We start from the raw sequence: 70,528 nt of genomic DNA, 5'->3' as shown, positions 1-70,528 counted from the left end.
TAGTAATAAACACAAAAAAGGAAAAAGGACAGCAAAAATAGTAACATTATCAAACTTAAGATAAAATCAATCATTTGAAAAATAAACATATATAATGAAATCACTTGGATGGATTTAAAAGAGAATTAGACAAATCAATGGAGTATCAGTAGTAACAATGGAGTATCAATAGTATCAATGGTTACTAACCACAACTATGTTCTCCCTTCACTGCTGCAGGTAGCATGTCTTTAAATACCAGTTGCTGGGAAACGCAGGAGGGCAGAGGGCCAATGGCCTGATCCAGCAAAGCTCTTCTTATTGTTGGAATCCTGCCTCGGTCAGAGGAATGTGCCACTCTCCAGGCACCGGCTGAATTCCTTGTTGACCTCCCCCTGCGACTCCCGGCAGGAAAACTGGCGAGGTCTGTAATCGGCGATCCTTCCCAGACGTGAGAAGAACACACCACTCCTTCACTCTCCCCCTGCTATCCCCAGGGAGGGGAAAGAGACAGACAGAAATGTATCTACATGCTTTTATTTCTGTCCTTTGCAGCAGTACAGAGAAACATGTCCGTACTCTTCAAACAACAACAGCAGTTGTTCTTATAATATTAATGGCCTCTCCACAACAGAGGGGAGTGGAGAGTGGGTCTCAAGACCCAAGGAAGAGCAGGGCATGGGGGTTGGGGGTGGAGAACTACTGCCACATCTCCTGTTGTATTGCTTCATTTAGCTTTTGTCCAGGTTGCAAAGTGGCAGCCCCAAGTTGGAGGAGCGTTAGTGATAGGGAGGAGTAGTGCTGGGACCAGCTCACCCTAAAGAGCAGGCCCCACCATGAGGCAAAGTGAGGGGGCAATATGGGAGGCAGAGCATTCACAGCTAGGAAGCTCTAGCACTTCTGATAGTGACAATAACATCTCCATCCCCTGGGAGCTCTCCCAGGTCCTGAAGAGCCTCCTCCTTGCTCCTAATTAAAGACCTTGCTCCAAGACCACCTCCCTCCCTTAGGAGCTCTCCCAGGTCCTGAAGCGTCTCCTCTCCAATCTTCCTCCCTAGAACAGGGATAGGGAACCTGCAGCCCTCCAGACATTGTTGGACTCCAAATCCCACCAGCCCCAGGCAGTCAGGCCAATGGCCAGGGTGCCGGCAGTTTCATTAATAGCATGTTTCTGATGTAGGCTTGGGGGTCAGGGTGGGGAAGAAAATGGAAGGGATAGGGTACAACCTACAACCAAGATCACTCTTCCCCACCCCTTGACCAATGACACAATGATTCTGCAGATATACTGACTGGTGTCAGGAGAAAATTATGCCCTGGCATGATTTGGGTTGGGGGGGCATTGGCAGGGAGATGCAAGTTGTCACACCCACTTTAAAACACAATTGCAAGAGGGGTGGCAGAGGGTGAGGAAGAATGAAGGACTAAGCAGATAGTCCTGGGTGCTAATGAGTAGGTGCTCCCCAATAGCCTAAAATAAGAACCGACAATCACTTGCAGCAGCAACACTGGGAGTTGTAGTCTAACAACGCCTGGAGAGCCACAGGTTTCTCAGTCGTGCTCTATAGCCTGCCACCCCAAACCTGATGCCTACTTCCCACAGCTGTTGAAATTGTACGATAAAGACCCTAAGAACCCAGGAATCCGGATAGACTGTTCCTGGACTTCAGAAGAACCTGGCTGCTGGTTCAAGTCAATGGCCCATCTAGTCCAGAATCCTGTTCTCACAAGGGCTAACTTCTTGGGGAGCCTGCAAACAGGACCTGAGTGCAACAGCAACTCCCGCCACTCGTGATTCCTAAAAACTGATGTTTAAAAGCACATTGCCTCTTTAGCATATCGGCAGTCATTATGGCTCATTGACAGACTTCACCATGAATTGGCCCCATCCTCTTTTAAAGCCATCCAAGTTGGTGGCTATCAATGCTTCCTTTGGAAATGAGTCCTCTAGATTAACTATTCACTTTGTGGGAGGAAACTACTTTCCTCTGGGCTGCATCAATAGGAGTATAGCATCTAGATCAAGGGAAGTAATAGTGCCACTGTATTCTGCTCTGGTCAGACCTCACCTGGAGTACTGTGTCCAGTTCTGGGCACCACAGTTCAAGAAGGACAGTGACAAACTGGAACGTGTCCAGAGGAGGGCAACCAAAATGGTCAAAGGCCTGGAAACGATGCCTTATGAGGAACGGCTAAGGGAGCTGGGCATGTTTAGCCTGGAGAAGAGGAGGTTAAGGGGTGATATGATAGCCATGTTCAAATATAGAAAAGGATGTCACATAGAGGAGGGAGAAAGGTTGTTTTCTGCTGCTCCAGAGAACTGGACACAGAGCAATGGTTCCAAACTACAAGAAAGAAGATTCCACCTAAACATTAGGAAGAACTTCCTGACAGTAAGAGCTGTTTGACAGTAGAATTTGTGGTGGAGTCTCCTTCTTTGGAGGTCTTTAAGCAGAGGCTTGACAACCATATGTCAGGAGTGCTCTGATGGTGTTTCCTGCTTGGCAGGGGGTTGGACTCGATGGCCCTTGTGGTCTCTTCCAACTCTATGATTCTATGATTCTATGATTCTGTCTGTCTAGAATCTTCCAACATTCAGCTTCATTAAAGGTAAAGGTAAAGGGACCCCTGACCATTAAGTCCAGTCGTGACCGATTCATTTCTGCACCCAACTGAAAGTGCTGGTTTTGACCTATAAAGCCTTAGACGGCTCAGGACTGCAATACCTCTAGCACCACCTCTCTCCACATGAGACCTGGACCCTGAGATCATTTTCTGAGGCCCTTCTTCTTGTGCCTCCTCCTATCTGTGTGGGGTTTATTGTCTGCCTGTCTGTTGTTTGTAAGTCACTTTGAGTTAAAAGGTAAAGGTAAAGGGACCCCTGACCATTAGGTCCAGTCGTGGACGACTCTGGGGTTACAGCGCTCATCTCGCTTTACTGGCCGAGGGAGCCAGTGTACAGCTTCCAGGTCATGTGGCCAGCATGACTAAGCCGCTTCTGGCGAACCAGAGCAGCACACGGAAACGCTGCTTACCTTCCCACCGGAGCAGTACCTATTTATCTACTTGCACTTTGAGGTGCTTTGGAACTCCTAGGTTGGCAGGAGCAGGGACCGAGCAACGGGAGCTCACCCCGTCGCAGGGATTCGAACCGCCGACCTTCTGATCGGCAAGTCCTAGGCTCTGTGGTTTAACCCACAGCGCCACCCCAGCGCCACCAGCTTCATTGGACGTCCACAAATTCTAGTGCTATAAGAGAGGGAGATAAACTTATCTCTGTCCACTTTCTCCACGCCATGTATGATTTTATACACCTCAATCATGCTCCCTCTTCCTTGCTTGTGTTGGTGCTGACCTTTAAAGCCCTAAATGGCCTCGGCCCAGTATATCTGAAGGAGCGTCTCCATCCCCATCGTTCTACCCGGACACTGAGGTCCAGCACCAAGGGCCTTCTGGCGGTTCCCTCACTGTGCGAAGCCAAGTTACAGGGGGCAGAGGGCCTTCTCGGTAGTGGCACCCGCCCTGTGGAATGCCCTTCCGTCAGATGTCAAAGAGAAAAACAACTACCAGACTTTGAGAAGACTTCTGAAGGCAGCCCTGTTTAGGGAAGCTTTTAATGTTTGATGCATTACTGTTTTTTTAATATTTTGTTGGAAGCCGCCCAGAGTGGCTGGGGAAGCCCAGCCAGATGGGTGGGGTATAAATAATAAATTATTATTATTATTATTATTATTATTATTATTATTATTATTACTACTACTACTTTGCCACCAAGCAAGCAAGAAACAACAGTATCTCAGAGCAAATGCTTTTATTTGAATTGCTGCAGCCTGTTGACTGACGGGTTGATATTTCCTGTTATCTTCCTCCTGCTGCAAGCACTCAGAATTAAGGTTTCTTGGTCCCACCCAACTCTCTCTCTTGCACAAGCCACGGCCACCCACCCGTGCCACGACTTTCACTTCTTTCTCCCCACTTTCTCCCTCTTGATATCCTTGGCCAGCTCCCCAATCAGCCTCCAGAACTCTCCGAATTTCAGCTCCTCATCGTTGTTGACATCCAGGCTCCTCATCTTCTCGTCGAGGTCGCCGACGTCCTTCGGAAAAGGAGGAAAGGAAAGGAAAAGTCAGGGATATGTCTAATTTGTTAATTTGTTAATTAGACAAATTAACAGGAATTAGACAAATTAATAGGAAGGATCCAAAACCTGCGGGACCAGAATTTTACCGAAGACTGGAGTAAATTTACGAACTATATGAAAAGTATTTGTGATGATCAGACGACGTTTGAAAGGTTTGCAAGAAGTTCTGTGAGGAGTATTGTTGGAAATATTGTAAAAATGGAAAAGAGGAGATGATAAGTTAAGAGAGGTAAAGACAATATAAAATTAAGTACAGTGGTGCCCCATAAGACGAGTGCCTTGCAAGACGAAAAACTCACTAGACGAAAGGGTTTTCTGTTTTTCGAGGTGCTTCGCAAGACGAATTTCCCTATGGGCTTGCTTCACAAGACGAAAACGTCTTGCGAGTTTGCTTCCTTTTTCTTAAAACTGTTAATACCCGGGGAATCCGCGCTCCGCAAGACGAAAAAATCGCAAGACGAAGCAACTCGCGGAACGAATTAATTTCGTCTTGCGAGGCACCACTGTAATGCATAAAAAGAGGTTAAGACAGAAGATCATCGGAGGTGCTGATGGAAGTCCAAAAAAAGTGTATTTGTAATAATTTGTGTGGTACATTTTACAATTTGTATGTTAAAATTAATAAAAATGCATTATTATTATTTTTTTTAAAAGGAAAAGTCATGGATAGCTGGGGCAGCAAAGGATAGCTGGGGCAGCGACGTTTTGTCACAGGAAACCGCTTGTAAAAATTATGTAAGGTATGGAGAAGACAGTCTGAGGAGAATTCTCTCTCTCTCTCTCATCGTACTCCTAAAGCTCAGAGTCATCCAAGAAAATTGATTGGCAGCCCTCGGTTCAGAACCAACAAAAGGAAACACGTCTCCATAACTATGCATAATTAACTTCAGGAATTTGCTCCTGCAAGATCTGGTCATCGCGGCAGCAGGTGTCTCATGTTTGTGTCACCCCATGGATGACACGGAGTCTGGTCCAACTTCCCACAAGCAGCAAGTGAGGGGGTGGTCTGAAAGCTGCACGCACACAGAGTGAGAGAGCAAAGGGATTCCTTGCACACAGAAATCTAGCAGGTCAGGTAGAAGGTGATCTAGCTGAAATTTATTCCCTGAAGAACTAGTTTTCTACATGCATGGTGTTGCTCTTTCTTGGCAGAGTAGACTAGGTTAGTCGTGTTAATTAATTTCAATGGGTTTACTCTGAGTAGGAATAAAAATCCCATATATCTATAGCATTTTTATACCACTTTAGCAGTCGTGGCTTTCCCCCTCCTTATATAATCCTGGGAAGTATACAACCGTTCGTTAGAGGCACTGGGAATTGTAGCTATCTCCCCCCCCCCCATTTTATTTATTTATTAACATTCTTATATTACGTCGGTAAACATTGTCATATTACATTACAGGACTTACTATAATATAATGTCCAACATGTATACAAAAATTATATACAAATTTTATATACCTAAAAAGAAAATGAAACCCAAAAAAAGAACAAAGGGGGGGAAACAAAAATTGATTGATGTTGGAGTGAGACTGAGTTGAGAAATAAGATTAAGAGCACATATTGATATAAGAATGTATTAGATAGTATATAAAGAAATATACAATAATAAGAGTACGTTCATTTGTAAAAAAGAAATATACAACGGGAAAGACAGGAAGTCTAGTGTGTTGGTATATGTATGATTTTTGGGAATTATAGCTATCTTAAGGTCTCCTAAAATCTCTCAATACCCTTAACAAACTACAGCTCCTAGGATCCTTTTTTTTATTTTGTGGGGGTGCCTTAAATGTATAGTGTACACAGCCGGGACTATATCACCCCACGGCTTAATGTAGAAAATCCAAGGGTGCAGGGGTCATATCCAAACCATCAATTGAAATCACATTTATACCACTTTTAAAAGTCATGGCGGTTTCCTCCAAAGAATCTTGGGAACCACAGTTTAAGGGTGCTGGGGATCATAGCTCAGGGTGGGGTCTCCTAACATCACCCTTAACAAACAGCTGTTCCCAGGATCCGATGGAGGCAGCCATGACTGTTAAAGCGGTATCACAGTTCTTTGAATGGCTACTACAAGTGGAGCCAAGCATTAGTCATTACTCAGAGTAGACCTACTGAAATTAATGGATGTGACTAACTTAGGCTCAGTGGGGTTGCTCCCAATCTTCGTCCCACTCAGAAAAGATCCCCGTTGACTTTAATGAACTGGACTAACATAGGTCCATTATTTCCAGTGGGTCTACTCTGAGCACAGTGGCTGCTCTCAAGTAGGCTCGCTTTTAAAAGGGACACGAATCAAGGCCTCATGAAAATCCATCAGCGTTTTAACGCACATTTCTCCCAATGGGCACACGCGTGTACGCAACGTTGCTTAATACATTTTTGCAGAGCACACATTTTTCTATGCAATTTTAGCTAACACACATACACAAACACAAACATCTTTGCAAAGCAATTTTCCTGAACACAATGCATTTTTCTATCTCATTTTCACTAAGAGACGCATTCATACACATCTTGGTGTACAGGGCTGTGCTAGAGAATGCATTGCAAGATTCAGAGAAGGGTGAATTTTGAAGGCAGGCTGCATTTAAGTTATTGATTCCAAAAGGACGAATTAGGTTCTCCTCAAATTGCGACAGGAATCAAATACAGTACCTCCCCTGTCCTCAGACATTGCGACTGCTGCAGCTGCCAGCTCCTCAAAACTTTTGCAATCCTTCACCTTACCTACTGGAATGTAGCACAGGAGTGAATCCCTCCACTCTTGCCAGAATCAGACCATTGAAGAAGAAGAGTTTGGATTTGATATCCCGCCTTTCACTCACTTTAAGGAGTCTCAAAGCGTCTAACATTCTCCTTTCCCTTCCTCCCCCACAACAAACACTCTGTGAGGTGAGTGGGGCTGAGATACTTCAAAGAAGTGTGACTGGCCCAAGGTCACCCAGCAGCTGCATGTGGAGGAGCGGGGACGCGAACCCGGTTCCCCAGATTACAAGACTACTGCTCTTAACCACTACACCACACTGGCTCTCCCATTGGTTCGTCTGGCACAGTATTTCCAACACTGACCGGCAACTGCCTTCTGGGGTTTCAGGCAGGGTTCTCTCCCAGCTGTTAGAGACTAGCTGGATGCAGAGGAGAGGTGGAAGGCAAAAGATGGAGAACCCCCAAGGGAAGATGGCTTGGAGCCAGGGGACTGGTGGTGGGTGATCAGAAGGAGAAGACTGGGAGAAGGATGTGTCAGAAGCAGAAGGTGCAACAGGGTTTAGTGAGCAGTAGGGTGGTTCATGGGACGTGGGTGACCACTGAGCCTATAGGGCTTGCTGATCAGAAGGTTGGCGGTTCGAATCCCCACAACGGGGTGAGCTCCCGTTGCTCGGTCCCTGCTCCTGCCAACCTAGCAGTTCCAAAGCACGTCAAAGTGCAAGTAGATAAATAGGTACCACTCCAGCGGGAAGGTAAATGGCGTTTCCGTGCGCTGCTCTGGTTCGCCAGAAGCAGCTTAGTCATGCTGGCCACATGACCCGGAAGCTCCCTTGGCCAGTAAAGCAAGATGAGCAAGACTGGACCTAATGGTCAGGGGTCCCTTTTAGGTCCGAACCTCTTAGGGTGGTTCATAAAAAACTTTTTTTAAAAAAATGCCTGCTCCAAAGGTCTTATCTTACTACACTAGGGATTATATAGCTATATCTGAAATTTCATGCATATCAGTTAATATCTTGACCCTGCTCCACTGAATTGAAATTTCAGCCTTGACGACATAGGAAAACAGTCAAGTAAACAGCTATTTTTGTGGAGGAGGGTCAATATATTAACTGATATGCATGAAATTTCAGATATAGCTGTATAATCCCTAAGATAGTAAGATAAGACCTTTGGAGCAGGCTTTTTTTTTTTTTAAAAAAAGTTTTTTATGAACCGCCCTAGTGAGCAGGAAGAGGCTGTGGCAGAGAGCAGTTCAGAATCAGAGGCGGAAGCAGAGGCTGGAGAGGAGGGAGGGGGCAAGCGGCAGAGATGAGATGAGATAGGCGGCTGAAGAAGCCAAGGAGTCTCCCCTCCTGCTGTGGCCAGCTTCCCTCCCTGCTGGTCTCCCAGGACCAGGAGAGGTGTGAAGAGGGAGTAGCAAAGACAGGCACGTCGACTGAGTCTCAGATTGGTAGGGGAGAAGCAGACTTAGGCAACTGTAGGCAACTTCAGTCCCCTCAGCTGCCTCATAGGGGGCACGAGTTGCTGTGCTCGATAGGCCTGGCCTCCTGAGCAGATCTTGTTTCCCTAACTTCACTGACGCCGTGTGATTTATTGCTGACCTGCACGGGACACCATCCCGACTCTAATAATGCCTCTTGCTTGCTTGGATGGAGGATTTGTGAAGGGAGGTGCGAGTGACTGTGCAGGAACCAGTTTACTCCGCGAAGGTAAAATCCGCACTTGTTACTCCACTAACTGTTGCCTCTGGTCCCTGCCCACCACTGCAACACGGCCCTGGAAGGCTGCTCAGAAGGGAATGTCGCCCTCAGGCAGAAAACTATTCCCTGCAGAGCTTCTGGACGTGCAATGAGAGGCAGTGGGTCTCCAACTTCTCCTTCAGCAAAATGCTTTTGGCCTAGCCCTGCGTGTCCTGATTTTAAAATAAAAGTCTCCCCCATCCTCCTAGCCCTATAATTTGTGTCGCCCCCCCCTACCCTACCTTCATGAGGTTCGGGAGCTGCTCGTGAACAAGTTCCTTGAACTCCCCAGCCGTCAGAGTCCCCTTCTTGCCCTCACGGCCCGCATGCGTGAAGAAGATGTTGACGATCTTCTCGATGGCTGCCTCCAGCTCTGTCGATTCGCTGCTGGCCATCTCAGGACTGAGGAGTGACGAGTTCCTTCCTTCCTCGCTGAGGCTGTGGCTCGACGGATGGGGAGTGTGTTTGTAGCAACGGGCTGCGTAAGACGGGCTCTGTGAACAGGGGAGAGAGGCAAGGTGAGGCAGTCAGGAAGAAATCAACAGGGGAAGAGCAGGAGGAAAGTTGTCAACAAAGCAGCAAAGGACATAAGAAGAACTAAGAGACCACATAACACCGGTCTTGAAAGACCTACATTGGCTCCCAGTACGTTTCCGAGCACAATTCAAAGTGTTGGTGCTGACCTTTAAACCCCTAAACGGCCTCGGTCCTGTATACCTGAGCGAACGTCTCCACCCCCATCATTCTACCAGGACACTGAGGTCCAACGCCAAGGGCCTTCTGGCGGTTCCCTCACTGCAAGAAGTCAAGTTACAGGGAACCAGGCAGAGGGCCTTTTCGGTAGTGGCGCCCTCCCTGTGGAACGCCCTCCCACCAGATGTCAAAGAGAACAACAACTACCAGACTTTTAGAAGACATCTGAAGGCAGCCCTGTTTAGGGAAGCTTTTAGTGTTTGATGTATTGCAGTATTTTAATATTTTTTTGGAAGCCGGCCAGAGTGGCTGGGGAAGCTCAGCCAGAAGGGCGGGGTATAAATAATAAAGTAGTAGTAGTAGTAATTTTTTTCTGTTTTTCTGCTGTTTTTTTATTGCTATGTCTTTTTATTTTTTTAACTGTCAGGGTCTTTCCATAGCAGTATTTTTAATGAATAGAATCAAAGCTCTGGCTAGTTAAAACATCGCCGTCAATCGACAACAACTCAACAAGAGAGACCAATGTCACTTGTTGCTTTGCCAAACGAATGCGCCATGGGCCGGTCTTTCAGCTTTTCATAGAATCACAGAACGGTAGAATTGGAAAGGATCCTAAGAACCATGTCATCCAACCCTCTGCCATGCAGGCAGCATCCCGCTGTCCCAATCAGGGATCAAACCTGCAACCTCGGCGTTATCAGCACCATGCTCTAACTAGTTGAGCTACCAGTTTGCGATACTGCCTAGAGGCAAAGGAGAAAACATTCCTGAAGGCCTGTAAACGCCACCTTGCTAGCCAAGATAACCCCAGGACCAATTGCCACTTGCTGCAAGAACAAGATCGCATCGTATGTGGTGAGAATGTAGAGAAGTTAAAAAATTTTGGGAAATGATATATAACGAATTGAAGAAAATGTTTAACATTTGTAAAATAAACCAGAAGCATTTTTGTTAGGGATTGTAGGATAAGACCTGCCAAGGAAAGCAAAGAATTTATTCATGTATGCTACAACAGCGGCAATAGCACAAGGATGGAAGAATGAGGAAACCCCGACAAAGGAACAGTGGCAAGAGAAGCCGATGAACTATGCAGAATTGGCTAGACTGACATACAAACTCCGAGGTAAGGACAACGGTGACTTCAAAGAAGAATGGGAACTTTTTACAAAGTATTTTAAAAGACAACAAAATTAATTGGACTCCTTGGCAGGTTTTGAATAAACACACACAAATTTAGTGATTGATAACATGGTAGATAGATGATATAAGGATTGCAATAATTTTATAATATGCAGAGAAATCAGAGACTGAGGTAAGTCTCAGTGGGGAGGGTTTGATGGGGAATGGGGAAAAGGGGGAAAATAATGAATATGATATGTTTTGATATATTGTTATGTTGAAATTGTTAATAAATTTTTATTTATTTTTTTAAAAAGAACAAGATCAAATTGGCTTATTCACATGCATGGGCATATACCGTATTTTTCGCTCTATAAGACACACCAGGCCACAAGACGCACCTAGTTTTTGGAGGAGGAAAACAAGAAAAAAAATATTCTGAATCTCAGAGGCCAGAACAGTAAGAGGGATTGCTGCACAGTGAAAGCAGCGATCCCTCTTGCTGTTCTGGCTTCTGTGATAGCTGTGCAGCCTGCATTCCCTCCATAAGACGCACACACATTTCCCCTTACTTTTTAGGAGGGAAAAAGTGAGTCTTATAGAGCAAAAAATACGGTATTAGTTGGCTTGCTTGGGATGCTTAGCAAGTTGAGAGAAGGGAGACCTCTCACAGTGATTGCCTCTCAGCCTGAGATGGATGAGAGATAAGCTTCTACCTTATCTGAGAGAGGGATGAGGGATAAAGTACTACCTTATCTGAGAGATGGAAGGGGGCCTCTAAACCAGGGGTGAGTTAACTGGATTATTGGTGCCTGTTTACGTAGTTTGCTTTGTGCATAAGTAATGCTTAACATAATAGCAGTGAGGCTATTATGGGTGCGTTGTAAGCTTACACTTTCCTTTAATAAAGCACTAAAACTGGCCATTCTGATGTTCTCCCATCCTCCTTCAGCATAGCTGCATCAACCCATTCTCACAAGCCCTCGGCCTTTCTTTTCTTCTCGTGAAAACCTATCAGCATATTCGCGCAACCTTCTCCTGATGTTCGCAATCTTCTTATGCACCTATTTGCAACATTCCCCAGTAGAGTGCATTTGTGGCGGGTTAGTTTCACTAAGAGATCCATTTCTACGCACACTTTAACGCCAGTCTATACATCGTTATACATGTTGCTCCACTAAAGAAACTGGATTGCAAAATTCAGAGAAGTACAGATTTCCTAAAATGGCCGCGTTTCCGTTTGCATATCGTTTCGGGATGTGGAAACTAGGGAGATTTGTCTTTAAATGTGAGCTGAATCACATTTCTCCCCATCAACTCTGACTGTGGGTTGATCCTAGTACATTTCTGCAGGACATTGTATCCCCAAAATATTAGAAAGTGGTCAAGTCCCAAGGAGAAGGAAACTGGTTGTTAAGAGGGCAAGGAGCTCGTCTCCCTCTGTGGAAATTAGGAACTAATAACACCACTAAAAAGAATTAACAGTAAGAAATAACAATGCACACATCAGTTGTATCTTCCATCCATAGATTAATCAATTGCATTGCGCTGCACGCTGACTTGGGAATAAGCCACCTCCAACTCAATGAGGCTTACTTTTGGGTAAATGTGAGGAGGTGAATACAGTTGCATGGATGTGTGGGCTGGATCCTATGAATGCCCTCTTGCAAACCAGTCCTGCCGAATTCAGGGCGAAAGCATGGATAGCATTGCACCACTTTCCTCCCGGGGCAACTAAAGCACTTCTAAACGCGACTTTGGGGTCAGCGGAGACACTTTCCCCTCTGTCCCACAGCCCTGCAATCTGGCTCCCCATACCACACCAGCTAATTATCTTAAAAGGCAATTAGCTCCAAAATAGGTGACCACTGTCCAATCTGGCTGGTCCTTACGCTGGTTAGCTGGCTGGACTGAGAATTAACAACACTCTTTAAAATGTAAGAAAAGCCCTCCTCAGCGAGAGACCCAGGAATCTCCCAGAAACCTATGAGGAAGGCATGGAGGCAATGTTCCTTAGTTGTTGTTTTTTGCAATTTGTCTTTAGCACCTGGTTTTCAGGATACACTGACCCTGATTTTGGAGGCTCTGTTTTGCTGACAGTGTTTTAGACCTGTGTGCCACAACGATAGAGATAGATAGATACTGTAGATGATAGATAGATATAGATGATAGATAGATAGATAGATAGATAGATAGATAGATAGATAAGACAGATAGATGATAGATAGATAGATAGATAGATAGATAGATAGATAGATAGATAGATAGATAGATGATAGATAGATGATGATGATAGATAGATAGATAGATAGATAGATAGATAGATAGATAGATAGATGCCCAATGCTATTTACTGAGCATTTCGTTCTGATTCGTTAGACGACGTTGTGTCAATCAACTGCGACCCAACGCTCTCTCTCTGGTGCATTTCCCCATCACTTTCCTTCCTGCAAAAAGTCCAGGGTGGGGTGCGGGAAAGTGGGTTTATGCAAGACCTCCCAATCGATTTTAATTGCCCAACCCAGATTCGCCAGTACATGATTGGATCTCAGTGGAAAACAGCATCTATCTGGAAGTGCCCTTCATATAATACAGTGTTATTACGAGAGAATAGATACATATAGGGAGATAGCTGAATGGACAGAGACAGTCATTAACATATTTACTTAGGGTATGTGTCTCCCAAAGTTCACTGGTTCTCAAGGATCGCATTGCCCACTTGTTTCTTAAACGTAAGAGCAGAGGAGGAGTCCTGCGGGATCAGACCACTGGCCCATACAATCCAGAACCCTGTTCTCACAGTGGTCCTCGCCCCTGCTGAAGGTTCCAGTAACTGGCGTTCAGAAGCACTGCTGCCTGTGGAGGCAGAGCCGAGCCATCGTGGCTAGTAGCCATCGATAGCCATCTCCTCCTCCCCCATGAAAATTTCTCTAATCCTTTTTCTTGAAGCCACCCAAGTCGGTCGCCATCGGTCACTGCCTCCTGCGGGGAGTTCCCCAGTTTAACTCTGCACTGCATGAAAAAGCCCTTCCTTTTATCCACTCTGACCCTCCCCACATCCAACTCCACTTCAAACTCAGGTGTTATGAGAGATGGGGAAACGCTTTTTCTCTGTCCTTGTGCATCATTATATAAACTTCTCTCGCGCCACCTTTTAATCGTCATTTCTCTAAGCTAAAAAGTCCCAGAGGCTGAAATAATAATAATAATAATAATAATAATAATAATAATAATAATAATTTATTTATACCCCACCCATCTGGCTGGGCTTCCCCAGCCACTCTGGGCTGCTTCCAACAAAATATTAAAATACCATAATGCATCAAACATTAAAAGCTTCCCTAAACAGGGCTGCCTTCAGATGTCTTCTAAAAATCTTTTCTCATGGGGTGGGGACTCGCTCCAACCCCCTTGATCATTTGTGGTTGTCCTTTTCTGAGACTTTTCCCATTCTGCAATATCTTTTTTTGAGGGGAGGAGAACTTCTTACACCTCTGAGCTTATCTCAGAATCTCACCAGTACAGTGGTACCTCAGGTTAAGAACTTAATTCATTCTGGAGGTCCGTTCTTAACCTGAAACTGTTCTTAACCTGAGGTACCACTTTAGCTAATGGGGCCTCCCGCTGCTGCCATGCGTTTTCTGTTCTCATCCTGAAGCAAAGTTTTTAACCCGAGGTACTATTTCTGGGTTAGCGGAGTCTGTAACCTGAAGCATCTGTAACCTGAAGTGTCTGTAACCTGAGGTACTACTGTACCTCAAACAGACGACTCTCCTCTACTGCAGGTTTTTCTAACACACCTCAATGCATGCATGTAATCCATAAATGCAATGGTGGCTTGGATGGGTGTTTTCAAGTGATTCATCGCCTCCCAAAATTCTTTTCGTTAGTCAGCAGACTTTGCACTCCCATAACTGCACTGCCCCATATCTCTCCCTCTCTCTCACACACACACATATGCACACCCCATGACCAAAAAAGGGGGCCCAGCCTCTGTCACCAACTGGCACCGTGCCCCTTCCCAAGGATTGCCACTTACCCTGAAGACGGACGCTTGCAAGGATAATGTCAGTGGGGGAACAGGGCGGTGCTTTTTATACAGCTGTGGGCAGCCAGAATCGGGGGAAACAAGGAAGTGGGGGGTTGTTCAAAGGATCAGTGCTCCATTAAGCTAAATAACTTTGCTGGTGTACGGTTTCTCTTTCCACAGACACCGCCCACGCCCGGACTCCCCCCCCCCCCAGGCTGCAGCCCGCACTGCTACTGACACAGGACACTGCCTTATTGGCTTGTCAACAACCCACAAAACTCAGCAGCCAGTCTTGGCCCTGCCCAGTCGTCCACAAACAAACTTTCCTTTTGCAAGATTCGGCATGCAACCAAGGAAGGGCTGGGCGGGGGGCAGGAGAAGCCCCCAACAACAACACCTCATGTGTGTGTGTGTGTACAGGCTGCAGAAGACACACAAGGGGAGAGTTTGTGTTAGAGACTCTCTGCTGGGGCCTCGGGATGAGTTAGCAGGGAAGGTGGTGGAAGCCCTCCAGGAAAATGTATTTCATGAGCTGACTCACTCGCTCAGCCACCGTTTGCAGAAAAACACGACTGGCCATCGCTCACGCTGGGACTTTTTTTTTGGGGGGGGAGGGGTAGTTTGATTTTGATTTTGGCCAGGAAAAGTAAACAGGATGCCCTAGCAAGGCTTGGATTTGATGCCAGGCTCAGACAGGGTGACCTAGCAAGCTTTTGAATTTAAGTCAGGCTCAGACAGGAAGATCTAGCAAGTCTGGGATTTAAGTCGGGTTCGGGCAAGCATACCCTCCAACGTTTCTCCGACGAAAATAGGGACATCCCATTCCACAATGAATTTTACTATTTATACCCCACACTGGGTTGTCCCAGCCTCTCTGGGCAGCTTCCAACATATATGAAAGCATAATAAAACATTGAACATATTTAAAAAACCTTCTCTATATAGGATTGCCTTCAGACGGCTCGGGGGTTGGATAACTCCATACCCTCCAGTGCAAATAGGGTCATCCTACCATACCCTCCAACATTTCTCCCATGAAAATAGGGACTTCCTAAGGAAAAGCAGGATGTTCCGGGATTATATCAGAAACCGGGACAGCTTCTCTAAATCAGGGACGTCCCTGGAAAACAGGGACACCTGGTGTGTCTGAGACAGGATGATCTAGCAAGATTTTGAATTGAATTCAGGATCAAACAGTTTGATCTGGCGAGGCTTGGATTTAAGTCAGATTCAGTCAGGACGATCTTGCAAGATTTTGAATTTAAGTCAGGCTCAGACAGACTCAGACAGGAAGTTTAGCATTTATGGGAGTTGTAGTCTAACAATCGCTGGATAGATGCAGGTTCCTTCCTGACCCCAGGTGTGCCAGTTTTCCACTGAAGACCAGGAAATCACAGCATCTGATTATAGGGGTTCTGTTTAATCATTCAGATCTCTCCAGATCACAGATCTGCACTCCAAATGAATGTATGTGGAACATCGCCTTTCTCTTCAACATTCAACAGTTAAAGGTAAAGGTAAAGGGACCCTTGACCATTAGATCCAGTCATGGCCGATTCTGGGATTGCGGCACTCATCTTGCTTCATGGGCCGAGGGAGCCGGCGTACAGCTTTCAGGTCTAGTGGCCAGCATGACTAAGTCGCTTCTGGCAAACCAGAGCAGCACACGGAAACGCGGTTTACCTTCCCGCTGGAGTGGTACCTATTTATCTACTTGCACTTTGATGTGCTTTTGAACTGCTAGGTGGGCAGGAGCAGGGACCGAGCAACGGGAGCTCACCCCATCGCGGGGATTCGAACCGCCAACCTTCTGATCGGCAAGTCCTAGGCTCTGTGGTTTAACCCACAGCACCACCTGCGTCCCATTCAACAGTTACCGATGGATTAAAGTTGACCACATGAATGATACATCCATCCCCGCCAACAATCAGCTGGCATTTTGTGGCCACTGAGCATGCTCAATTCTTGTTTTGCTGGAGGGTTTGTTTGTTTATTTGTTTCCCTCCCCTTAGCATTTCTCCCTAAATAGATTTCAACATCTGTAAACCTCAGGATTCCCCAAGCCAGTCGATATCTCCCTCTTGCAGAAGCATCCTGCCATTTTCATGACTTAACCATCAGGGATAGAAGGAATTATGCATCATGGAACGCTTGGTGTGGAAAATATTTTTATTTTGTAGAAGAATCAGTGCCTGGCTTCAATGCCCAGCCCGTTAGAGATCCACAATATTTACCAACCTTCCCAAGGATGGGGTGGGGGACGACCCCCACACACTCATCCTTTCCTCACTGCCTCCAGATCTCCCTTTTCTAAACAATAAATTGACTGATGCTAAATTGCTATATTATCACAATTCCAAACTGTTTTATATATCAAACAGCCTTGTTTCCTAAGAAGAAAACTGCACAAGAACGTGGCAACACGAGAATGGGCCTTCTCTGCAGTGGCTCCCAGTCTGTGGAATGTTCCTTTTCAACCAGGCCTTTGGTTGATTTGATTGACACCATATGCCCTTTTAAAATGTGGGGGTTTTTTTGGGGAGAGGGTGTTATTGGGTTATTGTTTTTATTTTGATTATATATTTTGTGGTTTTGAGTTCTGGTTTTGTTCTGTGAGCTGCCCTGAGACCTCCGGGTTCAGGGCGGAATATAAATTCAATAAATGAATCAAATGAATGAATGAATGAATGAATAAAAAGAAAATAAATGAAACAGAAAGTGGGGGAAAGAAAATGGCATGTGGGAGGGGAGGAATAATATAACAAAAAAGGCTATAGCGCCATGAGATAATACAATCATTTACACTGTCATTCCAGAAAAGGCTCACTTCTCAACAAATGTGTTTTCTTGAGTATTACATATTGCGTTTTTCTTATGTGTAAGGTTTATCGTTAAGATAGTTTGCCAGGTTTTCCTTAGCCAATCAGATATGGGGATGGGAATGGGGGTATATTTCTGTTTTTGTGCAATATACTGTTCTGTTGTCGTTAGCAGCATCGTAATCAGCTGCACTTCAGTGTTAATGACCTCAGAGCGAAGTATCAAATGGAGCGTTATTTTTCAATGTTCTCGAATGACGATGCTAAGCTGCAGCTTTCCCTCGCTCCGACTCTGCAAGCTCATAATCTCTTTCCCAAATCCACTCACATTTAGTTCAGTCTACAGCAGTCACTTACCTGCTATTGGAAAAATGCGGTCACTGACCCCCCACCACCACACACACAAACACAAACACAAACACACACACACACACACACACTCCTTGCTCCTCCCCAAATCACCAGCCTCCTCCAGTCCTTCCTGTTTTTGAACACTGCTTTAGCAGAAGCGGTGCAAGTTCAGTCCAATATCTTACTGGTTTATCCTGAGCAGCTCAATTTGTTATAGACTGCTTTGGGAACGGGAAGGGGTTCAGAATGGGCAAATCCGTTCCTCCTTTTCCCCAATATTCAGTTCAGTTCTCCACATCTGCACATCAGTTTGCAGATCCACACCCTCCCCACACAAAAAAGCCTTATGAGAATTCATCAGCTTGAATCGAAGAATTCGTTTTTTGTGCATGACTCCTGGCATACACAATTTTGCATGCTTTTTTTTTTTTGCATTTTTGCAAAGCAATTTTCGGTAATACAATGCATATTTGACATGTTACTTCCACTAATGGATGCACACTTTGGTCTCATGGGTGACTTTTTTGTATGCATTACTCAGCTGGAGAATTGCATTGCAAAATTCAGAAAAGCACAAATTTCAAAGGTCGGCCACAATTCGATTCATGCATTGCTTCAGGTGAATCAGTAGGTTTGACTTTAAGTTGGAATCGAAACAATTTCCCCTCTATCCCTATACCTGACCACTGGCTGTGCTGGCTACACACTCATTCTAAATGTAGACCAATGTGTCCTACCTTCTAGACCAGCACAAGAGGCAGATATCAGAAGGAAGGGGGAAAGAGGCAGTGGTGGTGCAGTGGTTAGAGTGGTCAACTAGGACCCGAGAGGGAGATTGGAGTTTGAATCCCACCACTCAGCCATGAAACTCACTGGGTTTGATCTCAGGCCCAGCCACTGCCTCTCAGCCTAACCTACCTTTCAGATGGCATGGAGAGAACTGTGTGCCGTGGTACCTCGGGATACATACGCTTCAGGTTACATATGCTTCAGGTTACAGACTCCGCTAACCCAGAAATATTTTTTTAAAAAAAATAATATTTATTCAAATTTTTCAACAAGAAAAAGGGTTACAGAAATAATGAAAGAAAGAATACAAAAAATGCAGAACCAAAAAAGAAAAAATAGTAAAGAAAAATAAAAACCGTTAAAAATAAATCCCTCTTTCTCTTATCTTACCACTCATTTACTTATTTTCATGACTTCCTCACACCTCCCTTTTTTGTATTCCATTTAATAATTAGTTCAGCAAATCCATACCCTCTTTATTTACCTTTAATTTCTTATCTTCACATATTATAACTTCAAATTTTCATCTAGTATCAATCCATTTTTACATATTCCTTTTGCCTTATTGCTAAAACCACTTCCTTTCATTCCAACATCATTAACATTCAATAATTTTGCAGTGTTTCTGTAAATAGTCTTTAAATTTCTTCCAGTCTTCTTCCACCAACTCTTCTCCTTGATCTCGGATTCTGCCCGTCATTTCCGCCAATTCCATATAGTCCATTACTTTCATCTGCCATTCTTCCAAGGTGGGTAGATCTTGTGTCTTCGCTAACCCAGAAATAGTACTTTGGGTTAAGAACTTTGCTTCAGGATGAGAACAGAAATCGCGCAGCAGCAGGAGACCCCATTAGCTAAGGTGGTGCTTCAGGTTAAGAACGAACCTCTGGAACAAATTAAGTACTTAACTCAAGGTACCACTGTATGTCACTTTGAGCTCCTTGAGGGGGGGAAAGGTGGAAAGGAAATCAATCAATCAATCAATCAATCAATCAATCAATGAATACACACAATAAATGCATTTTTGTCAATACGGTTTGACTGATGGACTGCATAGCAAAACTCAAAGAAGTGCAAATTTCAATGGATGAAGAAGAAGAAGAAGAAGAAGAGTTTGGATTTGATATCCTGCTTTATCACTACCCAAAGGAGTCTCAAAGCGGCTAACATTCTCCTTTCCCTTCCTCCCCCACAACAAACACTCTGTGAGGTGAGTGGGGCTGAGAGACTTCAGAGAAGTGTGACTGGCCCAAGGTCACCCAGCAGCTGCAGGTGGAGGAGCGGAGACGCGAACCCGGTTCACCAGATTACGAGTCCATTGCTATGTTTTCGTTTCTGAAAGTCAGGATTTGATAGATTTGGCTGAAACCTGGATCCGATTTCTCCCCCCGCCCCCATCACTGAGGAAAGCCTCAGGAAGTTGCCCCTCAGGCCTTGCTTAGACATTCCTGGGCTTTATGGACCAATTGCCTGACTCAGTATTAAGTGGCATTGTAAAACAGCTAAGTTATTTGACAATAATAGTAATAAGGCTATGTTTTGCTGCTTTGGCCCACAGAGAGATAACACTGGAATGCAGAAGAGGTGGCCGGACAAGAATTACCGGAAAGATCCTTCGGCGTACAAAGCAACAACCCCTATGTGCTGCTGAGAGGCCCAGTGTTTTGACTCTGACATGTCACACTTAAAAAAAGGGGAAAAAATCAAATTAACATTGCGTAGGTTTTGCGAGACCTGGCAATGCATCTCAGGTTGTTTTATTCATTCATTCATCAAAATTGCACTTATGGTCCACCTTTTATTCCAATGAGCTGAAGGTGACATACATGGTTCTGCTCTTCTCATTTTATCTTCACAACCGCCCTGTGAGGTAGGCCAGGCTGAGACGCACAGGCTGTGGCAAGGTCTCACTCAGCGAGCTTCAAGGCCAAGCCAGAATTTGAACCCAGCTCTCTCCTAAGTCCTAGTCCAGCACCCCAAGGGGAAATGATTGATGTGGTGACAAAGTGGACTAGATGGACCATTGGCCTGATCAGACAGGGATCGTTTTACATACCCTTCAACATTTCTCTGATGAAAATGGGGACTTCCTATATTATTATTATTATTATTATTATTATTATTATTATTATTATTCCCCACCCATCTGAGTGGGTTGCCCCAGCTCAGGGCAGCTGGGCAGCTTCCAACATATATAAACTAATAATAATAAATAATAATAAATTTTATTTATATCCTGCCCTCCCCAGCCGAAGCCGGGCTCAGGGCGGCTAACAACACTAAAACAGTACAACATTAAAAACATTATAAAAATTAATTAAAATCAAAATTGATGGCAACCATAAACTAAAGTTTTGTAAAGATTGCCAAAGGAGGGAGTCAGGCTGCGCCCTGACCAAAGGCCAGGTGGAACAGCTCTGTCTTGCAGGCCCTGCGGAAAAATGTCAAGTCCTGCAGGGCCCTTGTCTCTTGTGACAGAGAGTTCCACCAAGTCGGAGCCAGTACTGAAAAGGCCCTGGCTCTGGTTGAGGCCAGCCTAACCTCTCTGAGGCCTGGGACCTTCAAGGTGTTTTTATTTGAAGACCGTAAGTTCCTCTGTGGGGCATACCAGGAGAGGCAGTCCCGTAGGTACGAGGGCCCTAGGCCGTATAGGGCTTTGAAGGTTAAAACCAGCACCTTAAACCTGATCCTGTACTCCACCGGGAGCCAGTGCAGCTGGTATAGCACCGGATGAATGTGATCTCTAAGCGAAGACCCCGTAAGGAGTCTCGCTGCGGCATTCTGCACCTGCTGGAGTTTCTAGGTCAGTCTCAAGGGCAGCCCCACGTAGAGCGAGTTACAATAATCCAGTCTGGAGGTGACCGTCGCGTGGATCACAGTGGCTAGGTCAGGGCGAGAGAGGTAAGGAGCCAACTGCTTAGCTTGGCGGAGATGAAAAAATGCCGCCTTTGTTATAGCTGCAATCTGCGCCTCCATGGAGAGGGAGGTATCGAAGATTACACCCAAACTCTTAACGGACGGTGCTGGCACTAATTGCACCCCCGCAAGAGATGGGAGTTGCCCCCTCAGTCCCATGTCGTCCCGTCCCAGCCAGAGGACCTCTGTCTTCGAAGGATTTAACTTCAACCGGCTCCCACGTAACCATCCAGCCACAGCCTCCAAGCATCTGATCAGTGTGTCTGGGGCCGAGTCAGGGTGGTCATCCATCAACAGATAGAGTTGGGTGTCATCAGCATACTGATGGCTGCCCAGCCCAAAACTCCGGACAAGGTGGGCGAGGGGGCGCATAAAGATGTTAAAAAGCATCGGGGAGAGTATCGCACCCTGGGGCACACCACACACCAAGGAGTGGCGGGATGACAATTCCCCCCCAAGCGCCACCCTCTGTCCCCGACCAGAGAGAAACGAGCGCAGCCATTGAAGGACTGTGCCCTGGATCCCCACGTCGGCAAGGCGGTGGTCCAGGAGTTCGTGATCAACCATGTCGAAGGCTGCTGACAGGTCTAGAAGAATCAGCAGCCCCGACCCGCCTCGATCCAGCTGCCTACGGAGATCATCTGTTAGGGCGACCAGAGCCGTCTCGGTCCCATGACCAGCGCGGAAGCCGGACTGGAATGGATCCAGAGCCGATGTTTCATCCAGAAACCTACCAAGCTGTTCAGCAACCACTCTCTCAATCACCTTACCCAGGAATGGAAGATTCGAAACCGGGCGGTAATTGGATAGATCTAAGGGATCTAATGATGTTTTCTTTAAGAGCGGGCGCACCACTGCCTCCTTCAGTTCCCCTGGGAACTGAAAGCATTAATTTTTTTTAAAAAAACCTACACAGAGATGCCTTATATGCTTGGCTTGGGGGTCACATTAATGCTTCAACATTTCTCCAGTGAGAATAAAGGTAAAGGTAAAGGTAAAGGGACCCCTGACCATTAGGTCCAGTCGTGGCCGACTTTGGAGTTGCGGTACTCATCTCGCTTTATTGACTGAGGGAGCTGGCGTACAGCAGGTCATGTGGCCAGCATGACAAAGCCGTTTCTGACGAACCAGAGCAGCGCATGGAAATGTTGTTTACCTTCCTGCTGGAGCAGTACCTATTTATCTACTTGCACTTTGATGTGCTTTTGAACTGCTAGGTTGGCAGGAGCAGGGACTGAGCAACAGGAGCTCACCCCGTCGCGGGGATTCGAACCGCCAACCTTCTGATTGGCAAGTCCTCGGCTCTGTGGTTTAACCCACAGCGCCACCCGCGTCCCCCAGTGAGAATAGGGACGACCTAAGGAAAACCTATCCATTCTGAGGGAAATCAGCCCTGAGTGCTCACTGGAAGGGCAGATTGTGAAGCTGAGGCTCCAATACTTTGGCCACCTCATGAGAAGAGAAGACTCCCTGGAAAAAACCCTGATGTTGGGAAAGATGGAGGGCACAAGGAGAAGGGGACGACAGAGGACCAGATGGTGGGACAGTGTTCTCGAAGCTACCAGCATGAGTCTGACCAAACTGCGGGAGGCAGTGGAAGACAGGAGTGCCTGGCATGCTCTGGTCCATGGGGTCACAAAGAGTCGGACACGACTAAACAACTAAACAACAACAAGGAAAAGCGGGACATTCCAGGATCAAATCAGAAACCAGGACGGATTCTGTAAATCCAGGAAATTCCCTGGAAAATAGGGGCTGTCTGTCCTTACGTTCTTAAACCAGCAAGCCCCATTGTCAGAAGAGAGCTTCCCACGTTTTTCATTGTCGTTCCTTGCCCCCCATCTTGATCAACCCTGGCCTGTCAGCAACAGCAAACACTGATTGATTGACACACATTCCTTCCTTCTGTGGAGGCTTGTAATAACAGGGGCTTCCCCCCGCCCCCGTTTTTGCAACCCATTGCCGGCCTCCTGTTGCTGAGCCCGAACACGTTCAGATGACCCAGGATTCTGGGAACGCCGGCAGCAAGGAACACCGGCCCGGCCTGTTTCGTGTGCCCACACGCGCATAACTCTGTCTCGCTCACCCATATGCTAATCCGGGCCAGTCGAGCTCCATGCCATCGCCAAGGGTAGATAATAGATTTCCGGAGAACTGGGACAAGGCGAGGACGTCACAGCTTTCCAACCCCGGAAGGAACCACCTTTGGCTGGAGAAACAGAGGCACGTGCCGTGGGACTCAGAGGATAAGCGAGGCCATGTGTCACGCACCAGCTCCCCAGTGAATAATGGCCAACTGCCTGTGACAGCATTGCCTCCCCCCTCCCAATATTTATTTATTCAAATTTCTGAACCACATCATAATTTGAAATTTTCGAGGCCACATTCACACCATGCATTCAAAGCGCGGTAATGTCCCTTTAAACAGCCAGGGGTGTCCCCCCCCCCAAAAAAAATAAAAGAATTCTGGGAGCTGTTGTTTGTTATGGTCGCTGAGAGTTGTTAGAGACCCCTCCCCCCCCCCCCGTTCTCTTTGCAGAGCTACAATTCCCAGAGTGGTTTAAGAATCAAGCCCTCTTCGCAGGGATTTTTGGGATTTGTAGCCCTCTGAGGGGGGGTCAGTTCTCAGCTCCCTGAAGAAAGGAGAGCTCCCATAATCTTATTTTTTGGGGGGAGCCTGTTTATAGTGCAATGATACCACTTTAAATAGTCATGGAGCCCCGCAAAGGATTCTGGGAGCTGTGGTTTGTTAAGGGTGCTGAGAGTTGTTAGGTAAAGGTAAAGGGACCCCGACCATTAGGTCCAGTCGTGACCGACTCTGGGGTTGTGGCACTCATCTCACTATTGGCTGAGGGAACCAGCGTACAGCTTCCAGGTCATGTGGCCAGCATGTGGTGAACCAGAGCAGCGCACGGAAACGCCGTTTACCTTCCCACCAGATTGGTACCTATTTATCTACTTGCACTTTGACGTGCTTTCGAACTGCTAGGTTGGCAGGAGCTCGGACCAAAAAATGGGAGCTCACCCCGTCGCGGGGATTTGAACTGCCAACCTTCTGATCGGCAAGCCCTAGGCTCTGTGATTTAGACCACAGCACCACCCGCGTCCCTCCCTGAGAGTTGTTAGGAGACATCCATTTCCCCTCCCTGAGCAATGTATGGTGTGAATGTGGCCATTCTGATGTAAAAACAAAGACACAAACCCCTGATACACGAAGAAGGAGAAAGGGGGAGCCTCAGCGAGCTCCCTGGGAAAGAAGGAAACGACAGTGTGGTCTAGCGGTTAGAGTGCTAGACTAGGACATGGAAGACCAGGGTAAAGTTCACTGGGTGTGGCCTTGGGCCTCTCAGCCTAACCCACCTCACAGGGTCGTCGCAAGGACAAAATGGGGGGAGGCAGAGAAGCATGTATGCCATCTTGAATTCCACGGTGGAAAGTTGGGATATAAATGTAATAAATACATACATAAATCTTCAGAGAAAGGCTGACAATGAATCAGGCCTGTATTTCAGCAGGTGAGCAGTATTTCTCAGCCCCGAGGGACACATTCCTTTCTGGGCAACCTTCTGAGGGCCACATGCCAGGGGTGAATTTTTACCTTTGTGAATTTTTTACCAATGTGAATTTTGTACCTTTGCATAGTAGGCTATTTTCTGCACACACGCGCGCACACACTTTTTCTCTCTATCCTTCATCCAGGCAAGCAAGACGACATATCTCCAGGCAGGCCAAAATACTCAAGGGTTGGTGAGGGGGTGGCTTGGGGGGTGGTTCTGAGGGCCGGATAGATATATTTGGAGGGCCACATTTGACCCATGGACTTCAGGTTCTCCATTCTTGCTGCATCTAAACACTGTGCAGTTTCACACACCCCCCACACACAGAGAGAAGCCAAAAATATGCAATTTCTACATCTTTGCGAACCAGAATCAGAGAGGGAAATTGGGGGAGGCAGCTCCCCATTATCTTCACTATCATATTTTGAAACCTTAAGACATGTCAGAGAGTAACTACTTTGCCAGGCACGGTTTGAGGAATGCATGACATCATATCATCGGAACTCGCTGTTACAGGGTTGCTTGATGAGTATTAAATGAGGCGACTGTCAACTTTTGATTTCACAATGACTGCCAAAGGTGTAGCCAGCATGGCTCAGAGGTGTGTCCTTTCAGGATGTGCTGTCCCATGGGTGGAGCCTAGCAGCTTCAAGATGGAGTCGATAGTGAAAGGAAGGAAGGAAACTTTGTTGAGCCAATTCCTAGACTTTATTGGACTGTTTGGTCTCCAATTTCTTCAACCTGAGCATATGAGCCAAGTCCTAGAAGCCAAGGTCCCTTTGGCACCCAAAATAAAATATTTGAGGGCCCCCCAAAGTTGATGGGCATTGCCATTCAAATGGGGTGTGTGAGTGATCAATTATGCAGGGCGGGGATTACCTGGGGACCCCTCCAATATTGTATTCAAGTTAGCACCCCTGTACCTGAGACAAAAGGGATGCGGGTGGCGCTGTGGGTTAAACCACAGAGCCTAGGACTTGCCGATCAGAAGGTCGGCGGTTCGAATCCCCACGTCGGGGTGAGCTCCCGTTGCTCGGTCCCTGCGCCTGCCAACCTAGCAGTTCAAAAGCACGTCAAAGTGCAAGTAGATAAATAGGTACCGCTCCGGCGGGAAGGTAAACGGCGTTTCCGTGCGCTGCTCTGGTTCGCCAGAAGCGGCTTAGTCATGCTGGCCACATGACCCGGAAGCTGTACGCCGGCTCCCTCGGCCAATAAAGCAAGATGAGCACTGCAACCCTAGAGTCGGTCACGACTGGACCTAATGGTCAGGGGTCCCTTTATCTTTACCTTTACCTGAGACAAGGGTGGCTGGTGTCCAATGGGACTGAGAGGGCAGAAGGCAGGGAGACCAACAGCAGGTGGAATCAGAGTCAGTGATAGGCAAAAGTGTCCCATCCTGTCTGGTTGTAAGAAGACAGGTGGATCAGCAGCAAACGTCTGGGGAAACATTCTGAGCAGAAGAATATCTTAACATAGAATAAAAATGCCGGGTTGTTGTCAGGCTGCAGTTCGTATGGCTGCAGACAGGTGGCACTGTGAACTGCAATGTCACGAGACACTGTGGATGGTCACCCCTAGCGAGCCATGGAGGGGCAGCCAGAAGAGTCTGTAGCCCCACGGTTCCCCTGCCTCATCTGTTGGATCCTCTGCTTGTCAACCCTGGCAACAGGAGCAGCAAGAGGATGAAGAATTTACCCAGAAGCAGCAGCCTATTTTGCTTTTTTGTACTGATTTTTAAACGTATTTAAATTTGTATATCATAAACCACTTTGAGATGGCTTGTTAATGCTAAGCACTCTATACATATTATGAAATAAATTGCTATAGAATTGCATGTTGCATCAAAGTTACACTCAGAGTAGACTCACTGAAATGAATAGGCACAAGTGAGTCATGCCCATTGTTTTCCATGAATCTACTCTGAGCAGAACTAATGTTGCATACAACCCAACATGTGTATATTAGGTGGAAATATTCACAGAAATGCATGGGAAATTTTGCACAAACTTTTTTTTTTTAATCCACAGTTTAGTGCAGAAAAGGTACAAACTTAAAACTGGGGAAGGGGGGGGGAGAGAAAGAGAGAATTAGGAAGTTTAAGAGGTTTGACCATCCCTAGAAGAGTAAAAGGTAAAGGACCCCTAGACAGACAAAGGCGACTATGGGGTAGGGCGCTCATCTCGCTTTTCAGGCCAAAGGAGCCGGCGTTTGTCCACAGACAGCTTTCCGAGTCATGTGGCTAGCATGACTAAATCACCACTGGAGCACATACGACTGTGTCAAGTGCCAGAGTGCACAGAAATGCCGTTTACCTTCCTGCCACAATGGTACCTATTTATCTGCTTGCACTGGCGTGCTTTCGAACTGCTGGGTTGGCAGAAGCTGGGACAGAGCAGCAGGAGCTCACCCCGTCGAGGGGATTCGAACCGCCAACCTTCCGATCGGCAAGCCCAAGAGATTTAGACCACAGTGCTACCCGCGTCCCTCCCTGGGAGGGTGGCACTATGTGGTGATCCTGCATCAGCAGCATAGCAACCTCCCAGTATTATGGGAGCTGTAAAGGGACCCTTTCTCTCTTCACAGAGAGCTAAAGGTAAAGGTAAAGGGACCCCTGACCATTAGGTCCAGTCGTGACCGACTCTGGGGTTGCAGTGCTCATCTCTCTTTACTGGCCGAGGGAGCTGGCGTACAGCTTCTGGGTCATGTGGCCAGCATGACTAAGCCGCTTCTGGTGAACCAGAGCAGCGCACGGAAACGCCGTTTACCTTCCCACCGGAGTGGTACCTATTTATCTACTTGCACTTTGTGCTTTCAAACTGCTAGGTTGGTAGGAGCTGGGACTGAGCAACGGGAGCTCCCCCCATCGCAGGGAATCGAACCGCCGACCTTCTGATCGGCAAGTCCTAGGCTCTGTGGTTTAACCCACAGCACGATCCGCATCCCTTCACAGAGAGCTATTGTTCTCCAAAATGGTTTAACAATCCACCTCTCTTTCCAGGGAATGCTGGGAATTGTAGTGGTGAGCGGCGAATAGGGGGGGTCTCTTAACCATTCTCGGCACCCTGAACTAACTACAGTTCCCAGAATTCTTTGGGGGTCACATCTGGCCCTTAGGCTGGAGGCCCCCTCCCTCTGCCCAGTGGAGCCAGCCAAGTCGGCCTGGCAGCATCTGCTGAGCTGGCCTATGCTGGCGCTGTCCCCACGCTGCCACGTTCAGCTGGCAGAGATCCTGGCATTTATCTCTCCTCGGTGCCAAGAAATGGACCCAGCCTTCACATCAACATTCTTCACCCCCACCCCGGGAGAGAAAACTGCAAACTCATCTCAAACGCTTCTTTTCTCTTTGGCTTAAAAGCCCTGGCACTGTGTGAGTTATGCAGAGAGGGAGAGAGGTCTGGAAAGCGGTGGGTGGAGGGTTAGCAGAGTGCAGAAGACAGGCAGGTCTTATTTAGGCTTCATGGGGGAGGGTAGCATCAGGTCCCAACTGTATAGGGTTGCTTTTCGTGTGTGCAAAAAAACCCAAACTTTTAAAGCTATTTTTTAAGGAAATCTGCCAAGAAATCAACACTTCCGACATGGGTTGTCATACGACATGGAATATTTTTTACTGATTTTGAGAAATTCCGCTTGGACGCTATTTTTGACGGACGAATCCTGGGCGTATAACAGCCCTGTTTAAAGGGGTATTTGTTGTTGTTTAGTCGTTTAGTCATGTCCAAATATTCGTGTCCCCCTGGACCAGAGCACGCCAGGCACTCCTGTCTTCCACTGCTTCCCGCAGTTTGGTCAAAATCATGTTAGTAGCTTCCAATACAGCAGTAAGGACTAAAAGCTTGCACGTTTAAGAGCAGTCATTGGCAAACTCAGCCCTCCAGATGTTTTGGGACTACAACTCCCATGACCCCTAGCTAACAGGACCAGTGGTCAGGGATGATGGGAGTTGTAGTCCCAAAACATCTGGCGGGCCGAGTTTGCCTATGCCTGGCCTCCACAGTCCCTTACGTTTGTTGTTGTTGTTTAGTCGTTTAGTCGTGTCCGACTCTTCATGACCCCCTGGACTAGAGCACGCCAGGCACTCCTGTCTTCCACTGCCTCCCGCAGTTTGGTCCAACTCATGCTGGTAGCTTCGAGAACACTGTCCAACCATCTCGTCCTCTGTCGTCCCCTTCTCCTTGTGCCCTCCATCTTTCCCAACATCAGGGTCTTTTCCAGGGGGTCTTCTCTTCTCACGAGGTGGCCAAAGTCTTGGAGTCTCAGCTTCAGGATAGTTCCTACTTTACGTAGGACTGAGGCTCTGTTCTAAGCATGCAATGCACCCTGGGAACTGTAGCTTGTAAAACGTGCTGAGGGTTATTAGGAGACAGTGATTCTCCTCACAGAGTGGCAGTTCCCAGAATTCCCTGGGAAGAGAGACCGATTCTTAAACCACTCTTGGAATTGTAGCTCCGTGAGTCCTCTCCCCTGTTGCGGGTTCCTCCATCATCATCATCATCATCATCATCATCATCATCATCATCATCATCATTCCTAATCCACTTTTAAGGCCATCACTGTCCCTTCTGGAGCAAGTTTCAGAGTCCATTTCTGTGCTGCACAAAGAAGCACTTTATCTGTTAGAATCTTCCAACATTCAGCTTCATGAATTCAGGTCCACGAGTTTTAGTGACTCCCTCCTTTGGTTGCCATCAATTTGATTTTAATTAATTTTTATAACGAAATGTTTTTAGAATGCTGCACTATTTTATTGTTGTTAGCTGCCCTGAGCCCGGCTTTGGCTGGGGAGGGCGGGATATAAATAAATTATTATTATTATTATTATTATTATTATTATTATTATTATTATTATGAGAGACAGAGAAAAACTATTCTGTAAGCTTTTCTTAGAGACAGACGGTTGCTCCTGGGTCACCCATTCCTGAAATGGACAACAAACTGGTTGATCTGGGTTTGGAGAGAGAGAGAGAGGGAGAGAGAGAGAGAGAGAGAGGGAGAGAGAGAGAGAGAGAGAGAGAGATCTGCTTTTGTGAACTTGCAAGCCGTATCACACACACACACACACACACACACACACACACACACACACACACCGGTCTGGCTTGTCATGTCCTCATCATTCATTCTTGCTAGTGTGAGCATGTCACTAATTGCTTGCATGCCTGGCTGCCCTCCTTTTTCTTCAAGGTATTCAGCAAAAAGTGAGTGAATCTGATTTGAATGGCGACCAAGAAGAAACAGCAGAGACAGAGAGGGCAAATCCAGCCAGGGTTATCGAGAGGTAGCGCAGCATAGTGGTCACAGCAATAAGATTTGGGAGGCAGGTCTGTTTAGATGGGGAGACCCACCTGGCAAAAGGAGAATGCATCTAATAGGAACGGCAATCAAGATGAAACCACGGAAACATAGAGGGTAAATCTAGCCGGGATCATTGAGAAGGCAGTGTGGTATAGTGGTTAGAGTGTTAGACTTTGGAGAGGGGGGGTCCATTTGGATAGGGAGGTTTATTTGGCAAAGAGAGAATCTTTCTAATCAGAATGACAATCAAGAGGAAACAGCAGAGATAGAGAGAATTATTACTCCTACTCCAACTTCTATCAGCTCCCCCATCCCTGCTGACGGCCAGGGATCCTGGCTGATGTAATTCCCCATTCCTGTTCTAACAGATCTGTCAACGGCTACTGGTTGTGGTGGCTATATGTTGTTATAGGTTCAAGGGGTCAGTCTGGATGATGCCTCTTGGTCCCTTCCAGGCCTGTGATCCTGTATTTGTGAGGTTAGACTCTGTGACAGGAAACTTGCTGGGCTGGTCAAACCAGTTCCTTTGTTAAAGTACTGGCCTTCATTGCTCAGCAAGATACTCGTCATCAGCATCTTAAAGAGTGAGCTCTGTTGCCATGGAGGCAAATGGGTGGGCCTTTTCTTCACTTCACCTGGCTGCCTGTCACACCATTCTAGGAAGGAAAATGATAGCCCAAAGGGAGGCTGGGGAGGGGGTGGGTATGGGCTGGTGCTGGCAGCTGGAGAAACAGAGGCATGTCTTGCTCTGTCCTGGACCCCAAAGCTATGGCTTGGAGGACTCCTGGGAACCCAATGGGGAGGCAAGATCTGTTGGAGTGTTGGTGCTGTAAGTGTCTCCATCCTACGCTCAGGTTGTGCGTGTGAATAAGACCATACATCCTAAAGGCACCACAGTCTCTGTTGACCATCATTCCAAAGAAAGCAAACTCGGAGTAAGGACTGGAACCTCTGGAGCAGCGGTTCTCAACCTGTGGGTCCCCAGATGTTGTTGGACTACAACTCCCATCATCCCTTGCTAGGGGTGATGGGAGTTGTAGTCCAACAACATCCAGGGACCCACAGGTTGAGAAAGGCTGCTCTGGAGTCTCCCACCACTTGGAAATTGGGTGTGTGCAACACTGGTGTCAGAAGTGGGAGTCTGTTGCTGCTCAGAGATTAGCGTAGATGCAACAGCATAAACAGTTGGTTAGGAGTAACCATTAGGAAGTAAACAATCGGAAAGGCTTGCTGCCTTCGTGCCCTGTTTGTGGGCATCCCCGAGGCATCTGATTGGCAGCAGTAATTGCAGGCCTACGATACAGCCACATTGCTGAAGCTAAGCAGTTGCGTCAGGCCCCAAGCAAGAGACCTTCCTTTGAACCTCATCAAACTTTATTTATTCATTGATTTTATAATTGATTTATATACCACTTTTTCTCCACGGACCTCAAGGTGGGGCACATGGTTCTCTTCCTCCCTGTTTTATCTTCACAACAACCCTGTGAGGGAAGTTAGGCCAAGAGAGACGGTGTTTGGCCCAAGGTCACCCAGCAAGCTTCATGGCGGAGCGGGGATTCAAACGCTGGTCTCCCAGGTCATAGTCCAAACCTCTAACAACTACACCATACCAGTTCTTCAACTCTGCCAGGGATGGGCATCCTTTGGCCCAGCAGGACTCCCAACTCCTATCTCCCCCCCCCCGCCCCCATTTAATAACTTTTTATTATTCAAAATTAAAACAAAACATATTAGCCAGAAACATATCATCCTTATTTCCCCCCCCCATTTTTCCTCCCTCCCCTCCCTCCCCCCGACTTCCCTCAGTTCCACTCTTTGATTTCTCTAAAAATGCTATTTCCTGCATGTTACACAGTTGTATAGCTCCTCAAACTATTTAGCTGATTATTATCAATAAAAAGTTTTCGAATGTTTATTCAAAGCCAGCCAAGGAGTCCAGTTGGCTTTGTTGCGTCTTCAAATACCCTATTTTTCGCTCTATAAGACGCACCAGACCACAAGATGCACTTAGTTTTTGGAGGAGGAAAACAAGAAAAAAAATATTCTGAATCCCAGAAGCCAGAACAGCAAGAGGGATCACTGCTCAGTGAAAGCAGCAATCCCTCTTGCTGTTCTGGCTTCTGGGATAGCTGCGCAGCCTGCATTTGCTCCATAAGACACACACACATTTCCCCTTACTTTTTAGGAGGGAAAAAGTGAGTCTTATAGAGCAAAAAATACGGTACTTTGTAAAGGGTTCCCATACATCTTTAAAGTCACAGTTATCCTTGTCCCGTAGCTTGTATGTCAGTTTTGCCAGTTCTGCGTAGTCCATTAATTTTTCTTGCCATGATTCTTTAGTTGGGGTTTCTTCAGTCTTCCATCCAGAATTCCCAACTCCTATCAACCTCAGCCAGCATGGCCAACCGCTGGGGATTGTGGGAGTTGGGAGTCCAGCCGCATGCCCACACCTCTCCTAGACACACGTCCCAACCATAGCTGTCAAGTGTCCCTTATTTGGCGGGACAGTCCCTTATCCCAGCGCCATGTCCCGCTGTTGTCACTTATTCATGAAGCTTCATTTGGCTGCTGGCTGGGCTTTCTGCCTTTGGCTCAGAGGGGCTCAGAAGTTGAACATACCTGTGCCCAGAAAATCCCTTATTTTGGCAGCTGATCCCTTATTTTCAAGGCTGCTGGTCCCTTATTTTCAAATCTGTAAGTTGACAGCTATGCTCCCAACCAATTAGGGATCACACATTAAATGCACGTAGAGAGGTGCAAAACAGAGATGGAGAGCTTGTGGCTCTCCAGTTGTCGCTGCTCAAAACTCCCATCAGCCCCTAGTCAGTGTGGCCAACCGCAAAGGTTCATGGGAGTTGTAGTTCTGCAACACCTGCGGGGCCACAGCTTCACCACCCCCAATCAATAACCCCCTTTTTTTCTTTCCCTGTCCCAGAATTTTGGACGCTGTGTAAAAAAAAAAAAAAAAACAAACAAAAACAAGCGAAAAGCACCCAGGCACCAAATATTTGAGCTTGGCTGCTTGAAAAACCTCAGAGGGTTATTTTTTCTCCCCCACCTTCATTTTATGAAGGAAGAATTGAGAGGTAGCGGGTGTGAGAGCCGGCTGTTTTTCGGAGATGGGGCACAATTGGTCTTTGTTATGCCCACGGCCTCTTCTGCTGGGCCACAGCAGGCTAGACAAACAGACTTCTGTGCTTTCTGACCGGTTGCCGACTTCCCTTCATTGGTGCTCGGAGATGGGGAGGGTCCGGGGGGAGGGTCCAGACCCGGGTACAAGGCAAGTCCCTCTGGCACCCACCTAGCCCAGACCTGCTGCAGCAGCCGCACGCAAGATCCCTCCAGGTTTTAAGTAAGTGGTTTCGATTTAAGGGGATTGGGAAAGGGGCAGCACTGGGCATGGCTTTCTCCTCCTCTCTGCTCTCCCAAGAAAAGGACACACGAAAAGGAGCTCCTCAGTGTCTGGGACTTTTCAGCTTAGAGGCGAGGGAAAAGGGCGGCTTGACAGAAGTTTACAGAATTACGCATCACATTGATAACACGGAGAGAGGCTCTTCTCCTCCACAAGAGCAGAACTTGCAGGCAAAGCTGAGTGTTGGAAGATTCAGGACCTGTGGAACTCTCTGCCACAGGAATGCAGTGATGGCCGGCAACTGGAATGGCTTTAAAAGCGGATCGGGCATATACATGGGAATAGAAGGCTATTCATAGCTACTAGACACATTGGCTACGCTCTGCCTCTGTGGTCGGAGGGAAACACAGGAGGGGAGAGGGCTGTTGTGCTTGCGGGTTTGTCGCTGGGAGATATGGTTGGCAGCTGCAAGGACAGGACTAGAGAGGGGCTGGAGGTCTGATCCAACAGCGTCTTCTTTTGCTGGTCTATCTAGATCAATATTCCCTCTGTCTCCACAGACAGGCAGCTGCGTTCAAGAGTTTCAGACAGGTGGCACTGCCAAAAAGTCAAGTTAAGATCCTAGTCCTCATTGTTCTGAATAAAAAGCTGTGTTGATAAGGAAAACAGGAAACTGCCTTATATCACACCAGGTCATTTGTTTGTCTTAGCTTTTACTACACCTGAATGTCAGGGTTTCAGGTGAGAGACATTTCAAGACCTGGGACCTTCTGGGTACAAAGGAGGTGCTTTTCCACTGTGTGATGGCCCTCCCTTAAAGGGCAGCTGAAACGGTCCAGATGTTTGGAGCACCTATCAGGAAAAGGCAAACACATTTGGTGGGTTAGTTTGGGGGTGGGGGCAGCTGGGTGATGGAGGGGATAGGATGGAAAGTTGATATTATTATTTTTATTTTCTCTCTCTGCTGGAATGTCGGCACTGCCCAGGGAACGACTGGGAGCCAGTACGTTTAGGAGAGACCAACAAAGCACTGCAAATTTGCACTGTGCGGTTGTGAATCTATGGAACTCACTGCTGTAGGGTTTTTAATAGATTTTTGTGTGTGGATTTTATTACATGGTTTTATGATTGTGCTGTTTTCTCTGTGACATAAATGCAGTAATAGTACTTGTAATATAATAATAATAATAATAATAATAATAATAATAATAATAATAGCAACAATAATAATATTTAGTAGAATTTTCTGATAGCTGCTGTGGAGGTACGGCCTAGCACAAAACAGCTGCAGCATTTGAAAGAGTGAAAATGGCATTCCCGCCCCCCATTGGCTGCCCCCCAACAGGGAAAAGGGACCCACATCACAGACCACTGTACTTTCTCGCAGAGAGAAGCTCTTTGCACCTCTTCTATGTCCAGAATGGGAAGATTGAATCCTGGCACATTTAAGAGGGTGCTTTCAGCGTATGAGAATGAGCCAGTGCAAACAGGAACTGAGCTGGAAGAGCAAACCAGCCCTGGATTTTGAAAGAGATATTTTGTGGGCACCATTAGAGGGGCTGGAGAGCACACTGGCACCTGTGGGCACCTAGTCCCCAAACCAGCTTGCCTCTGTGCCCATGCCTTTCCCCTGGCTGGCGATTAGGGGGTGGTTACTCAGTTTGGCAAGCAAAAGGCACTCTGCACCTGCCCAGAGGCATTTCCTAGATGCAAGCCAGAGTTAAAGGAAGCCCTAATTTTCTCTGATTCAGGTCATCTACCCACAAGTGAACGGGTCTCTCTGAAAAGGGCTGTGGCACTTAATGCCTAAGCAGGGTAACTGTCAGCTACCCCAGAATTGGGATCATCCTCCTTTAATCCAGATCATTAACAAATTGAATAATCCAAGTGCTAGACCAATGTGGCTTCTCTGAGCAAGGAGCATCGCCCATGATTCCTTCAACGCGCTGAGCTGGCAGTCACCATGGCTGCATGTGTTATGTTGACTTGGCATCACCATCTGCACCCATGACTCATCTCTGACCCAGAAGATCCTGCAAGCGTGGATCTGTCAACCACGTCGCATATTAGAGAATAAAAGCAAATGTTCTTCCTCGTAAGTTTAGGGAGCAGGGGTGGAGAGCCTGCAGCCCTCCAGATGTTGCTGCACTCCCAACCCCTGGCAGCCAGCATGCCCAATGGTCAGAGATGATGGGAATCATAGGATCATAGAATTTTAGACCCTGAGGAACATCTAGTGCATAGCTGTCAACGTTTCCCTTTATTTAAGGGAAATTCCCTTATTCTGAAAAGGATTCCTCGCAAGAAAAGGGAAAAGTTGACAGCTATGATCTAGTTCAACCCCCTGCAGTGCAGGAATATGCAGCTGTCCTGTCCCGGGATTGAACCTGCAACCTTGGCGTCATCCAAATCTGGTGCTTGCGTTTGAGATTGCTTTGTGCCCATTGTCCCTTTGCAAGGGAAGAGGGAGGGAGAATGAGATGGCCCACCCTCCCATTAGATGCCCTGCCCACCACCCCTCCAGCTTCGGTAGTTATCAGCCAACACCCTGCAATGCAGGAGTCTCAGCAAATAATAATAATAATAATAATAATAATAATAATAATAATAATAATAATAACCGAGACCACATAACACCGGTCTTGAAAGACCTACATTGGCTCCCAGTACGTTTCCGAGCACAATTCAAAGTGCTGGTGTTGACCTTTAAAGCCCTAAACGGCCTCGGTCCAGTATACCTGAAGGAGCGTCTCCACCCCCATCATTCTGCCCGGACGCTGAGGTCCAGCGCCGAGGGCCTTCTGGCGGTTCCCTCATTGCGAGAAGCAAAGCTACAGGGAACCAGGCAGAGGGCCTTCTCGGTCGTGGCGCCTGCCCTGTGGAACGCCCTCCCATCAGATGTCAAAGCAATAAATAACTACCTGACATTCAGAAGACATCTGAAGGCAGCCCTGTACAGGGAAGTTTTTAATATGTGACATTTTAGTGTATCTTTCATCTTTGTTGGAAGCCGCCCAGAGTGGCTGGGGAGACCCAGCCAGATGGGCGGGGTACAAATAATAAATTATTATTATTATTATTATTATTATTATTATTATTATTATTATTATACCCCGCCTATATATTCAAATCTACCATTCTATGATTCTATGAACGGTTGAAAGGCCGGCCCATGGCGCATTCGCTCTGCCAAACAGCAAGTGACGTTGGTCTCCCTCCTTGACTTGCTTGTCGATTGATGGGGATGTTTTAGCAAGGAACGCTGGCACCCTTTGCGCAGGCGGCGGTGACCAGGGGTGGGGCGGCCTGTAAATCCACCCCTGGATTTGAGACACTGCTCTTCTTGTGCTTCGACATCAGATCCAGCTCCCTCCGTTCCGACCCACCCCGTGTTCTTGCAAACAACTCAGTCGTTCCACTGCTTCCCCCCCTTGTTCCTGTGCACACACACAGAGAGATGCTTTTCCAAAATCCCACGGGCAAAGGAAGGGGCGAGGCTCAGCACCGCTGGTGCTACTGGACCAAGGAACTGAATGAGTTCTCTGTCTTGGCAGAGGGAGAAAAAATACAGTTGTAAACAGCTCCCCTTCTCCCCCTCCCAACCCTCCGTTCCCAACCCCTTCCTGCTAAGAAAGTACCAGAACCAGCTCTGCTATTCAATAAAGTGACACATCTGCCTCAGGTGGCAAAGGACAGGGGGACGGCCCCCACCTTCCCCCCTAACTTCACTAAACCAGCTTGCTTTGTAACCCTCCATGCTAGCCTGTGGCCTGCAGGTATGGTGAGGGATAATGTCCCACTGCTGGTCTAGAAATAAGACGAAACTGCTAATCTGGTCAGATTTTGTACATGGCATTTGAGGGGAGGCAATTTTTCCTTTGCCTCAGGGAGCAAAATGGCTTGGGCACGATGAGCCACTAGCAATGTAAGGAGGCCTATTTTCCCATCCCACCCTGTGTTTGTCTCATGCAGTTAGTCTCCTGCCCCAAACTGTGCTGTTTGTATTGCTGTCTACATAAGTAAGGGACGCAGGTGGCGCTGTGGGTTAAAACCTCAGCGCCTAGGACTTGCCGATCGAAAGGTCGGCGGTTCGAATCCCTGCGGCGGGGTGTGCTCCCGCTGCTCGGTCCCACGCCTGCCAACCTAGCAGTTCGAAAGCACCTCCGGGTGCAAGTAGATAAATAGGGACCGCTTACCAGCGGGAAGGTAAACGGCGTTTCCGTGTGCGGCTCTGGCTCGCCAGAGCAGCGATGTCACGCTGGCCACGTGACCCGGAAGTGTCTCCGGACAGCGCTGGCCCCTGGCCTCTTAAGTGAGATGGGCGCACAACCCCAGAGTCTGTCAAGACTGGCCCGTACGGGCAGGGGTACCTTTACCTTTACCTTTACTACATAAGTAATTTTATTTATCTATCTATATTTATATTACATTTGTATACTGCCCCTCATTCAAGGCAGTTCACAGTATATAAACACAAAAATACATCACATAAATGCAAAGGAAGCACAGGGGAAAATAATCAAGTATCACTTGCAGACTGAGAGCAATATACCTCCTTCAGGTATACAGGACCGAGGCCATTTAGGGCTTTAAAGGTCAACACCAACACTTTGAATTGTGCTCGGAAACGTACTGGCTGGCGGGCACGCAGCTTCCTTCCCAAGCCTCTGTGGGATGAGAGTGATTCCCACAGAGGCTTGGGAAAAGGTTGACAACTCTGGGAAATGAGGGGGGGGCGCCGGAGTGATCTTTGCACCACAGCACCGAATATGCTTAAGACGACCCTGATGGTAGGGAACCTAACACAAGCCTGCGGCATGTATCCTCTGGATCCAAGGGAAGAGAAGGGTTGGGAGGTGGGATTCCAGCAGATGGGTTGACCGGAAGGGTACAGCGCACAGTTACTCCACGTTGACCAAACACAAGAAGCTTCCGATTTTCGAAATCAAGCCTATGGAAGAGTGATATCCTAGACGCTGTGTTGTTGAAAAACGACACCTTTCTAGAAAGCTTATACTGCAGTGAAGAGCTCTGGGTTTTCTCCTCCCCACTATTAATAATTAGTTCAGACAATATATTATGGCAGCTTTTGAGGGGTCAACAAGATAGATATCAATAGGCTATAATAGGCCTTTCTGGGACAACTAGGTCTTACTCAGAGTAAACCCACCAATGGGTCTTCTCAGAAGTCCGCTCACCTCTTTATCAGTGGGCCTCAATAGTTTTTCAGCTTAGGGGGGAAGGTACTCTACCTCACCCTTCTGTCATGGCCGGCCATGTTGTGGCCTATTTGAACCCATATACCAAAATACTTCATTTCAGTGTGTTTTATTGTTCTCCTGGGAACTTTGAGGCTCGGGTGCCTTGGCATGTAATAGGACTTGTCTGGGTACCCCTATAAGTTAAATCTCTCCATTAGTGGACTGTATATTAGGGTTCCCATATTTCAAAAAGTGAAAATCCAATGTTGTTGATTTTTTTTTTTTGCAAGATCTCCATAAAAAAGTATGCGTTTTAGCTATTTTTTAGGAAATTCGCCGCCACCCCCCCAAAAAAAAAACCCCACTTCAAATATGGGCTTTCCCGAACATTTTTACCAGTTTTGGAAAATTCCACCCCAACACCGTTTTGTCAGGCAAATTCCAGACATATGGCAGCCCTACTGTAGATCATACACCCCAGAGGGCCAGATTTTGGCCCAGGAGTTGCCAGTTGCTGATAAAGAGAATGTCAGCAATGGCCAGAGAGCTATAATTCTCAGAGTGGTTTAGCAATCAAACCCTCTTCCCAGGAAACTCTGAAAATTTTAGTTCTGTGAAGGGAAGCAGGCCCACCAACTAATGCTCAGGACACTTAACAAACAAAAGCTCCCAGCATTATTATTCTTTGGTAGGGGGATATGACTGCTGAAGTGGTATAGGTAAAGGTAAAGGGACCCCTGACTGTTAGGTCCAGTTTCGGATGACTTTGGGGTCGCTTAACTGGCCGAGGGAGCCGGCGTTTGTCTGCAGACAGCTTCCAGGTCATGTGGCCAGCATGACTAAGCCGCTTCTGGCGAACCAGAGCAGCGCACAGAAATGCCGTTTACCTTCCCGCCGGAGTGGTGCCTATTTATCTACTTGCACTTTGACGTGCTTTCAAACTGCTAGGTTGGCAGGAGCAGGGACCGAGCAATGGGAGCTCACCCCGTCGTGGGGATTGGAACACCGACCTTCCGATCAGCAAGTCCTAGGCTCAGTGGTTTAGACCACAGCGCCACCCACGCCCCTTGAAGTGGTATAATCCTCCGTTAAATGTACGGTGTGCAGTGTGACCGTGATGTGCCGCCGTGCCCCGATACCACAGGAATGACTGTGCTCTTCTTTAAAAAAACGAAACCTTTTACATGTATTTCATAAAAGAAAATAAATCAAGGGCCATGTGTAAGGCTGGGTGGAAGTGGGAACATTCCAGAACGTCGTTCCATTCTGGAAAAATGACAAGGCTCCATTGCACAGCGCCGCAGCGCAATTACACAATTACACAACTGTTTGAGGACAGGAAGCAAGAGAGAAATATTAGACCGTGGAGGAATTCAGAGAGCGATGGAATGCTGGCAGGTCTCTGGAGCATCTCTGGTCCACGCCTTAAGCTCTTGCAAAATCAGCTGACGTTCACGGTGGCAAAGGCCTGGGAAGCAGTAGAGATGACAGCACACGTCGCCCACTAGTGGCCGACGACCGGTACTTTAATTGCAAAGCTGGGCCAAACATTTCGCTACCTTTCTGGTAGAATTTGATGCGCTTCTTTTTTAAAAAAAATTCAAGGCCCTCGTCTAGTCATCGAAAGCCATTTTGTAGACTATTCATGGAATATCCTCCACATTCTTTCTGTGCATGCTGGTGGCGTCTGCCATTTCCCCCCACCATTTCCAGTGCATTGTGGGGGAATGCAAAATGGCGGCCGGCTTGCCAACTCAGAAGCAGAACCAACTGAGGTGTGCTCTTCTTGGCAATCTGGAATTTGCCCTTGGTTTCATGCTCTGGCTAGTCATTGTTCAAAATGGCATGCAAGGAACCGTATCAATGACTACCCAGTGATTCACTATGTTGACTATAACATATCTGTGTGGAGAGGTAAGCCAGGAGCAGAGCCGACTCCCACACTCTGTCAATATTATTATTATTATTATTATTATTATTATTATTATTATTACTATTACTATTACTATTTCATTGCATTAATAAGCCATGTTTCTGCCAAGGCACCCAAGGTGGTTTACAATTTTAAAGTACTAAGACAAATGATATAACATGGAAAAAAAATTTTTTTGGGGGGAGCTTACAATCTGACTGGAGCAAGCCCTGATGCTGTCAGACCCTCCAAGTGTCCCTGTTTTCCAGGGACAGTCCCGGATTTGCAGAAGCTGTCCCAGTTTCTGATTTGATCCTGCAATGTCCCATTTTTCATTAGGACGTCCCTATTTTCATCAGAGAAACGTTGGAGAGTACGGAGTTATGTGACCCCCTGTATAGATAAATAACTATACAACCCTTAGAAGACATCTGAAGGCAGCCCTGTAGAGGGAAGGTTTATTGAAGGTTTCATGTTTTATTATGTTTTTATATATTTTGGAAGCCACCCAGTGTGGCTGGGGCAAACCAGTAGGATGGGTGCTGTATAATAATAATAATAATCACTAGTAATACTACTACTGTGGAATTGGACATCCCTATTTTCATTGGAGAAATGTTGGAGGGTGTGCGTGTGTTTTGTGCCTGACTGCTTCACATTCTCCTTCGCCAGGCCAGAGAAGTAAAATCTTGGCTGCCAGAATAGCCTGGCAATGATGCCATGAGTCCCAACTGCTCATAAAGCGAGTGGAAGGCTGAGGTGGGGGGGCAAGAGAGAGAATAACAAATGCAGCCCCACCAAACGAAGGGGCTTTGCAGGTAACGGCACCACAAACTCGGAGGCAACAGAGAAAGCCAAGATAAGGTAGATTTGCAGAAAGCAGAACGGAACATATCACCACATGTGGTGGGCGTGGATCTTTTACACAAATATAGTGGAAGGTGATCATTAGAATAACAGCAACAGTATTGAAATATGAAGTTCCCTTTGAATGTTGATGGCATTGAAATGAAATGAAGGGGTTCTAGTAAATAAGGTAAATAAGAGTATGAAAGAAGGGATAGATATTGGATGAAAATCTGAATAGTACAACAAGTGAAGGAATTGTTAAAGGATAAAATTAATAAGAATGAATTTGCTAAATCAATATTAAAGCGGAATACAAGAAAGGAAGGCGGGTGGAAGCCAGGAAAATAAGTTTATGAAGGATAAGAATATGAAAAGAGGCTTTCTTCTTCTTTTTTATGTTAATTTTTTAAGCCATTTATGTTTGTTATAATTCTTCTTTTCTTTTTCTTTTTTTTTGCTGTGTTCTAATTGTTTCTTTGTTGGTTGTATTTTTGACTTTTGATATATATTGTTTTTCTTTTGTATTGTTTCTTTTTGTAAAACCTAATAAAATATTATTTAAAAAAAGAAAAAAGAAAAAAAATGAAATATGAAGTTCCCTTAGATCCGGTATGGATAGGGCAGAACTATATGTCACCTAAAGAAATAACATAAGGAACAGGCCTCCTATCTGCAAATACCTGTAAGAATGTTAATGGCTCAAAACTGGAAAGTTCCATTACTCCCTTCGTGGAAAGAATGTCCTAAGAAACTTTGGGATTTGGCTGTAATAGGAAGAATAACACCTAAGAGTGAAAACTGCAAGGGACTCTAGAAATAAATTATGGGGAAACAGGTTGCCCCTTAATACAATATTGTATTAAGAAAATAGTGACCTTCCATAAAAGCTAATTCAAGTAGTTTTTGTCTTTCTCTTTTTAGAAAAAGAATGTTGTTTTACGTTGCCGTATTTTATTGCAGCATATTAAGGATCTGAAGGCTTTTTTCTCAAGCAGCTTTGTTGATTATTTTAATTACAGTCAAATGGTTATATCTATCTAAAATAAACAAATTTGCAGTTGGGGACCTGCTAATATAGAGGATGGTGAGCAGAGTGATTGTAGAGTCTGGAGAGAGAGACCGTAGAGAGCCTGGGTGGAGCAGAAGGTGCATGTGAAACTTTGTACGGCAATAGAAACTTTACCATTCAGCCTTGCAGGAACCTGTGTAATGCAGTGGTCAAGGGAGACATGGGCTCAAAAAGGTTGAAAACCTCTGATATAATGCAAAGAGACTCAGACCTCCCCTCGATAAGAGTCTCGCCAAATCTGATTTGACTCCTACCAGGCTGCTAGAACCAAGGGCAGAGGTTGTCTGTGTGCCCACCAGCACCTCTTAAGACAGCCATTTTGCATTATGCCACGCTCCTGTGGCATCCATTTTGTGATAAGCCACATCCACGCAGACGCCATTTTGTGAGCGGCACCCATGGCAATAGCTCGAAATTTTAAAGTGCCCTCTATCCCGAAAACGTTGGCAACGCCTGGACTAGGGCAGCAACTAGGAAACTCAAGGAGGCTAAAACATCATCATCATTATGAATAATAATCACCATTAACAATAATGAGCAGGAAGGCACATGAGGCCACCGACTTGCTGAAGCCTGGGCCTGGTCAGTGTCTGGATGGAACAATATAGTTTCTAACATGGAGTAAAAAGCAGGATATAAATGCAAGCAAACAAATAAATGAAATTAATACATATGACAGGCTATTACAAATCAATTCCTGTGCCTTCAAATTAGACTACTGTACTGAATATTGTAGGGACGCAGATGGCGCTGTGGGTTAAACCACAGAGCCTAGGACTTGCCAATCAGAAGGTCGGCGGTTCGAATCCCCACGACGGGGTGAGCAGTTCGAAAGTACGTCAAAGTGCAAGTAGATAAATAGGTACCGCTCCAGCGGGAAGGTAAACGGCATTTCCGTGCACTGCTCTGGTTCGAATCCCCACGACGGGGTGAGCTCCCATTGCTCGGTCCCTGCTCCTGCCAACCTAGCAGTTCGAAAGTACGTCAAAGTGCAAGTAGATAAATAGGTACCACTCTGGTGGGAAGGTAAACGGTGTTTCCGTGTGCTGCTCTGGTTCGCCAGAAGCGGCTTAGTCATGCTGGCCACATGACCCGGAAGCTGTACGCCGGCTCCCTCGGCCAGTAAAGCGAGATGAGCGCCGCAACCCCAGAGTCGGTCACGACTGGACCTAATGGTCAGCGGTCCCTTTACCTTTACCGAATATTGTGTTTTGTTTTTTCTCTTGTATACACAATGCTTGGCTCATGGACTGCCGTAGCTTGGGTTTTGAATGTCTTATGTGATTTTTCAATTTCGTTGTTCTGTATGGGACAATGACAATAAAGATTATCGTATCGTAGGTAATTATTTCCCCCACTGCAAGTTCCCGAGCCCGGTTATTGGTTGGGCTCCATCCCCAGTGCAGCCATGTTGAGCCTAGCTCTGCCCCCACGAGCCGCCATTTTGCACCAGGCCCCTCCCACCCCAACAAAGCTGATCCCGCAACTCTGAAGCCTTCCTACGCTTTGCTAAAAAAATGTGCCCAGCCCAGCCTTTCGCCACACCCCTGGGGTGCCCTCGACATTTCCCCACACGGCAGCCGACTGAGAACTGCAGCCCCGCCTGCCCTGAGCTGACTTTGCCTCATGTGTGTGCCCGGGGTGGCATGAAACATCGTGACTTATGCCTGAGAACAAGGATGCCAAATCTAGCTCTGGAGGAGGAAAAGGCACAATAACACGATGCATGATTAATGGCCTCCCCCTTGCATCATTAATGCCGGGACGGTTTATTCTTGCCACAAGCTCCAGGTCTTGTAACCGGACCCGAGGCGTGTGGGTGGGTTGTGGTTTTTTTGTTTTTTGTTTATTTCCAGTTGGGCTTTGCTTGTCCCTGCTCCAGGCCCGGAATCCGATTTCGGGTCTCCTCTGTTTCCACGGCAACCATTGAGGGCAGCGCGTTTTCATTCAACAAGGGCCCTTTCTCATCCCTGCGTAACCCAGAGTCAGGTGGGCCTGGATCCGTCACCCGAGCGGACTCCTCTGACAGCACCCTTTGTCCGATAGGAAGCTGGCAGAGACACCCGATCGCGGGCCCTCCTTATCGAGAGGATGGGTTACAGGTCTCCGGACAATGCCACCGTTACGGCAGAAACCGTACTCGCGGTATTAATAGACCAGGCGCTGACCAAAGGAAAAAAACCTCTCAGGAGTCGCGCCCGGCCAACGTGCTGCTGCCGAGATTTCACAGGATGATTTCGGTCTGATGCCGGTCTGCCCAAATATCCGGGAGTTGTTTTTTTTTTGGGGGGGGGGGTTCTTTGACCATTGGAAGAAAATTTGAAGAAACAAACTCCTTTTAAAAAGAGCTGATATGTTGGTGCAGGCAAGCGGAAACAGAAACACATATATTACATATAGTTCACAGAGTCGAGGACTCATAGTGAGAGCCATTGGTAGGAGTTTCAGACTGGGGCCTGGGAGAGATCGGGATTCAAATCCCCCCAATTTGGCCCTGTGATGTTCATTTGAGGGACCTTGGGCCAGTCGCTGCCTCTCATCCTGACCTACCGTATTTTTTGCTCTATAAGACTCACTTTTTCCCTCCTAAAAAGTAAGGGGAAATGTGTGTGCGTCTTATGAAGCGAATGCAGGCTGTGCCGTTATCCCAGAAGCCAGAACAACAAGAGGGACTGCTGCTTTCACTGCGCAGAGATCCCTCTTGCTGTTCTGGCTTCTGAGATTCAGAATTTTTTTTTCTCGTTTTCCTCCTCCAAAAACTAGGTGTGTCTTGTGGTCTGGTGCGTCTTACAGAGCGAAAAATACGGTACTTTGCAGGGTTGTTTTGGGGGTTAAATGAAGAGGTGGGAGGAACATGTATGCCGCCTTAAGCTCTTTGGGGTATAAATGCAATAAATAAAACAAAAACTATATTGAGGTATATTGTTTACATGAGGTGTATCACCTCAGTTAGCAAGGTTATCAATTTAGATAATTCAGGTATGACATCTTTTCTTACATTTATCTGCCATGCAATAAAAAGGTAAAGGGACCATTAGGTCCAGTCGTGACCGACTCTGGGGTTGCGGCGCTCATCTCGCTTTACTGGCCGAGGGAGCCGGCGTACAGCTTCCGGGTCATGTGGCCAGCATGACTAAGCTGCTTCTGGCGAACCAGAGCAGCGCACGGAAACACCGTTTACCTTGCCGCTGGAGTGGTACCTATTTATCTACTTGCACTTTTGACTTGCTTTTGAACTGCTAGGTTGGCAGGAGCAGGGACCGAGCAACGGGAGCTCACCCCGTCGCAGAGATTTGAACCACCGACCTTCTGATCAGCATGCCCTAGGCTCTGTGGTTTAACCCACAGCGCCACCCGCGTCCCTAGCAATCCTAGGTCTACTTACCGAGTATGTCTTAGAGAAAAGGCGAGGAAGGGGGAACATGAGAGAAGAGCTGTCCGAAATTATGCATGTTGTGAAGACAGTAGATAAGTTTTTCCTCCCTCTTGCATCGTACTAGAACTCAGGCACAGCCAGTGAAGTCAAATGTCAGGTAGATTTGGAACAGACAGAACAAAGGACTTCTCCCTATTTAAGCTCCCACAAGAGGCAACAATGGCCACCAACTTGCAACAGCTTTAAAAGATTAGGATGTTAGCTTAGCTGCGGCTACCAACGTTCTGTCAACCGCAGGAGGGGAGAGTTGCTGTTGCACGCAGGCCTTTCTTGCAAGCTTCCCAGGGTCATCTCGTTGACCCTTATACCCCAGAGGCTGCTCCATTAGGGTAAATGGGTCATTGCCATGGCTTCCTACTTCCAGGGTGACCCTGGCTGTCAGCTTCCTCCCCCTGCTTAGTCTCAGGGTTGCTCCTGGTAGTACTCAGCGGGAAGGGAAAGGATGGGGCCATTGGCTCTCTGGCGCCACCTACTGCTGGGCTCCCTGCCTTCCGCCCTACCAGTTCTAACAGCCACCACTTGAGCTCTAAGGACAGGACACCGGACTAGATGGGCCTGATCCAGCACAGCTTTTCAATGCTCTTATTGAACTCATAGTTCGGAGTAAACAGGGGTAGGATCAGGACCAGCATTAGCAACCGGCTTCCAGATGTTAACGGAGAAATCTGAGGGCTCCCTTGGACAAAAAAAACCAAGGGCACCAACCAGGAATACCAGAGCAAACAGCAGCCAGTAGGCTTGTCTTTATTGAAGACTGTCGCGACAGGACTCCCACCTGCTACCAGGTGAAACAAGACGGAAGCCCTGAACAAAAGAGCCCCCAAACTTTTATTAGCTGCTAATCCCCATGTTAAAGGTAAAGGGACCCCTGGCCATTAGGTCCAGTCGTGGCCGACTCTGGGGTTGCGGCGTTCATCTTGCTTTATTGGCCGAGGGAGCCAGCGTACAGCTTCCGGGTCATGTGGGCAGCATGACTAAGCCACTTCTGGCAAACCAGAGCAGCGCACGGAAACGCCGTTTACCTTCCCGCTGGAGTGGTGCCTATTTATCTACTTGCACTTTGACGTGCTTTCGAACTGCTAGGTTGGCAGGAGCAGGGACCAAGCAATGGGAGCTCACCCCGTCGCGGCGATTCGAACTGCAGACCTTCTGATTGGCAAGCCCTAGGCTCTGTGGTTTAACTCACAGCGCCACCCGCATCCCTAATCCCCATGTTACACCCCCCCCCAAACTACATCATTAATACATCATGGTTACATCGTGAAAGGGGAGGTCTGGTGGCAGTAATCTGAGCATCCTGGACCCTGCCCCATGGTTCCCCTTGCCCTCCACCATACACCTATCAAGTGAAACAAAAGAGATATTTACATTTCCCTGTTTCCCAGCCAAGTTAATCCCACCCTTTTGTCTTCATCTGGGTTTGTTATTTCTGGAATGGCTACCTGTCTGGCACTCAGGTATCAGGATGCCAGGAATTATCACTCAGGCAGAGGGGCTGCTGAGTAGCTGAGCTCACGTCTATATGAATTTCTGAAGTTTTCCCAGTGAGCCAGTACATAGATACATTTGTCAGTGAATTGTTACATTTGGTATTGTGCAGCAGAGGCCCTTTGAATAGATACGGAGAAACTGTGACGAAGTGTTTTGTGGGGACAAATCACGAAAGTCACAAAAGTGATTGTGCTGATTTTGGTAGTGGGATGCATGTGCATGATATCTGCTGGAGGGGCAACCCCCCCCAAACCTATACATAAAGGTAAAAGGTTAGGGGACCCCTGACCATTAGGTCCAGTCCAGTAGGTCCAGCCGACTGGGGCTGTGACGCTCATTTCGCTTTATTGGCCGAGGGAGCCGGCGTACAGCTTCCAGGTCATGTGGCCAGCATGACTAAGCTGCTTCTGGCGAACCAGAGCAGCGCACGGAAACGCCGTTTACCTTCCCGCCGGAGCGGTACCTATTTATCTACCTACACTTTGATGTGCTTTCACTGTGGGTTAAACCACAGAGCCCAGGGCTTGCCAATCAGAAGGACGGCGGTTCGAATCCCCACAACAGAGTGAGCTCCTGTTGCTCGGTCCCAACTCCTGCCAACCTATACATAAATTCCTGCCACACTACAGCAGGTGCTAAGACCCTAGGTGGGCCTACCAGCAGCTGCCCCTAGCACACATTGGGCGGTTGGGTCTATGAGCTACCATTTCAGTTTCCCAGAATGCCCCTGAGTGGCCCTGGGGCATTGTGGGCCATTAAAACGCCAGGTCCTGGCCTTGCTTTGACACCACTGGTTCCCAGTGAGCCCCTCAGGGCTCCCCAGGTGTGGAACCGCCCCTGCCTAGGATTGAGCTGAGTGGAGGAAGAGAAGTACCCCGGCTCCCGCGCACTTGAACATTTGGGTGCCACGTAGCATGAGGCTTCCTTTTCAAGCTTTCAATGTATCCCAGAGGACAACTGCGCTCTTTGATCGGGCCAAGGAGCAAACAAATATAGCGGGTGATGGAGGGAGAAGAACTTCCAGCAGCGGTCAAGTAAAACAGAGAAATACAACTGTGAAAACAAGGCCAAAGATTTGCTTTGCTGTGTTGACCACGGTGGTTGCAGAACCCCAGCCTTTTTCCACTTGTGGGTTTTTGGGGCTGGCACAGGGCAGATTCTATTCGCTAGCCTTTTGGGGGAGCGACACAGTTCCCCATCAAAAAGCGTGAGGGTTCTCTGGATCGCGTATTCAGCAGGGAGTAAAAAGAAGAAGAAAAAGGACTCCTGTTTGCATAGGATGAGAATTTTCCACTGTATTCAGTCTTTCCCTGGGCTTAGTGGCTCCATCTGGGTGTGGTGGAGAGAATCCTGCCTAATCCGGCACCCACCCTGCCCCTTTAAATTTGGACACTGCCTGCCCGGTGAGCTCCCAGCCAGATTGTCCAGCTGCCGGTATCGGTTTCTTCCTTTGGGGGAGGGCGTTGGGATCGTATTTAAAGCCACTGACCAGCTATTTTGGACTCGCTTTGTCAGAGGCTGCTGCGACGCACAGAACTGAGGACAGAAAGAGAGGTGAGGGTGAGGGTTTTGGGGTTGCGCCCGCACAGGTGAGGGTGGGAGGCAGGTGTGGTGGGAGCAAGCGAGGGCAAGGGTTTTCGAAGCCAGGAACAGGTGGCCCCAACCTTTAAGCGACTGTAAAACTGAAAATGCAAGGGTCTTCTTGTGCCATTTAGTTGATTGCAATTATACCCCCACCCCCTCGAGGAGTTGAGGATGGCCAATGCAATCTCCCCAATCTCCCTTTATGTCTTCCCAAAAGGCCTGCAGTGCTAGTTACACTGACAGAGTGGCTGGCCCAAAACCGACGAGTTTGCAGGGCGATTTGAACCTGGGTTTATCCAGCCCTAGTCCAACACACTAATCTCTACAGAGCTGTAGGAGTATGCCTGCCCTTTCCCTGTCGCTGTGCTTCATGCCTGGGACTCCTGTCCAGAATGCCAACATGGTGGAGCCTCTCTCTCTTACTTTGGATCTCTCTTCCTTGATTCAAAACTCCTGAAAGGTAGCCTGACAATACGAGTGGGAAATTATCTGTGTACACACCATACATTTAAAGCATATTCCCTGCCCACCCTCCACCCCCCAAGAATCCTGGAGACTGTACTTTGCCCTTCACCGAGCTACAACTCCCAGCACCTTTAAACTACAGGTCCCAGGATTGGGGGACGTCATGTGCTTTAAGTATGCTTCAAATCTACGGTGTATTTCTGACTACAGAAAGGGGTCGTCGGGAGGTTTGGGAGAGGTAAAAGGAAGTACTTCTTCGTGCGGTGCAGTTAAACTACGGAACTCACTGCCACAGGAGGCAGCAATGGCCACAGCGAGTTGCATGGCTTTAAGAGAGGACTGGATAAATTTGTTGAGGATAAGGCCACTGATGGCTACACTCTGCATCCATATACGGAGGCAGCAAATCTTCTGGATACCAGTGGCTGGAAACCATAGGAAGGGAGAGGGCTCTTGTGTTCGAATCCTGCTTGAGAGCTTCCCATTATGGCATCTGCTTGGCCACTGTGACAAACAGGACTAGATGGGCCATTGGCCTGACCCAGAAGGCTCCTGTTCTTATATCATGGGGTGGGTGGGTTTTCCCACCTTGTGTGACATTTCCTGGCTGTGTGTTAACGGCTGCATGCATGCACCCAGGGAGTTTGATGGTCAACCTTCATTCCTCCGCAGGGTTGGTTCTTTTATCGGGCTTCTCTTCTCCTCCTCCTCCTCCACCACCACCACCACCACCACCACCGCAGAAATGACGTCGCAGCTGGAGAGCGCAATGGACGGCCTCATCTCCGTCTTCCACAGCTACTCGGGCAAGGAGGGCGACAAGTACAAGCTGAGCAAGAAGGAGCTGAAGGACCTGCTGCAGAACGAGCTCGGCTGCTTCCTGGAGGTATGGAAAGTTTTAATGGGGAAACGGAATGGAGTAATCCCCAAGGAGGGCAAGCCCGACTGGCCGGCACAGCGATACCGGACCTCTCCGCAGCACAAGATTTTGTTACCTGTCCCATCCAACGCTGGCTTGACAGTGAAATGTGGTCCTAGCAAGCTGGTTGGTGGCAGGAGACGGGGGGGGGGGGTGTTTGCGAGGGTTTGAAACAAATCCGGCATTGGGTGGATTTAAACAGTGGGATGGTGCACGACTTGGTCTGCCGCCATTCATGCATGCCTTTCTTGGGTTCTCTCCGCATGGGTTCCCTTCGCATGGCCTGTCAATGCAAAGGATAGAATTATAAAGGATAGTTCTATCAGTGCTTCTTTGCCAATACAGTGAAATAGATCTTCCATGTTCAAGGGTAGTTTGCTGCAGAAAACCAGGTATTTGAACAGCACCAGGAACTTTCTGCTAGTCCTGTTAAATATTTTGGAATGCTGTTTGTTTGCTATGCATTCGGACACATCTTGCAATAATGTAACCAAATTTTGAATGGGGTTTCCTGAGATCAAGGAGTAGGTTTTTTGCCTATGTTTGGATCAAGATGGATTGCTGAATCCTTCAAAGCTGTGCTCATTCTAACCAAATTTTGCGTGATGGTCCCAGAGATCAAGAAGAAGGTTTTTCTTCTACGTTTGGATGCAGTCAGGTGCCATTTTGATTCAAGATGGCAGGCGGAACCTTTCGAAAATGTACCGATTTTAACCACTGTTTTCAAAACCGCTCTCATCTTTTTTGGTTCCTGGGAATTCCCAAGCAATGCTGTGTACGGGATGGGTAGCATACAATCCTCCTGCATACTTATACATGTTAGGAAGTCAAAGCACAGCTCCCATTGGATGATTTGTAGAACAGCATCACAATACTGGATTTGCAGGAAGTCAGAGCTGGGTAGGGGAGTGGGAGAGAAGGCAGGTTCTTAAATGGTTTCTAAACAACAGCAGAGGTTTGAATAAAGCAGAGAGGGAGAGATACGGAGGCACTGCGAGAATCATAGAATCATAGAGTTGGAAGAGACCACAAGGGCCATCAAGTCCAGCCCCCTGCCAAGCAGGAAACACCATCAGAGCACTCCTGACATGTGGTTGTCAAGCCTCTGCTTAAAGACCTCCAAAGAAGGAGACTCCACCACACTCCTTGGCAGCAAATTCCACTGTCGAACAGCTCTTACCGTCAGGAAGTTCTTCCTAATGTTTAGGTGGAATCTTCTTTCTTGTAGTTTGGAACCATTGCTCCGTGTCCGCTTCTCTGGAGCAGCAGAAAACAACCTTTCTCCCTCCTCTATGTGACATCCTTTTATACATTTGAACATGGCTATCATATCACCCCTTAACCTCCTCTTCTCCAGGCTAAACATGCCCAGCTCCCTTAGCCGTTTCTTCATAAGGCATCGTTTCCAGGCCTTTGACCATTTTGGTTGCCCTCCTCTGGACACGTTCCAGTTTGTCAGTGTCCTTCTTGAACTGTGGTGCCCAGAACTGGACACAGTACTCCAGGTGAGGTCTGACCAGAGCAGAATACAGTGGCACTATTACTTCCCTTGATCTAGATGCTATACTCCTATTGATGCAGAACATGGAGTGCGTTTGATGGAGCTGTGAATACATGGGGCAGGAAGTAAGCGGGGTTGGCGAGCAATGCAAACAGGAGAAGTAGTAAAACAACACAATTGTAAAAAATGAACCCCTTCTCTCCTGTGTTGCAGGCCCAGAAGGACACAGAAGCAGTGGATAAGATCATGCATGACCTGGATGAGAACGGCGATGGGGAGGTCGATTTCCAGGAATTTGTGGTCCTGGTGGCAGCCCTCACTGTGGCTTGCAACAACTTCTTCTGGGAGAACTCCTGAGGGGCTGGAACCCCTGGCGAGCCACGGAAGCAGCTGCTTTGCCAAGCCTGGCATGGCACCCCTCTTGCCGTCTCCTTCCGGGTCCCCCTCCTAGCCTCCTTGGCTTCTCCCTCCAGCCTGGAGGAAAGAGAGCACCTTTCAGTGCCATGTAATCGCTCGCCGAGACAACGCTGCTTAATAAAAGCCATCCCCCACCCAACCCTTTGCTGGTGGTCTGGTCTGCTTTTCTTGCAGGGGAAAGTGGGGAGGAGCAGATTTAGGGATGGGGCAACCACCTCCGGTTCCAGGATTGGGACCTTTCTACTCAGCTATCCACGCAAGAGCTGAAACTAAAAAAACAGAAAAATTCTATTTCACTTCTAGCGCTGGCGGCACCAACTGATGCGGCCAGTGTTGTTAAAATACATATGCCCACGAATGTCACTAGCCTGCCATTAATTTTACTGGCCTGCAAAAATATTTTACTTAGAAGCCCACTCTTCAACCAGCATGGAAATGTTGGCTACAAGCCTTGTAGGGGTTTTTTCTTTTTACCAGCCTGCTGTCAAGTAGATTCAGCAATAAGTTTCTGCTGTGCTAGCCTGCATAATTTGTGTGTGTGTGTGTGTGTGGTCGTGGAGGAAGGTCATGTGTATGTGACTAACATAACAGAGTAAACCAGTATCTCTGTGACCTTAGTCACTGAAAATAAAGATATGGTTTCATTGGTGATTAACAACATCCTTCCAGGATACAGGACAAACTTATCCAAACTGCTCTTTGATGCATTAAAAATCATCTAAAAAGGTGTCCCAAGTAATATATATAGGGTACTTTTTTGTTACTCAAAATAGATTAAACTTTGTTGCAGCTCTAACTTTACTACAAACAAAACAAAACCAGAGAAATGTTCACTGCAGCAAGGGATTGGCTGACTCATATATTGCGCCCAAGATTTTTCAGCACCTTCCATCTTCAAAGCTGCAGTCCTACCCAATTTCCCAAAAAGGTGAGGTCCCATTTGATTCAATGGGAATGAATTCTGAGCAGACTTGTACAAGATAGCGCTGTAAGGCTACAATGCACACTGTGGAATTAATCTCATTAAATTCAGTGAGATTTACTTCTGAGAAAACCTGGATAGGACCTGCAGGAAGTGAAGAAAACCTTGATCTGGGAGTGGAAGAGCACCTCTCTGATGACTGTAGAGGACTGCCACCTTGTGGTCAACCAATAAATGATACATCTTGATCCTATGCATTTTTACTCATAAAAGGGATACAGTGGTGCCTCGCAAGATGAAATTAATTCGTTCCGCAAGTTTTTTCGTCTTGCAATTTTTTTGTCTTGCGAAGCACGGACTTTGGAAAAGCTTCAAAAATCACCAAAGTCTTCAAAAACCTCAAAAAAGGCTACCACACCGCGTGCTATGAGTTGCTCCTCGAAGTGAATGCACGGTTTTAAGAAAAAGGAAACAAACTTGCAAGACAAAGGAAACAAACTTGCAAGACGTTTTCATCTTGCGAAGCAAGCCCATAGGGAAATCCGTCTTGCGAAGCAACTCAAAAAACGAAAAACTCTTTCGTTTTGTGAGTTTTTCGTTTTACGAGGCATTTGTCTTGCGAGGTACCACTGTATTGTAAAGCTGGAAAGTTTCAGAAAAGAACAACCCAAATGATCAAGGAGTTAAAGCAACTCCTCTACTAGGAAAGATTACATTTAGAGCTTTTTTATTTTAGGAGGGAAATGCAAGTTGGGAAGACATGATAGAGGTGCTTAAGATTATGGGCTGCATACACTGTTGGTTTTAAAGGATAACAGATATGGTAAAAGGAGAATTTCCTGGATGCACAGATCCAGGTTTGGGGCAGGTACTCTTTGGTGAGAGAGCCCCAGCAGAGATTTAAATTAAAACCACAAAACAGGCAGGAAAGTAAAGTGTGGGAATATAAGGTGCTGGGCCTTTCAAATATCCTCTCCTAAGACGCTTTCAGAGTTCCCAATTTCCCTTAGCATAGACAAAGCTCATGTGTTTGAGAAGTTAATAAAGACTCAGAACAGACAAAATAAAGACCTCCTTCACACAGCACATAGCTAAAACGATGAAAATTGCTCCCACAAGATGCAACAGCAGCCACCAATTTGGATGGCCTTAAAAGAGGATTAGACAAATTCACAGAGAATAAGGTTATATGTGGCTACTAGCCACAATGGCTCTGTTCTACCTCCATAGTATATACACAAAGTATCAATTGTGGTGACAGTAATAATAATGCAACAAAACAACACCACAAACTGGCTTATGAGTATAAAACCAAATTTACTAGAATAACAACCAGAATAGACTTGTAACCATTCAAGCAACAAACATACTAAGGTGCCATGTGCAAAACAAAGCCTGGAGATACTGTAAACATGGAGTGGATAAATGTACAGCTGTATCTTAACAAGTTAGATGTGCAATAAATAAACGTTATACAGACTGGATAAATGAACCGTTCAACAAGTAGCGTAAGTCCAACCACAGAACTGGTTGTACATTTATCCACTCCCATGTTTACAGTATCTCCAGGATTTGTTTTGCACGTGGCACCTTAGTATGTTTGTTGCTTGAATGGTTACAAGTCTATTCTGGTTGTTATTCTAGTAAATTTGGTTTTATACTCATAAGCCAGTTTGTGGTGTTGGTGTTCTGTTCCACCTCCACCCTCAGAGGCAGGATGCATCTGCATACGAGTTGTTGGTATAGTGGTACCTCGGGTTAAGTACTTAATTCATTCCGGAGGTCCATTCTTAACCTGAAACTGTTCTTAACCTGAAGCACCACTTTAGCTAATGGGGCCTCCTGCTGCTGCCGTGCCGCCGGAGCACGATTTCTGTTCTCATCCTGAAGCAAAGTTCTTAACCCGAGGTAATATTTCTGGGTTAGTGGAGTCTGTAACCTGAAGCGTATGTAACCCGAGGTACCACTGTACAGTATTCATGCAGATAGGCAGCCTAGCACAAACCTCAGCAGGGTATGTGCTGTTGTGCTCAGGTCCTGTGTGCAGGCTTGCCACTGAGGCCATCTGGGTGGCCACTGTGAGACCAGGATGCTAGATAGCTCAATCGGTAAAGGATTAAATTCTTAATCTCAGGGTTGTGAGTTGAGCAAACGATTCCTGCATTTCAGGGGACTGGACCAGATGGTCTCCATCGTCCCTTCCAATTCTACAATTCTGAGATTCTATAACTTAGATGGGCCGTTCACCTACTCCAACAGGAAACACCTTCTGTTCTTATGCACAAACCTCAAACAACTGTATGCAGGCCTCGCTCCGAAACATACCCGAAACCCCCTCGCACTTAAAAGCAGCCGCGCCCCTTTAAACCGCGCCCGCTTCTAAACCAACTCCATCCATTCACAAAAAAAGCTTCCCCTCTTGAGAATGAGCGTCGCCCCGGCAGAGCCACGCCCCTCCCTCTGCTCCAACCACTCAGAAAGCGACGAACGGCCAACCACTCTACGCAGCACGTCGGAGCCCGCCTTCTCCCTCTCTTTCTACGAGACGTAACCACGGCGGCGCTCCGGGTCTCGCCCCCTCCCATCCGGAGAGGACGTTTCTCCGCGCATGCGCAGAGAGGAAGCCTCGCCTCAACCTGCTGGCGCACGCGCGACCGCTGCTTGACGCGTGCGCAGCTCCGGCCTTTTTTTATATATATATTAATTTTTTTTTTTAAAAAAAAAAAAAAGCTCCGCCATTTTGCCGGGCTCCTTTCTGAAGGGGAATTTGAAGCGAGGAAGGCTCCGAGCGGCTGAAGTGAGAGAGAGTCGTCGCCGTCGTCGTCCTCCCGTGAGAGAGACGACGGGAGGTTGGAGGAGGAGGAGGGGAAGCTGAGGGGGGAACCAACCACCGCCACCATCTTTGCGTTTGGGGCGCCTGACGGGGGAGGCCGGGCTAAGCCTGAGCGGAGCCTCCCGCCGCCTCCGCTGGCCCCGCCGGAGCCGCAGACAGAGCAGAGCGAGCCCCGCCCCCGGCGGTGAGTGGCGAGACCGTTGGGTCGTGTAGGCCGCGCGCGGAGGGGGCGGGGCCTCGAGGACCGTTGGCGCCTTCCAGCAGGCCGCGCCGGGGGGGGGGGAGGGAGGCATTCGCCCCGGCCGCGCACGTGACCGGTTCAGAAGCCTGGCGAGCAGCGGGGGAATGCCCGGATGCAGCGGGGTTCTGTGGTGGGCGGGGCGACTCCAATGCATTCCCATGCATTCCCTTCTCTCCAGAATGAATGAATGAATGGGTCTCCTGTAAAATCAGTGCTTTTTTGGGGGGGGGGGCGGAGCGGAGAGGTGGGGGAAGTTACCGCGAAGTTTATTGCGGGCCCAGTCGGAGTACCGACACACACACACACTCTCTCCAGCAGTGGCTAAATGTTAAGTTGTGATTAATCAACTCAAGCAGACAAGGATCTGGATTAGAAATGGCCACAAATTTTTTGATTGCAGATGCAGGTGGGTTTTTGGCTCAGGCATTGGGTGTATATCCATATCAGCCCCGCCGGACGAAAAAAAAAGATTTAATTTTTAAAAGGTCAGGGAACTCAGTTCCCCTGAGTTCCTGCTTTAAAAAAAAACCTGTGCAAAATCACTCTTGATGTTGGCTCTACTCTGCCCTCCCTTATTTATTGTTATTTACTGTATTATATTTATATCCCATTTTTTTCGCCAAGGTGGTGAACTTGGTTCTCCACCCCACCCCCTTTTGGTCTCTCAATGACCCTGTGAGGTAGGTTGGGCTGAGAGACAGTGATTGGCCTAAGGTCACCCAATGAGCTTCCTGGCTGAGCAGGGACTAGAACTCTGGGCTCCCAGGTCCTAGTCCAGGGGTGCCCAAACTTTTTTCAAAGAGGGCCAGATTTGATGAAGTGAACATGTATGAGGGCCGACCAAAGCTGTTGAGCTTCTTTTTGGATTTTACCCCAGGACATATACTGCTATGGGGGCCAGATTAAATCGACTGGCGGGCCAGATTAGGCCCCTGAAACACCAATGAATGCAGCACAGTGTAGACTCCTCCTGTAGCACAGTAATGCTCCTTCTGGGAAATGAATTTGACCAACTAAACTAGGCGAGGGCAACAATAGGTCTCAAACCCTCAGTGAGTTAGGAACTTATCCTGCATGTGAAGACAGGTGCAGGCGGTAGCCATTGATAGCCTTCTCCTCCATAATTGTATTGAGGAATCTTGCTTGGCTCTTTTAAAAAGAGGGGGGAAAGTTCCTTGAGACTGACTTGTGAGGCAGATGCTCTGTTACTGGCAAGAGGACCAATGAACTCCCTGCTTCCCAGAACATAAGAGCCCGATGGATCAGGCCAAAGACCCCTGTAGTCCTTCCACTTGTTCTCATAGTGGCCAACCAGATAGCAAAAAGCAGCAGGGCCCGGGTGCAAGAGTGCTTTCCCCTCCTTCAGTTCCCAGGGCTGGTATTCAGAAGCATTACTGCCTCTGATCATGAAAGCAGAAATTAGCCATCATGGCTGTTGTTGTTTAGTCATTTAGTCGTGTCCGACTCTTCGTGACCCCATGGACCAGAGAACGCCAGGCACTCCTGTCCTCCACTGCCCCCCGCAGCTTGGTCAGACTCATGCTGGTAACCTCGAAAACACTATCCAACCATCTCGTCCTCTGTCGCCCCCTTCTCCTTGTGCCCTCCGTCTTTCCCAACATCAGGGTCTTCTCCAGGGAGTCTTCTCTTCTCATGAGGTGGCCAAAGTATTGGAGCCTCAGCTTCAGGATCTGTCCTTCCAGTGAGCACTCAGGGCTGATTTCCTTCAGAATGGAGAGGTTTGATCTTCTTGCAGTCCATGGGACTCTCAAGAGTCTCCTCCAGCACCAGAATTCAAAAAGCCATCATGGCTAGTATCCATCAATAGCCTTTATCCCCCATGAATTTCTCCAATCCTCCTTTAAAGCCAGCCAAGTTAGTGGCCGTAACTGCCTCTTGTGGGTGAATGCCAACATTTAGCTGTGAGCTGTGTGAAGAAGCCCTTCCTTTAGCAACAGTTAATGTTTTCTTTTTTCTGAACTGGCCCTGTCTTCTTCTTTTGCAGATTCTGGGGACCTGAGATGGCCGCGCAGTCAGCACCGAAAGTCGTGCTTAAGAGCACCACCAAGATGTCCCTCAACGAGCGGTGAGGAGCCCAACGGCCAACTTCAGCTCATAAGATTTTTTTTTAATTTTTATTTTTGCTTAATTATCACTGTGTTCGATATCCAGAGCCAACATGGTCCTTGCCCTGCTTTTAACCTACCCAGATGCAGAGAAGCAGGGGGCAGCTTTACTTCTGCCTTAAATCCTACAGCAAGCGATGGTACACAAGGTTAAAAGGGCCAAAATTGTCTGTCTGATGATAAAGCTGAAAACGGTAATCTGGTGGGATGTGTTCTAAGGAAAACCTCGCACCCTCCTTTTTTTCTTCCACATGTGTTCACATTATATAGGTGACCCCTGCAGTGCGGTAGCATGTGACCTAAGCTGCAGGAGGCTTTGCTGCGGTGTCCAAGGCGGACACACATCCTTGTGTGGTCTGGCCTGTAAGAGGCAGGCAGCTGGCCGCTCTGATCAGCCCGAAGGCTCCTTGGCCACAGTCCTTGGACCTTGTAAGAGGCAAGTGCTCCGCTCCATTCATCATCTGCTTCCTTTGCCCTCTGCATGCCCTCTCTTCTCCTTCCTTTTTCTTCTCTCCTCTCCTCTCCAGTGCATTCCTAAATGTAAAATTTCCAACTAATAGGTGGTGCTTACATTGTGTGGCCCTTGTGTACTCTGTCTCTGTTAAGAGGGTTGGTAATCTTAAAACCTGGTCATCTCTCTGGGAAACGCACAGCTGGTTTCAATGGCAGGCCAGGAGAAGAGGGATCTAGTGTACAGAGGTATGGCAGGCTTGGATTATCTGAGAAACTTTGAGCTACTCTGTAGGGGTGGTTCCAATATTAGTTGTACTTGGAATTGGTCCCTTGAAACACTTGGGCATCTACATCCTTTCTGTCCATTAATTTCAGTAGGTCTGCTCTGAGAGGACCATACAACTCACAGTCAGCTGCTCTTTGATCAGGGATGGGGAACCTGTCAACCTCTGGGTGTTGCTGGACTTCCAGTTCCCCATCCGCCCCACCAGCCTGCTTAGTGGACAAGGAATTGTAGTCAAGCAACGCCAGAAGGACCAAGGGATCCCCCCACCTTTGATGTAAATGCATGACATTACAATTGCAAAAAAATTCTTTCTAGCCTTACATAATGTCTGTTCTAAAGGTAAAGGGACCCCTGACCATTAGGTCCAGTAATGGCCGACTCCGGGGTTGCAGCACTCATCTCACTTTAATGGCCGAGGGAGCTGGCGTACAGCTTCCGGGTCATGTGGCCAGCATGACTAAGCCACTTCTGGCGAACCAGAGCAGCGCACAGAAACACCATTTACCTTCCCGCTGGAGCGGTACCTATTTATCTACTTGCGCTTTGACGTGCTTTCAAACTGCTAGGTTGGCAGGAGCAGGGATCTAACAACGGGAGCTCAGCCCGTTGCAGGGATTCAAACCGCTGACCTTCTGATCGGCAAGTCCTAGGCTCTGGTTTAGACCACAGCACCACCCGCGTCCCAAATGTCTGTTCTGTTAAATAATAAATTGTGCCTTTTTACAGCCATGTTGCTGAATAGCATATCTCCACTTCTTGGATTGGCATTTCATTGCGTCTAACGTTTTCATCAGGCGTTCTTTGAGGGTGTAGGGATAGTCCTTTTGCAATCTGCAGAATACTATTTAATAAACAGTGCAGTCCTACATAAGCTTATTTGGAATTAAGTCCCACTTTGCTCAATCAAGTGCACTTCCAAGTAAATCTTCATAGCGTTATGGCATTATTGGATAGGAATACACACACACACACACACACACACACACGCAGGCAGTAGGGTTTGCAGCCTTTCTGAACAATCGGGGGAGCCTGCTAGCTATGCTGTAGACCAGGAGTGGGAAACATGCCTTTCGACATTCAGAAAATGAATTCTAACTTTCCATTTGAATTTTTTTTTATTTCTTGCCCCTTCTCAAAATTGTAGGTGTGTGAGTTTTGTTAAACCCTGGGAGTTGTGAATCCTAGTGCCCTCCAGATGTTTCTGGACTACAACTCCCATCATCCCCGGCTGTTGGCCATGCTTGCTGGAGCTGATGGAACTTGCAGTCAGTAACATCTGGGAGGCCAGTGGTTACCCACACCTGCTGTAGACTATTCCAGAGTTTTCCAATCTTTGTCATGATACGTTAGTGCGTCAGCTGCAGTGTGTAGTTGTGTTGCATGAACGCCCCCTGCGCTCCTCCTGGCACTGGAAAGGGTTAGTTTAACCTCCAGTTTGCTAGTAAAACTGAATTACTGTGTTGCAAAATGATGCATTTCCAAAAAGTGTGTCACCAACTTGAAAAGTTTGGAAAGCTCTGCTCTATTCCATAGCATCAGGTTTGCACTTGTGGCCATCTCTCCCATGCTGGACTCCTCAATTGGGGAACCAGTGCTCAGGCCACACCACACTTTAGGGGGCTTCCTGTATATTAGTGACATTGCGCTCATATTTTGGATTTATTAGAAGGCTTCACCAACTATATTGGGCTCCGCCGTCAAGGGGTAGTTGCTTCCCATCGTATTTTGAAGGTTGTATTAGTACTATTTGATATTGAGCCCTTGCTAACTTGGTAGGGTGAGTGGCATCATAGACGTGGAAAGGGGCGAGGTCCTTGCCCAGAGAAAATCCGTTTGATTTCATTCAGTCACTCAATTAATTTGTATGCCGCTTTTCCACAAAATAAATCATGCTCAGAGCGGCTTATAACAAAGAAAACGGGAACACGTTGCAAACGAATGCTATTTTTACAATAACTTAGCAAACATTAACGATTATAATAACATAGCAAAACCCCACATTTCAATACTATAAACATCACAATATTACTTAAACAGCATCCAGAAAGCCAAAAGCAAAAACGGCAAAGGAGCTTCATAGTTTCACCGTAGTCCGAGAAATACCCCTCCCATAATGTGATTGATTTATGACTCATTTTTAACAGTTGCTCACCAGTGTGCCCTTGTCCTGTCTGCATTTGACCTTGTGGCTCTGGGCCTAGATTGGGCAGCAGGCTCCGATTCATTGCTCTGTCCCTGCACCTGCCAGGGCATGGAGTTGTTGGTGGGTAGAGGGGTCTCCATGTGGGGAAAACCTGTGGCCCCTCCAGCTGCAGTTGGGCTCCCGATTTCCCTCAGCCCTAGCCAGCATGGCCAGTTATTTGCTGAAGGGTCCATTTCTGGAGCCAGGTCCAAACTTGACTTTGAAAGCACATCCTGTGTGCTGTTTGAGATCCTTACTCATAGGATTTGAATGCCCCCGGCATGAGCAGAGAACACTTCCCACCAACGACTGGATTCTGAAACCATCAACCATCAACCATACCAAAATATAGCTACATATAAATAAGGACCAAGGCCTACCTGCCCTTCTTAAAGCTGAGCACTGCCACAGATGGCAACATTAATTAATCAAAGGCCTGGTTGAGTTAAAAAGTATTGGCCTGATGCCTAAAGATTGGCAAGGTTGGCATCAGGCATGTCTTCCTGGGACCAGCGGGTGGCAGCATGGCACCACTAGAAAAGGCCTGTTCTTGTGTGATCACCCTCCGTACCACCCCAGGTGCGACACACTATGAGAAGGGCTTCAGATGAAGACTGCAGGGTCTGGGCTGGTTCCTATGGGGAGGAGAGGTCTGTTGCAGCTTCAAGATGACCTAGTGGTTCAAAGCAGCTTGATTTGGCAATTCCTCTCTTAACTTACCTTTGCTGGCCAATTGATTCAGTCCATTTGCAACCAGCACTGCTTTCCCTTCACCTTTCTCTCCATCTTGCTTAACTGCTTTGTGTGCTTTTTTCCATCTTTGCTTCTTCATTTTGAGATCACATGAAATTTGATTTTTTTTATTTAAAAAATCACTTCTGATTTAAATTTACTGCACTAATCCACACCCTTTTGAATGTCCTGTCCTTGCACGTCTTCTGGAAAACGAGGAAAAGTCTGTAGCTCATTAACCTGCGATAAATTAAAATGTGTACCACGTTGTTGGCATTTTTTTTAAAAAAATTGTGGGCCGCGGCCGCCCACTCTTAAGGGCCATGAAATGCCAGTTGAGATGCTTTTGTAATGACAAGCTTTTGTTTAAACACCCGTTTTGTTCGACCTTGAAGCTTTACTAATATGCTGAAGAACAAACAGCCGATCCCCGTGAACATTCGAGCCACCATGCAGCAGCAACAGCTAGCCAGTGCCCGGAACAGGAGGCTGGCCCAGCAGATGGAGAACAGACCTTCTGTGCAGGCTGCGTTAAAGCTCAAGCAGGTGAGAGAGGCGCAGGAGAGCCAGCGATGGAGCCTTGGCAGCCGGGGGCTTCCTTTGGGTGGGAAACACAGGCGGGGTGTGATAGGTGGATACCAGCTTCTGGAAACCACAGAGTCCCGCTTGCAGGTTTCCCACAGCGTGGTCTTCTTGTGAGATTAGGATTTTGGGCTAGGTGGGCCATTGGCCTGACCCAGCAAGGCTCTCCTTATGCAAATCTTTGGTTGATGTTCCTGCTGGTGAGCCACATCCCACGACACCTCCTGCTGCCTTCTAGGAAGTAACCCTTTGTCCGGGTGGTCTGATCCACCAGAGCTCTTAAGGAAGGGTTGCATAGCAATCACCATATAGCTTCACTCAGGGGTTGCTAACCTGGTGCCCTCCACCTGTTTCGGGTGCAACTTGCATCAGTCCCAGTTCAGTCAGTGATGGGGTGTGTGTGATGGGAGCTGTTGTTCACGACAGATCTGGAAGGCACCACATAGACGTACCCATTATTTGTTTACTTCTAGTATTCATTGTGTGAAAAATAACAAAAAAGAAACCACAAACACAACCACACAAAAGACAAGAACGATTGCATGTCACCCCAGAAACAGAAAATGCCCTTCTATGTAATTGTGCTGCGTAAGGTTAAAGCAACATGGGTTGATCTCAGGGACTTGGCTACAGCAGAGGAGGTTCCCTTGCACCTCGCTGAGGCAGGCCCCAGAAGATTACAGGCTTGTGACCGAAATCCCATTCTGGGAGAGTTTGCCCTTCTGAGTTTGGGCCTCAGAGGACCAGGGTGGTGGTGCAGCTTTGCTGGTTTTGACCATGCAATCGTTTTCCCCCTGTGTAGCTTTAGTCTACATTTGGGCCCCATGGTGGCGCAGGCAGCCGTGACACATGTGTAGTGGGTGCTGCTCCATTGGACGACTTGTGTGAAATGGCCTTTTTTAAATGAGAACATATGGCAGGAGCTAAAATCATCATCATCAAACCTTTTATTGGCATCGCATCCAAACATCCAAAACAAATCAATACAGAATTACCACTTCCCCATTGGCACAAAACATTTGCTAAAAGAAAGGAGGCAGAGCAGTCTATCGTCACATCTCTTGGTCTCCAGGGAGATCAGACGTCTGCAGTGTATTTCGACGACAAAAAACCAAATAGAGTTAGCCACTAACTTGGTGAGCTCCTGATCATTCCCCAGTAATAGAAAATGTATGACCTCCAACTCTGGTTTTCATTTGGGAATACAGAGTTGATCTAGAAATTGCTGACAGGTCAGCATATAGTTTACAATTGAGAACCATATGTGTAAGGGTTTCCACCAGGTGGTCTTCACATGGGCAAGTTCTTTCTCATTCCACCCTGGCTGAGAACCTTCCCCAAAGGAGGTTTGATGGATTTAAATTAAACCTGGCCAGCAAAAATGCCCTTCTTTCTTGAGGGTTAAGCAGAAATTCAAGGTAATTGTGGTTGGTTTCATGTGCCCAAGAAAGTTGAAAATAAAGAGGGGAAGATGTTCTCTCTGCTGCTACTGTTAGTTCTTGGCGTTCGATATCCCACAACCTAGTTTTTTTTATAGCCTTGGCAGATGGAGCTAAAATGCAGTAGAGTCCTGAAAGAGAGGCATGGTCATCCCCTACTTGCAAAAGATGGCTCTGATTCATCTCAGAGTGCATCTGCGGTCACCTCCTTTCCCTTTGTCTGATCTAGTTAGGATGTACCTTGGTATCATTTCATGAGCTACCAGGTGACTTGTTGTGAGAGCTGGAGAACCATGTTTAACATTTCGTATATTTACAGCCGCTCACAGAAGAATCCATTATGCACTGGTCTGCTGATGTGATAAGACCATTGCATAGTTTTTATGTAATGGTATTTAAAATAAAAATGCAGTGCATCTCTCAAAATGTTCTGGGCACATCTTCATTCCCTCCTCAAACCAAACCATGTTGCTTCACCCTTTTTCTTCCCCAGACCTTTCCTGCATTGAACCAAGAGCCGTGGTGATCACATGTGACCCTCTCTCTCTCTCTTTCCCCCCCCCCCCCCATTACTCCCATCTCAAGCAGCTTGTGCCCGCCCTTCCGTGCCAGCTGCTCTCTGCTTGTTTCTGTGCGACGTTTTCCTGTCTAACACTCTCTTCTTCCAGAAGAGCCTGAAGCAACGCCTGGGGAAGAGCAACATCCAGGCACGCTTAGGCCGGCCGGCGGGACCCCTGGCCCGGGGTGCGTTAGGGGGCCGAGGCTTGCCCATGGGTCAAAGAGGCTTGCCCCGAGGAGCCATGCGCGGCGGACGTGGCGCCAGAGCGTTGCTACGGGGAGGAATTCCCCTCCGAGGTTAGTGTGTCAGTGAATTAGTTCACTTAGGACTGGGGGGGAGGCAGCACCGTTTTCTGTCTGGAGGCAGCAATCCTTTCTGGGTACCCTTCCAAGAAGGGCCACATGCCAGTGTTGGGCAGGGCAAGGAGGAACAATGGGTGGAAAAGTTAAGGCCAATTTTACCTTTGTGCCATAGGCTACTTTCTGCACATACACATGCATTCCCTTCTCCATCCCCCACCCAGAGAGGCATGGCCAGAGTTCAAAGGCACATCCCAGCCAGGCAAAAACACTCAAGGAGAGTGTGTGAAGCAGGGACCATGAGGGGTGGGGCCTGGGAGAGTTCCGAGGGCCAGATAGGGAGACCTTGAGGGCCACATTCAGCCCCCAGGCCTGAGGCTCCCCAAACTCCACTTGCCAAATATCACTTGACACCCCCCAAAGATATATCTGATGAACATTAATACTATGGGGGGGGGCAGAACTGATGTCCATGCTTCACACAGCCTGTTTGCTGTGTGCTCTGCTTCCCCAGTTTGGGGGCTCAGTACATAAACTTTGACGTAGTCCACATGTTAATCTACATGAGTCTGATTGCATGGCATGACTTCAGTGGATTTAGTATACTTGGTGCAAACTTGAGAGAGGGGTGGGAGAGCAAGGAGTTGAGGAAAGAGAAACTTAGGGAGCCTGCCCCCCAACAGATGAAACAGTTTCCGGCGCCAGATATAGGATATACAACCAAGGGAGCTAATAATAATAATAATAATTTAAAAACCTGTATTTACTAAGATCCATAGAAATGCAACTGTACCAAAAGGAAGTATTATTAAAATAAGATATTTGGGGGGTGGACTTTTGTCTTTGTTCAGGGCACCATATTACCAAAGACTCAGCGGCCTTTGGCAGAGCTATGCTTCTCTTCAGCTAAGTTTGCTATCCTGGAGTAAGCTCTGCTTGTTTTGTTTTTTAAGTTCCTAGCTTCTGTAATTGCAGAGAGAAGCCTGGGAAATGGAAAACGAGGCTGCTAGGCTTTGAAGCCCATAGGTAATGGGTGGTGAACTTTCAGCTATGACTCCCATCATCCCAGACTGTGGCCATGCCGGCTGCTGGGACAGGGGAGTCCAACATCAACTGTCAGGCTGCAAAGCCTCCCTACATTTGCCATAGCACATTTTGGCATAACAGTTACCTGGGCTGTTGCAACTTTTTTTGAAATAGGACGCCGACAACCAGTGAAGGGGCTAGGATCCAAAAGAGAATTCTCAAGCAAAATGTGCTTTGGAGACACTATTATTATTAAGCCACTGTAGAATTTGAAAGTAGACCTGTAGTTCAGAAATATCCTGAGTTTGCTGGCAAGACCTTTTCTTCAAAAACTCAACTGATGGTTGACTCTCTCTCTCTCTCTCTCTCTCTCTCTCTCTCTCTCCCTTTAAAGGACAGGGTTTACTTCGGGGAGGACGCGGCATAGCTGCTCGAATGGGCCTGAGAAGAGGAGGCCTTAGAGGACGGGGTGGGCTTGGCAGAGGAGGGCTTGGCAGAGGAGCCATGGGCCGGGGTGGCATTGGCGGCAGAGGTGAGCACAACTAACTTGGGATGTTACACTCACTTTCATTTTATTCCTGCAGCCTCGTACCTGGCATTGCAGAGAAATTCAAAGAAGCGAAAACATCAGTCCCATACTGAAAAGGTTTAGTCTGCCATCTCAATTCAGAATGGCACCCAGCTGTTTCCAAACTTAAGACGAAAACCTGCTCCGTCACCTCAGGAACCGGCATGCCAAATTTGGTTGCGGTATCTTTAAGAGGCATCTAAATGCTTAGCGAAGGAACAAACAGCTTTCCAAAAATAATCAGTAGATTTACTGCATGTGTGAAAACCACAGCACAGGAGAGGTCAGTTCTATTCGTTTGCCGCTTTTTACACCAAAGTATTTCGAAGCAACTTGAAATGAATAAGCAGGAATAGCAAAAAAACCGTTAAAATCAAACACAGGAAAAACATTGACACCCAAGAGAGCCACTGCCTCTGTCAGATAGACAAACATTATTATGCAACATAAGGCAGCTTTCTATGAGGACTAGAATCTGCCATTTAATCAGGAAAACTAAGATCTGGGATCTTGCTTTAACTTTAGGAGACAAGCAATAACTAAATGATAAACATCATCTGTGAATGCAAAAGATCCAATCACTGACATCCAGGAAGGGGTGGGAATATCCCCTTCCTCAAAACACCGGAGAGCCCCCTGCCAATCAATATAGACCAGGGTTTCTCACACTTGGGTCTTCAGCTGTTTTTGGGCTACAGCTCCCATCAGCCCTAGCTAGAAGAACAAGTAGTCAGGGATGATAGGAACTGTAGTCCAAAAACAGCTGGAGACCCAAGTTTGGGGAACCCTGGTCTAGGCAATGCTGAGTTAACTAGATGGACCGATAGCCTGGTGCAGTCAAAGGAAGCTTTCTGTGTCTACTCTGATTATCGGCAGCCCTCCGATCACATTTTAGGCATCTTTTGCACTGGAGAGGCTATGGGGCGGGAGCGGGGGGCAGTTTGAACTTTATCCTAGAAGAGGAGGCAGCTGAGCTCCAGTGATGCAGTGCCTAACCCTGTCCTCCTCTTCCTCCTCCTCTCCCGCCCAGGTCGTGGCATGGTGGGCCGGGGACGAGGCGGCTTTGGCAGCCGTGGGAGAGGCCGGGGACGAGGCAGAGGCGCCCCCCGCCCCGCCCTGACCAAGGAGCAGCTCGACAACCAGCTTGACGCGTACATGTCGAAAACGAAAGGACACCTGGATGCCGAACTGGACGCCTACATGGCCCAGACAGACCCCGAAGCCAACGACTGACCCACCCTTGCTGTAGACACTCGCTGAGGTTGTGTGTTCTGTGCGCTGGTCCTTCCCCACCCAAGCCCTCTCCTGTAAGCCATGACCGGCAACAGCCGCCCTGACGGCGTGGGGAGGGGTAGGAGACAATAACTTTCACGGGTTTCTCTTGCATTTTGATACTCCTGCGTTGTATGAAACGGGCGGGCGGGAGAGAATTGTGTGTTTATCTACATGCGCGCGCGCACACACACACACACACACACACACACACACATACATTTCTTAAACGACTTCCAAAAACAAATGTGACTGACCTGCTGTCTGCAGATGGCATCATCTTGAAGCTCCTCAACAGGACATTACATGCATGACTGTCCCCCTTCCTCTCCTGTATTCCTCAACCCCCCCCCCCCAAAAAAATTTTTTTTTGACCTTGCTGTAGACAGAAGGTCTCAGGTGCTTATAAATTGCAGTCTCGGCAGCTACAGCTGCTGTAAGAGTTGGCTTTCAAGGTGGCTGCTCATGCACAGTGATGCTGAATCCCATACTTCCTTTCTGATGTTTCTGCTTACGTCCACACTCCAGGCCCAACAAATAATTCTGTGACTTTTATATATGGTGAGCACAAATCAGTGGAGTTCTTCCTTCCCTGCCCCTCTCCTTCCTCCAACCCCCCACTCCCCCAAAAAAGGATCAGGCCCAACTAGTGTTTAATTCACCAAACCTGTTGTGGCCGAAAGCAGATTTTTTTTTTTAAATAATAATAAACAATGGCAGCAAACTTTTCATTTTTATGTTTATGCTCTTGTGGCCAGCCTGCTGGTTGGTATTTTGTTTGTGTGTGTTTGAAGACACTAGGAAGGCAGATTCTTTTCTCTGTTTGCCGCCCAGTGTCTTGTGAGCTCAACTGTTCTGTTCTGGTTTTGAACGGCATCTTGTATTTTCTGGTTTACCATAAGAAACAATTGCAGGGAAAAGGGGGAAAAATGCCTTTGTCTTGGTTTTTTTTGGTTGGTGGTGCGGGGACTGTTATTGGAAACTTACAGTAAATTGAAGAAGCCGCTACTACTATGACCTTTTTGGTCATCTTTTAATAGATAGGTGGGGCACCTAGCTGCCTATCATTTCATATCATGAGAGTGTCAGCTGACTGATAGATGGGCAGTCCTACAAACTTGCCAAAGTTAACCCACCGGTTGGGAGGAGGGATCTACTTTGCCAGTGTGTTCCCTGCAGGAAATGCCCTGGTGTATTTACCATATTTTTCGCTCTATAAGACACACCAGACCACAAGACGCACCTAGTTTTTGGAGGAGGAAAACAAGAAAAAAAATATTCTGAATCTCAGAAGCCAGAACAGCAAGAGGGATCGCTGCGCAGTGAAAGCAGCAATCCCTCTTGCTGTTCTGGCTTCTGGGATACCTGCGCAGCCTGCATTCGCTCCATAAGATGCACACACATTTCCCCTTTTTAGGAGGGAAAAAGTGAGTCTTATAGAGCAAAAAATACGGTATTTCATTTTATATATTCGTATCCCACTTTTCTCCCAAGTTGGGATTCAAGGAGGCTTGCTGCACTTAAAATACACCAATTACAAATACAGAATAATACAGAATGCAGTGGTACCTCGAGTTACAAACACTTCAGGTTACAAACTCCACTGACCTGGAAGAGTTAAGAATTTTGTCCCAGGATGAGAACGGAAATCGTGTGCCAGCGGCGCAGCAGCAGCAAGAGGCTCCATTAGCAAAAGCATACCTCCAGTTAAGAACAGTTTCAGGTTAAGAACGGAACTCCGGAACAAATTAAGTTCGTAACTAGAAGTACCACTGTGATAAAAACACACTAGTTAAAACAGTAATGAATATACATTATAACATATTGAAAACCAGCCACTAAAATAAAATTTGCAGCCCAGTGATCAGCTTTGTCTGCATGAGCTAGAGGCCTGTCTAAACGGAGGGATAACAAACACAACCAATTTAACCTCTCTTTGGAGGAAACTCCACAACATTAAGAGCAGCTGCAGGAAAGTCGGTGGTTGGAATCTGCACAACGGGGTGAGCTCCCGTTGCTCTGTCCCAGCTCCTGCCAACCTAGCAGTTCGAAAGCACGCCAGTGCAAGTAGATAAATAGGTGCCGCTGCGACGGGAAAGTAAACAGTGTGTCCATGCGCTCTGGTTTCCGTCACAGTGTCCTGTTACGCCAGAAGTGCTTTAGTCATGCTGGCCACATGACTCGGAAAGCTGTGTGTGGACGAACGTCGGCTCCCTTGGCCTGAAAGCGAGATGAGCGCCACAACCCCATAGTCACCTTTAACTGGACTTAACCGTCCAGAAGTCCTTTACCTTTCACCATTTCTGAAACAACCTTGGCTCTGGGTCCCTAAGCATAGAGATGAGCATTGTTTTGCAATTTAAGTATCTGTCTCCCAGCTTGTTTATAGTGTCTGAAACGGGGAGGAAAAGATGCAGAAATGGATGGATTTGTACATATGTCACTTTTAGACATATGTACAAATTTTAGATACAAGCCACCTGCTGCTCTCCAGACTACCAAAAACAAACAATTTAACAGATTTCTTCTGGACTCAAGTCTGCTTTTGTTAGGTGCATCTCTGGCCCCAGGTCCACAAAAGTTTATGCCACAAGATCCTCAGGTGATTGCAGAAAAACAAATAGTCCCTTAACACACTTACCCCTCCGGAAATTCCTCCAAAACTATAAAAATTG

General features: G+C 47.3%; 3 protein-coding genes across 8 annotated transcripts; 2 read left to right on the top strand and 1 right to left on the bottom strand.

The window, feature by feature from the left end:
- Positions 1–3,775: 3,775 nt before the first annotated feature.
- On the bottom strand, positions 3,776–8,967 carry LOC307205778 (protein S100-A13-like). The gene is made up of 2 exons (XM_079958564.1): positions 8,814–8,967; positions 3,776–4,075 (listed from the first exon to the last, which is right to left on the bottom strand). The coding sequence occupies exons 1-2, from the start codon at positions 8,964–8,966 to the stop codon at positions 3,938–3,940; spliced, it is 291 nt and encodes a 96-aa protein (XP_079814690.1). The 5' UTR covers position 8,967; the 3' UTR covers positions 3,776–3,937.
- Positions 8,968–33,347: 24,380 nt separating this feature from the next.
- On the top strand, positions 33,348–52,472 carry LOC307205782 (protein S100-A1-like). 4 transcript variants are annotated; one of them, XM_079958580.1, is made up of 3 exons: positions 33,348–33,489; positions 50,169–50,382; positions 52,130–52,472. In XM_079958580.1, the coding sequence occupies exons 2-3, from the start codon at positions 50,242–50,244 to the stop codon at positions 52,271–52,273; spliced, it is 285 nt and encodes a 94-aa protein (XP_079814706.1). In that variant the 5' UTR covers positions 33,348–33,489; positions 50,169–50,241; the 3' UTR covers positions 52,274–52,472. The 4 variants fall into 4 exon arrangements, with proteins under 4 accessions (XP_079814706.1, XP_079814709.1, XP_079814707.1 ...); XM_079958583.1 differs by having other exon boundaries at positions 33,388–33,489; positions 50,240–50,382; XM_079958581.1 differs by lacking the exon at positions 33,348–33,489 and adding an exon at positions 48,879–49,001.
- Positions 52,473–55,910: 3,438 nt separating this feature from the next.
- Positions 55,911–68,547, top strand: CHTOP (chromatin target of PRMT1). Of its 3 annotated transcripts, none has more exons than XM_079958459.1 (6): positions 55,911–56,272; positions 58,335–58,415; positions 62,504–62,654; positions 64,798–64,984; positions 66,408–66,545; positions 67,612–68,547. In XM_079958459.1, exons 2-6 carry the CDS (start codon positions 58,351–58,353, stop codon positions 67,812–67,814), a joined length of 744 nt encoding a protein of 247 aa, XP_079814585.1. In that variant the 5' UTR covers positions 55,911–56,272; positions 58,335–58,350; the 3' UTR covers positions 67,815–68,547. The 3 variants fall into 3 exon arrangements, with proteins under 3 accessions (XP_079814585.1, XP_079814586.1, XP_079814587.1); XM_079958460.1 differs by having other exon boundaries at positions 55,914–56,272; positions 64,801–64,984; XM_079958461.1 differs by lacking the exons at positions 55,911–56,272; positions 58,335–58,415 and adding an exon at positions 58,426–58,649.
- The last annotated feature ends 1,981 nt before the right edge of the window (positions 68,548–70,528 follow it).

Source organism: Podarcis cretensis, assembly GCF_951804945.1.
Source record: "Podarcis cretensis genome assembly, chromosome: 16".
Lineage (NCBI taxonomy): Eukaryota > Metazoa > Chordata > Lepidosauria > Squamata > Lacertidae > Podarcis > Podarcis cretensis.
Note: the sequence above shows the minus strand (reverse complement) of the source record. Positions and strands in the feature narration are given on the sequence as shown.

Bases quoted from the DNA above. Each gene is read 5' to 3' on its own strand.
- LOC307205778 (XM_079958564.1), bottom strand. From the start codon at position 8,966: ATGGCCAGCAGCGAATCGACAGAGCTGGAGGCAGCCATCGAGAAGATC. The intron at 4,076-8,813 runs GTAGGGTAGGGG...CCTTTTCCGAAG, and splicing joins AGCTCCCGAACCTCATGAAG to GACGTCGGCGACCTCGACGA.
- LOC307205782 (XM_079958580.1), top strand. From the start codon at position 50,242: ATGACGTCGCAGCTGGAGAGCGCAATGGACGGCCTCATCTCCGTCTTC. The intron at 50,383-52,129 runs GTATGGAAAGTT...CCTGTGTTGCAG, and splicing joins AGCTCGGCTGCTTCCTGGAG to GCCCAGAAGGACACAGAAGC.
- CHTOP (XM_079958459.1), top strand. From the start codon at position 58,351: ATGGCCGCGCAGTCAGCACCGAAAGTCGTGCTTAAGAGCACCACCAAG. The intron at 58,416-62,503 runs GTGAGGAGCCCA...TCGACCTTGAAG, and splicing joins AAGATGTCCCTCAACGAGCG to CTTTACTAATATGCTGAAGA. The intron at 66,546-67,611 runs GTGAGCACAACT...TCTCCCGCCCAG, and splicing joins GGGTGGCATTGGCGGCAGAG to GTCGTGGCATGGTGGGCCGG.